Here is a 72,089-nt window from a genome sequence, read left to right as displayed (position 1 = left end):
AGTGGAACATGTCTTTCAATCCTGACAAATCTCACACTCTTACTATGTCTCTCCGAAAAGATCGACTGGACAACCCTCCCATCTACTTTCTCAACAATCCTCTCCAAGAAGTTCTGTCGCTCAAGATTTTGGGTCTCACTATCTGCCATGATCTTTCTTGGGAAAACCACATTTCCAAGCTGGCCTCCAAAGCCAGTCGCCGACTGGGCATCCTCCGTCGTGCGAAGTCCTTCCTCGGCACACCTGAGCTCCTCACCACATACAAGGCTTTCATCCGCAGCTCAATGGAATACTGTTCTCCCCTATGGGCCGGTGCTCCTGCCTCACACCTAGCTCGGCTTCACGCTGTTGAAACCAAAGCTTTCAGAATTATTGGAATCTCCCGCGATGAAGCTATCTCTGAGGGCCTTTCACTCACTCACCGCAGGCAGGTAGGTGGTCTTTCTGTCTTCTACCGACTCCTCTCCGGCCTTGCACCCCCAGCTCTCTCTGTGCTCTGTCCCCCAAATATTCCTACAGGTCGCACAAGATCTGCCAGCAACCCTCTGATGGTTAAACTGCCGAAATCTCGGCTCTCCGCTCACCTTCACTCTTTCATTCCTCTTTTCTCCCGCCTCTGGAACAAACTACCTCACTCCCTTCAATCCCACTCCTCCCTCCAGGTCTTTAAAACAGCTGTTCACCACCATCTCGTATCTTCCCCCATCCAAAACCTTGATCTTTTCTACCCCCGCTAATTCACCCCAGATCCACCTTGTTTGAAATTCCAACTTCTTTCCTGTAAGTCCTGGCAGGGTCCATATGTTTTATACCTCTCCCACTGCCCCCTTCCCACGCCCCCCCCCCCCCCCAAAGCCCTCGCCCTCTCTCAGATCTCTCGATGTCTCCATGTCTCTCGGTCCTGCTCTCAAATGTTGTGTTTGTGTCCTTCCCCCTCTCTCCCCATCTTGTCTACCGCTCCCTATGTTATATGTTTTATGTGTCGGTTTGTCTTTCTGTGTGATTAATGTTCGCTCTTTCACGAGCCTCGAACTTGTATACAAAAAAAAAAAAAAAAAAAAAAAAAAAAAAATACTAGCTGATGGTACCATCATAAGATGTGTTGATTGTACTTTTGATTGCTATTATTGTTTGTATCATTATTCTTGTGTGATTTTCAATACAATATTTGTTTGTTGATAACCATTGGTGTGGTTTCCCTATTGTTTTTGACACAGAATAACATATTTTTCTGCCATGGCTCCTCGGTACATCGTGACCAGGGGGGTCGGGGAGCAGTACGTAACAATATATATATATATATATATATATATATATTTACAATACATGTGTGTGTGTATATATATATATATATTGTTGCGGATATGAGGATGGCATTTTTTTTGATTGTGTGTATTGGTTTGTGGTAAACTGCTGTGTACCATTGGTTGGATATGGCCCCTCTTGCCTCCAGAGTTGTATAAAGGTAAAAAGGGCGTCTCGGTAATTAGTCCATACAGCATACACGTCAGCCAATCATAGAATACCCCTGTTCGATAGCTTATATCTTATTATGTGTCTTAGGGTAAGGCTGTGTCTCCCATTAACTTAAATACTCCATTGTACCAAGTGAAATAAGAATAGGTCCCCTTTCATTTCATTTCGATGGCCAACTGCATTTTGGGCGGTTTTCTTCAACCACCATTGGCCACGAGGCAGGGTTGGGGAAGAAAGGCGTGTCGCCACCTCGTCATAGAGGGGAGGAGTGAGCCAGCCCCGAACAACCAACTAAGCACGAGGGGTTTGGTTGGAGAGGGCGGAGGAAGAGCGTTTGGGGGAGGTTCGCAAAGGTTGAGGGCGGGGCCTATATAACCCGCCGGCGGGGCGTTCCCCAAGCAGTTGAGACAAGGAGGGAGGAGACAAGAGCTGGGTCGTCAGAGAGTTGCGCTTTTACTGAGTCCAAAGAAAGAGCTGGGTCGTCAGAGAGTTGCACTTTTACTGAGTCCAAAGAAAGAGCTGGGTCGTCAGAGAGTTGCGCTTTTACTGAGTCCAAAGAAAGAGCTGGGTCGTCAGAGAGTTGCGCTTTTACTGAGTCCAAAGAAAGAGCTGGGTCGCCAGAGCAGATGCGCTTTTACTGAGACAAGCAGCTCCGACCCGTGACTCCGCGCACACGACAGCTCGGTGGCATCAGCGGCCGTCGAGGTCCAGCCCGACATCCCGTGCGGGATCAAGCTCCAGCCAGCTCCGTGCCGTCTTCCCCCCCCCTCCAGCCACACACCTCCTTCCAGCAATCCACTCTGCAATCCCCCGCGTGAGTCAGTGTCTTTGTTTGTTCTGTCCTGGGTAGTAAGTAAGCCTGTTAGATAAGCTAGTATTTTCCCTGTGTCTCTAAAAGCCTCTGTATATTATTTTATTATCTTTCCTTCTCCTTGGTTATTTTGAGCCTGTAAATAGTAAATAAATTTAGTAGTATTTTCAACCCTTTTCTCGTCTTATTCCTTTTCCTCTTTGCATTCGTCGTCTTAGTCTTTTCCCGATTGAATAGCGGTGGCGCGATACGGCCAACGTTTGGGTTGAATCGGGTTTTAGTCGGGGAATAACTGTTCGGCCGCGGTTACACCACCGCTCGGTCAAAATAACATCTAATCCGCGGTCCGTAACAATATATATATATATATATATATATATATATATATATATATATATATATATATATATATATATATATATATATATATATATATATATATATAAATAAATATATATATATATTGTTGCGGATATGGCATTTGGCCTCCATATCCGCTTGTAAATATTCCCCTATTTCCCCAATACTCCCCAACTATCCCCAATCCCCCATTCCCTAGTCCCATTGTCTGTAAACAACACTCTGTAGAACCGACCTTCCCCTTTTTCCCCCATTAAATGTCGTGCCCAGGTCCACCGCATCTCACGTAGACAACTTTCGGACATCTTGCTAGTTATTCTTAGTCTATGTCAGTTAAGGACTCGTTTCCATTAATTCTGACTCTTCGTTGCACCAGAATGTGATTGTATGGCACCAGTAGTGAGTTTAGGACCTCCCCATACCTCCTCCCATCTTCCCCATGCAACAACAACAACAACAACAACAACTACAACAACTACCACAACAACTACAACAACAGAGGGGGGCGGCGCGGCGCGGGGAGTGTGCGTCCTCACTCCGGCTCGGTTAGCCGCCATTACCCATGTGCGCCGACGGGGTTACCACGAAGGGGCTGCCTGTCGGCCCCTCGTCAAGGGCGGAGCCGGTAACCCCCGCACCCAATGAGAAGCAACGGGCCGATTCCATCTGGGGCGGAGCTAACGAGCCGAGGGCGTGTCACTCCCCGCCGGATATACGCAGCCACTTACCGGACGTGACGTCAGATGCGCCTCAGCCACGAAAGAGAGAACCAGACGCCACCTCGAGCGCTGTGAGACCTCCCGCATCTCTGGACCGGACCGGGTCGATTCTGTCCCTGAGCCAAGGTGCACCTTGAGCCATCGAATACCCGCTTTCCTTGCCATCAATCCCCGTGTGAGTCAGTTTTGTCCTGTTTATCTGTCGTCTGTCGGGGCTAGTATAAGACCGTGTCTAAGTGCCTATCTTCCTATGCTGTCCCTCTCATCCCTGTAATCTAACCTTCCGCCATATTATAACCTCCTCCGGAGGTCTTGAGAACCGTATCCCTGGTGTCGTGTCATTTTAATCCCAGCCGTTGTGTCCTTTTCCTTCATTGATCTAGCGTAGCGCGACTCGGCCAAGGTTCGAGTAGAATCGGGTAACTTGTGCGGACACGGCGGCCATTCCGCTCGGCCCACCATAACATCAAAGTCGTGTCTGTAACAATATATACACAGACTTGGCATTTAATATGGAATATTTTTTTTCTTCTTGACTTGGGTTTACTTTCGGAACTCAGTATATCAATCTGGTGAGTTTATTTTATGCTTCGGTGATTTCTTTGTTAGAAGAACCATGTCACTGATTGTCTGTCCCAGCAAGAAGTCAATAACAGGATTATATCACAGGTGGCGTGACAAAAAGTACGGACAGGTACATTTGACGATTGGCTTCACAATCGGGTATATCAGGGTTGTTGTGTTCTGTATTGGTGGAAAACAACTGCTGCACGTCTGCAAAAGTTATTGCCGCTTCCTCTGGAGATGGTCCGTCAACTCGACAATGCTGTTTGTCATTGAGTGGTGGGTTTACGAAATTCCTGCATGAAACAGCGTGCTATTGCTCGGCAGTATGGCATCACTCAAGGTCAGGTGTCAAAGATCCTGAAACGAAATGCTCAGAGGGGTGTCCCTACTCCAATACTGAGGCCAGGACGTCCCCGCAGAACCACGAGGAGGGACGATCGCCAGCTGCACCGGTTAGTCCACAATGGCCATACCAAATCAGCTAATCGGCATAGGGCTGAGTGGCAGCAACTGACAAATGTGCCTGTATCCAGAAGGCTAGTCAACCAACGACTGATTCAAGCAGGCTACCGTGCCAGGCGTCCCCTGAGAAAGCCATGCCTGACCAGACAACACCACCAGCGCCGATTGCAGTGGGCCAGAGAGCACCGTCAATGGCAGCCAGGACACTGGAATCACGTGATCTTCAGTGGCTAGTGTAGATTTCTGGTCGATCGTCAAGATGGCCGCGTCTGAGTGTGCAGACAATTGCATGAAGCCTACAACGAAGATTGTATAGTGCCAAGAGTCCAAGCTGGAGGTGGTGGGGTGACTGTTTGGGCTACTTTTCATGCAGGGGGCAAAACTGACCTGGTCGTTCTGAATGAAAACCTGAACCAGTTCAAGTACAAGGCCATTCTGGAAGAAACTTGCTCATGCTTCCATTTGCTCATGCAGCCTTTCAAGGAAACTTTGTCTTCCAAGATGACAATGCATGGCCTCATTATGCTCACATGATCCAACACTTTCTTGCTGACCGTGGTGCAGAGCATATGGAGTGGCCTGCCATGTCCCCAGATATGAATCGGATAGAGAACTTGTGGGCAGAATCAACGCGTCAAATCGACAACTTGGACCAGCAGCCGACCTCTGTGCGTGAATTGCAGCAGACTATTGTCACTGCATGGCAAGCGATTCCTGTCCAAACCTTGGCCAATCTCGTGAACAGCATGCCTCAATGTGTACGTGCTCTCCTGAATGCTCGTGGGGGTTACACGAAGTACTGAACTGTAATTTTACTGTCAGTAATCCCAGTCTTAATTTAACTTTTGTTTTTGTTTAAAAAAAATTTGGCTAATGTACAAAATAAAGAGATACTTCTGGAAAACGCACAGAAGTTTAACACAGTACTGTCCGTGAATTGAGTTCGATATCAGTTTACATCACTTTCAAGGATCAATTTATTTGCTTTGGAAATGTCAAATGTGGTTTTTGTTTCTTTTAAAGTTCACATTAACAAAATCTAGAATCGTTTCAACATAATTCCAATGAACTTTTGGTTCTAAGTCATCTTGAAAAGTAAGTTCACCCCCACAAAAAAATATTCCATATTAAATGCCAAGTCTGTATATATTGTTACGGATCGCGGATTAGATGTTATTTACAGAGCGGTGGTATTGCCGCGACCTAACAATTCCCCCGATTCTTCCCCAACTCACCCGATTCCACCCGACGTTGACCAAGTCGCGCTATGCTAAATCTATGATTTGGAAAGGACACAACGACTGGGATAAATGAAACGACACAAGGGGTACAGTTCTCAAGACCTCCGGAGGAGGATATAATTGGTGGTGGAGAAAAGGGGTAGATTACAAGGTATGAGGTAAAGCACAGAAGAGATAGGCACTTAGACACAATCTTATCTATCCCAGACAGACCACAGACAAACGGGACAAGACTGACTTACACAGGGATTGATGGCAGGGAAGGACAGGCAGTCGATAGCACAAGGTGCACCTTGGCTCAGGGACAGGATACAGCTCAGTCCTTGGGAGGTCTCTCGGCGCTCGGAGGGTGCGTCCTTTCTCCTTCAGCTCTGCGCGCATCTGACGTCACCTCCCTCTTCCTGCGCATGCTCAGCGGGGAGTGACACGCCCTCGGCTCGTTGGCTCCGCCCCAGATGGGATCGGTCCGCCGCTTCTATTGGGTGCGGGGGGTTACCGGGCTCCGCCCTTGACGAGGAGCTGACAGCGAGCCCCTACGTGGTAACCCCGTCGAGCACATGCTCGATGGCGGCTCGTTGGAAAGGCTTGGTGCCCTTTCAACACCCCCTACCAACCAAGCCGGAGTGAGGACGCACACTCCCCGCACCGCCGCCGCTGTTGTTGTTGTTGTTGTTGTTGTACCATGAGGAAGAGCTGCGGGGAGGTATTGGGAGGTCCTAAACTTCCTAACGGTGCCATACAATCACATTCTGGTGCAACGAAGAGTCAGAGTTAATGGAAACGAGTCCTTAACTGACATAAACTAAGAATAACTAGCAAGATGTCCTATAGTTGTCTACGTGAGATGCGGTGGACCTGGATGCGACATTTAATGGGGGAAATAGGGGGAGGTCGGGTCTACAGAGTGTTGTTTACAGGAAATGGGACTAGGGAATGGGGGATTGGGGATAGTTGGGAAGTATGGAGGAAATAGGGGAATATTTACAAGCGGATATGGATGGATGCCAATCTCATATCCGCAACATTGCACCCTTCTCTACCTCGGGGCGTCCCGACCCGATAAATTTTTACTTACTTTAGTGTGGCACTCAGATGTAGTTCCCTCTACTATTAACTCAACCCTGAGTGCGACAGTTTTACAGATGTTCACAAATGAGTAAATATGTCCCCCTGCGACGTTGCACCCTTCTCCTCACAGAAACACACCCACAGGATAACCGATCGCGGAAAGAATCCTCAAACTAAACATACAGCTGGTAGGGAGCATCATTTATACAAGACTACACTGATATTTACACTACGATCCAGGACCTGTTCTTTGAGGAACACATGCAGATGTTATGCATAGAGAGAGCACGCATGCCAGCATCGATACACCAACCCACGAGTGCCCTGTGGCCCTACGGCCTTTAATACTGTGCAGAGCACCCCATCCAAGCACCAAAAGCACCACCCCATACACACAGTCAGCACCATCCGGTGCACCAATAAGTGTTCAATAAAAATGCACAATTAAGTGTCCATGGTCACCGGTGGTGTCGCAGCCGGCCGATGTTCTGCCGCTGGTCTTGCCTTCATGGAGTGCACTTGGCCTTCTGGCTTCTTTAGAAATAAAGAAAGGCGCCAACCGCGTCCATTTCTAAATTGTGGCCGTCAGGGGGCCAACTAAAAGTGGTTCACCTGTATGGCATAGGTGCCACGTTGACCCAGGTCCATCCACGGGTGGTGCTTGACCGCAAAAGAACTGCGGTCCATTGTGGGCGGCCACAAAAATTGCGGTCCACATGGTGTATCGATCCAGGCAGCAAGCAGCGGAAGTACAGGCCCACAACTGCGGAGCCAGCACCTCTCTCTCCTTTCTCTCTGCCCCAAAGCCAGATCCTCGGAGGTGGGAGACAAAATAAGACAAGTGAGTAAGGTGGTAAGGGCGCAAAAGTGCACGCAATGCAAGGTAATGCACACTGGGGGCACATGGGAACCAGGTGAGACAGGTACGTTCCTACCGTACGCCACCCCCCCCCACCAGGTAACCTACATTGCCCCTCCCTTACCCCTTACTGTATCCACAAAACACAACACTACCCATAAACATCTACTTTACACATCAACAAACGTCCCTACTGTCTTCCCCGTTCCTCCCATAAACCAAATTCGTCTTCTCTCCCTCCTAACCAATCAAATTTGCCATTTCCAACTCTCATCAAAATTTGCCATCTCCAACTCAACATCAAAATTTGCCATCACCAATTCATCATCAGTCCCTCCTAGGGAGGGAGAGATGGAATCACCCCAATGTCTCATCCACGTCGTGATGCGTCTCACAAATCCACACAGCAATTCTCATTTCCTGCAACACAAAACAAAGAAAACACAGGTGTGGAGTCATCATCATCACCTCAGGTAAGTGGCTGCGTATGGTGCGACAGGTTCATCAATCCTAACTATTTCCTAAATGACTTTAACAACTTTACATTACCCGGGGTCTTTCCCTGCCAATCCATTGGCCAACTTACACTATGGGTTCTAAAAACCAATTCCCATTGCCCAAACTGTGGTGCTTCTCAATTTGGGGTCTCACTCCCCCGATTCATCTCCCGGTGCCCTCGCACAATTTCTGGGCTGTGACGTGTATCTCTCCCAGCAGGTCTACCCACCTGCACACCTCCACCACTGTAGTTGCCACCCGAGCTTACCTGCTCCTCACCCTAACCTAACTAACTGGGGAAGGCCCTCTCGCACTCTCACCCCCTCAGTGCCCTCTCTGGCACGGGCTGCCCGATCCACACCTGGGATCCTCAGGCACCCACTGACACTAACAGCTCCCAGAGCCCACCTGCGGCCTCACCTGGCTGACATCCTCACAGTGGTGGAGTGCCCAAACCAACTACACACACTAACAGGCTACACGCCCAGCCATTTCCACAACACTAATGCACCCATCCACAATACCATTCTGCAACCGCACCACAAATGCCAATATCCAACCACAATTTACCTATACCCTCTACCTAACACTTACTCTACCCGCCCCGGGTATCCGTGATGGGGGTCCACTCTTCCCCCATTCACACCTTCGCACCATCCACTCCACTCCACAATTTCCACCATACTCACTCCACGACCATCCATTCCAATACTCCATACCATTTATTCCATACACCTGTCCTCCATTCACCTGTCGTTGCACACCTGTGCAATCATACCTGGTGCCACCTGCACCCTCCTCCTCTTCCTGGACCAGTTGGTCAACACAACACACATCACCATCACTCACTCATACACTGCTCCACACACCTGTTCAGTTGCACACCTGTGCAATCACACCTGTTCAATCTTCAAACACACGGCATCATCTCAGCTAACTACTCCCCTCTGAAACTTGCGCTTCCCAGTCGTCCCTTTAAACTATTGCGCTCCCACGTCATTATCATCCACGCTAATCTACCTGCGTCCCCACTACAGGTATCAGTCACTAACTAATCTTAACGTTACCTAATGTCATCTTCGCTAGATCCCTACACACAATATCCTAACCCACCCGGGCTAGTTTTCACTGCCATCAACCCCATAAGCTAGTGCTCCTTTGCCCCCCTGTTTGTGAGGGATGACAGAGTTGCCATCCCACCACATCGGGCATCTCCCACTAGCAATTTTGCACATCAAATTGCAACAAATCAAAAATTTGCCAATCACTACCCATCATCTGCCAATCATTACTGCCAATCCTTTGCCAATCATCAAATTTTGTTTTTTATAATTTCGGGGCCAAAACACTATCCTAGTCATTACAGTCTACTTACTAATGCCTCTCGGTGCGCCAATTAACTTCTAAAGGTCAGCTTCGTACAGCCAAGCCATGAATGCGGGTTGTTTGGTGCCAGCGGCTGGATACGTCCCGCATTCGGGGCAGGGAAGGAGGTTTACCCGGGCCGAGGTCCCACGCACCATCTCGGCACGGAGCCATCCCATGGCCCGATCTCGACCTGCCGGAATGCCTCAACAAAAAGTGGTCGCCATGACGACCCTTCCTATCGGGCTGCCCGCTCCGCCTAGTGGAGCACGGACGCGGCCGTTCACAGCGAGGCCCAGCGTGGATCGCGTACGGCGGTCCTTTCGAACCCGCCGTGGCTCGGATCCCCGCTGGTTCTCGCGGCACGCGAAGCCCGGCACGCACCGAGGGCCCGATTCGGCTATAAGTCGCTCTAACCGCTAACCCGGTTACCGTCGATGCTTCACCTGCATGCTTACACGCATACGCTACCCCTTTCTTGCTCATACCTCCAGCTGTTCCCATGCTCCTCGTACCTTTCCTTACACACCTCGGTACACTCATTCCACTCACAGCCTTGGTCACACACCTGACCACCGAACACTTTGGCACACATTCGTTGGTCGCACACCTCACCAACACACCTCTTCGCGCCCCTTCCTCGGTCACCTCCTCTGTGACAATCACAGGTGTGCTTTCACTCGCACACCCAACCACGTGCCTCACGACCAACTCAAGTGTGCATTCCCACACATGCTCTACCATTCCAGGTGTGCATCCTTCCATTCCAGGTGTACATCCTCGCTCACCTGTCACAACTAACTCACGCTCCATGTCACTCTCACTACTCTCACCTCCACTCTTGACAGCACACTCACCCTTACTCTCGACAGCGCACTCTTTCCTCATGCACCCGTCCGTTACACACCTTTCTCGCGCACACTCTCCCGTTACACCCTCTGTAACACTCACCACAGGTGTACACTCTTCCTTACTTTTGACAGCGCACTCTTTCCCCATGCCCCTGTCCGTCACACATCTTTCTCGCACACCCTCTCCCATTACATCCTCTGTAACACTCCCCACAGGCGTGCATTCTCCCTTTACACCCTCCGTAACACTCCTCACTACGCGCTTCCATGTGCTCCCTCGCACACGCGCTACGACCGACTCACTCTCGACAGCACCCTCACTCCTTGGCACGCACTTTTTCCTCACACACCCCAGAGTCGGACTTTCTCGCACACCTCCTTTTTCGCACACCAGACCTGTCGCACACTTCACCAACGGCCTCTCACGAACACCCGGGTCCATCTCGACCCCCAAGCTCATTAAATCACCTGGCGCATCATACGCACGACCATATTGGTCACCACTTACACCGGGTCCTCTTTCTCTTCGCTTCTCCTCCATCACCTGCGAATCCCTCATCCGGTTAATGAGCACATCATCACGATCCGAACACAGACTTTGGACCAATTCTTTTACTTCCTCCTTTATCTCTTTCTTATCCTCTCTCCGTCGCTTCTTAATTTCGCTCACCCCTTCTTCCACTTCTTCTAATTTCTGCTTCACCTCCTTCATCTCCTCGTGCGCCCCCTTAAGTTCTTCCTCTAACTCCACCTTATTTTTTTCTATGTGCTCCCGCACCTCCCGCTCTTTAACCTCCATCACCTCTACCACCTTGTTCATTTTCCTCGTCAGGTCCTCATGTACCGTCTGACACTCTTTTTTAATTACCCCTACGTCCTTTTTCATCTCCTTCTGTGTCGATTTTAAACCCTCTATTACCGCTGTGTTCTTCTTTACCTGGTCCGTTCGTTCTTTTTGTCCCTCCGTCAGCTGTTCCACTTCCAGCGTCAACTCCTCTATACCACCTTGCAATTTTACAGTCCCCTTTCTCACCTCCTTCTCCATGCGCTCCTTACAGTGCCTCACCTCCTCGCGCACTCCTCCGACCTCCTCACTCACACCTCTTCTGATCTCTTCTCCCATCACCTGCATCTCCTGCCCAGATGCCACCCTCATCTGCTCCATTTCCTCCCTGTGAGCATCCAATTTAGTTTCTACCCCCATTCTGACCCCCTCTATCTGCTGCCCCATTTTTTAAACTTCCCTTTCCGCTTGGTCCCTCATGTCCCTCAATTTGCCTTCCATACTGTTTTCTAACCCCTCTAACCCATTTTTCACTCCCTCTATCTGATTCTCCTGGGCAGCCATTCTATTTTCTACCCCCATTAACCCCTCCTGTATTTCCCCTAATCTATTGTCTAATCCCTCTATTCTACTCCCTAACCCTCCGATCTGGGCCCCCATCCTTTGTTCTAACCGTTGGCTATTGGCCCCCATGTCCTCCCTCAATTTCTCGCTATTGGACCCCATTTCGCCCCCCATTACCCCCATTTTGCCCCCCAATTCGTCCCTCATTGCCCCCATACTGTTTTTCAAACCTCCAATTTGGTCTCCCATTTGTCCCATAAGGGCCCCCATCATTCTGTTTTCCATTTCTTCATTATTCTTGTCCATAAAGGCCTTCATTTGTATATAAAAAAGGTTCAAATCCACCGGTGGCGCTACTATGGTCGCGGGCGCGGCAAAATTTGGTGCCGCTACACCCACGTGCGCGAGGACGCCACTTTGCGCGAGGACGCCACTTTGCGCGCCTGAAGCCTCGTGCGCGAGGACGCCATTTTGCGAACCTGCCGCCCTCACTGCTTCGCTCTCCTCTTGTCCCTCAATTTGGTCCTGGATCGACCCTGCCTCACTCTCCTCTACCGGAACCCAGCCGTCTTGATCTGCCATAGCGCGACTTTCAAAATTCGGGTTTTTATTTTAACACAAAACAAATTTCACACTGCTTGTAATTTTGAGCGCGTTAAGCGCGCTTCGGGTCCAATCTCACTCCTCGACACCAGTTGTTACGGATCGCGGATTAGATGTTATTTACCGAGCGGTGGTATTGCCGCGACCTAACAATTCCCCCGATTCTTCCCCAACTCACCCGATTCCACCCGACGTTGACCAAGTCGCGCTATGCTAAATCAATGATTTGGAAAGGACACAACGACTGGGATAAATGAAACGACACAAGGGGTACAGTTCTCAAGACCTCTGGAGGAGGATATAATTGGTGGTGGAGAAAAGGGGTAGATTACAAGGTATGAGGTAAAGCACAGAAGAGATAGGCACTTAGACACAATCTTATCTATCCCAGACAGACCACAGACAAACGGGACAAGACTGACTTACACAGGGATTGATGGCAGGGAAGGACAGGCAGTCGATAGCACAAGGTGCACCTTGGCTCAGGGACAGGATACAGCTCAGTCCTTGGGAGGTCTCTCGGCGCTCGGAGGGTGCGTCCTTTCTCCTTCAGCTCTGACCGCATCTGACGTCACCTCCCTCTTCCTGCGCATGCTCAGCGGGGAGTGACACGCCCTCGGCTCGTTGGCTCCGCCCCAGATGGGATCGGTCCGCCGCTTCTATTGGGTGCGGGGGGTTACCGGGCTCCGCCCTTGACGAGGAGCTGACAGCGAGCCCCTACGTGGTAACCCCGTCGAGCACATGCTCGATGGCGGCTCGTTGGAAAGGCTTGGTGCCCTTTCAACACCCCCTACCAACCAAGCCGGAGTGAGGACGCACACTCCCCGCGCCGCCGCCGCTGTTGTTGTTGTTGTTGTACCATGAGGAAGAGCTGCGGGGAGGTATTGGGAGGTCCTAAACTTCCTAACGGTGCCATACAATCACATTCTGGTGCAACGAAGAGTCAGAGTTAATGGAAACGAGTCCTTAACTGACATAAACTAAGAATAACTAGCAAGATGTCCTATAGTTGTCTACGTGAGATGCGGTGGACCTGGATGCGACATTTAATGGGGGAAATAGGGGGAGGTCGGGTCTACAGAGTGTTGTTTACAGGAAATGGGACTAGGGAATGGGGGATTGGGGATAGTTGGGAAGTATGGAGGAAATAGGGGAATATTTACAAGCGGATATGGATGGATGCCAATCTCATATCCGCAACAATATATATATACTCATTACATAGATATAGACTCATTATACAGGTCATTATATCTTATTACTATTCACCAAATGTCTGTCTGTCTGTCTGTTCCCAGGTACCGGAAAAACGGCTGAACAGATCGCAACGAAATTTTGGGTGCGTAATCCTGGGACCTCCTGGAGTAAAATTGGCTTTATTGTTTTTCCAATTTCCAATTTTTCCAATTTTCCAATTTTTCCAAACACGATGGAATAATATTTACCGATATGAACAGTGATGTGGCTTTTGTTGAAATACGACAAATACTGTTTATATTTTGATGATTTGCATGTGATATGATTTAACAAATGTTTATATAAATCGTTTAAAATAAAAAAGCCTTCAATTTCTGATATTTTGCCTTTTCATTTGTCGCCTCTCAATTGAAGCCCCGCCCATAGGGCGGGTACCGTTGCTAGTGCAGGTAATAGATATAGACTCATTATATAGACTTATTATACAGGTCATTATATATAGGTAATAGATAGACTCATTATATAGGTCTTTATATTTAGAAAATAGATTTAGACTCATTATACAGGTCATTAGATATATAGGTATTAGATAGATTCATAATCTACTCATTATATAGGTCATTATATAGGTCATAGATATACTCATTATATACTCATTATATATAGTTAATATATTATATAGACTCTATATATAGGTCATTATATAGGTTATTATATATAGGTATTAGATATAGTCTCATTCTATAGACTCATGATAGTCATTAGACTCACTGGAGTCATGAGACTCCTTACATAGTTATTAGACTCACGATATAGTTATTAGACTCACTATATAGTCATTAGACTCCTTACACAGTCATTAGTCTCACTATTGTTATGGATTCGTCACTTCCATTGTTGTGGTTCTCATCCACTGTAAACATTTTTGGTTCCATGTACTATTATTGTTATCGTTTACGTGAATTGGAGATAACTGTTTTCAAAAGGTTAAAAAAAAAAAATGTTTCAAAAAGAAACCGGAAACCGGATCGGGAACAGGACGAGGAAGAGGAAGAAGAGGCGGAGCAAGTGAGGTCGGAGAAGGAGCCGAGCTGCTTGGAGGTCTGGAGCAAACGCTGGCGAACGGGGGTCACTAGCGAACTTTGGGGTTTCCTGGGAAAGGGATTCCTGCGACAGAGTTGTTATCGCTGTGACAGATAAACCTGCGTGACAGGTTTTGCGGTTGATCCCGAAGAGAATCATTGGAGTGCCGTTACGTCTCGAGAACGGACCGTTGGCCATTTTGCCTCGCGCCTGATTTCGCATCGCTCCAGGTTTTTCACCACGCTCCAACCATTTCAATGCATCCAGCCGTTAGCTTGGTTTGCATGTGTCACGTGGATTTCGAGTGGGAATTTGTGGTTCGCCGTGTGGGGAGCCGTTGTACATCCATACCTGAAGGTGTGATTTCCCAGTCGCCTCTTGAGGACACCTTTGCCTATCTTTGGCAGTGTGACTGTCAACCGAACGGGATTCTGGTCTCGATACGTCATCGTTCTGACGATCACTAGAGAGTGGATCGACTTTGGCTTGATGCCGGGATAGAAACATTGGGAATGCTGTTTTTGCTCACTTGGAGCACAGTGAGTTATATTGTACGAAACTGATGGTACCATCATAGGAATGATATATTGGTTGTACAATTGATTACTATTGTTTTTATGCTGTTATTCTTGTGTGACCTTAATACAATACTTGTTTGTTGGTAACAATTGGTGTGGTTTCACCATTGATCTTTGACACACAGAATAACACATCTTTCTGCCGTGACTCCTCTCGGGGCTCGGAGGTACACCGTGACCGGGGTTTGGGGAGGAGCAGGTAACACTATGTAGTCATTAGACTCACTATATAGTCATGAGACTGCTTACATCATCATTATACCGACTCCATACAGTCATTATACAGACTCCCTACAGTCATAGACTCCCTTTATCGTCATCATACAGACTCCCTATATAGTCATCATACAGACTCCCTATATAGTCATGATACAGACTCCCTATATATAGTCATTATACAGACTCCCTATATAGTCATTATACAGATTCCCTGTATAGTCATTATAAAGACTCCCTACAGTCATTATACAGACTCCCTACAGTCATTATACAGACTCCCTAGTCATTATACAGACTCCCTAGTCATTATACAGACTCCCTACAGTCATTATACAGACTCCCTACAGTCATTATACAGACTCCCTACAGTCATTATACACACTCCCTACAGTCATTATACAGACTCCCTACAGTCATTATACAGACTCCCTATATAGTCATTAAACAGACTCCCTATATAGTCATTAAACAGACTCGCTACAGTCATTATACAGACTCCCTACAGTCATTATACAGACTCCCTACAGTCATTATACAGACTCCCTACAGTCGTTATACAGACTCCCTATATAGTCATTATACAGACTCCCTATATAGTCATTAAACAGACTCCCTATATAGTCATTATACAGACTCCCTATAGTTATTATACAGACTCTCTACAGTCATTATACAGACTCCCTATAGTTATTATACAGACTCCCTATAGTCATTATAGACTCCATATAGTTATTATACAGACTCCCTATAGTCATTATACAGACTCCCTATAGTCATTATACAGACTCCCTATAGTCATTATACAAAATCATTAAAGTCTTATCATGTTCGAACCTTTTGCTGGAAATAAAGCGTCTTGTAGTGGTAGCGAGGCTGTGCAACTGCTGAAGGAACTGGACCCCTGTAACCCCAAAGTGAACTCCGAGTTGTTTGGGCAGCACATGCCAATTGCCAAGGATCCCACATAGAGCGTGATGAGCAGACCGAGGCCACGCAACAACGTGCAGGCGCGCGCCATCAAAACGACGCGCACGTCCCGCGACAGTTTGGGACTCGTGCACGTGAGCATACGTGCCACACGTCACGTCTCACGTGTCACTTACCTAATCACAATCGATGATGTCAGGTAAGCCTAACTCCTCCCATAACCTGAAACGTAATCTGAAATGAAAGTGGCTCTGCCATTAACACACAATTTGAGAACTAAATCATCATAATCATAATCATCATTATCATTATACGGAAGTAAAAGATAGTTCTGTTCACACTTCGGATCATTCCATCGATGGGGTTAGTATTACTATTGCTATTATAATGGAGCAAACGCATAAGGTTATGTAGGCGTATGTATGTATGTATGTATGTATGTATGTATGTATGTATGTATGCATATATGCATATATGTATGTATGTATGCATACTTGTAACCAAAAGGTCTTCTTCTTCAAAAATTTTATAAAACCCAAAAACACGATCCATGAAGCTGAGGCATTGAAGCCATTTGACTATACTGTATATCTATTAATTACGTGCTGTTTGAACGTCGGTTGCACCGTCTATTTTATTTATGGACGTCTATTAATTACGTACTGTTGGAATATATATTTCGACGCTTTACATTTAGACTGCGGAGACCACTTGGACCTTTGAAGACCCTTTAAGCTCCCCAATACCCTTTAGACCACCAAGACCCCTAAATACCCCGAATACCTTAAAATACCCAAAGGACAGACCCGGGAGACCCAAAAGACCCTTAAAGAGCCAAAATACCCCAAATATCCTAAATACCCTGAAGACCAAAAAGACCCCGTTAATGCACCCCAGATCCACTTTTCTGAAATACCGACTTCTTTCCTGGAAGTCCGTGTCCATGTGTTGTTTTTTTCCTCTCCCCCCCCCCCCCCCCCGACCCCCCTTCCCACGCCTCCTCGCCCCAAGCCCTCGACCTCCCGATGTCCCTGCTCTCAAATGTTGTACTGTGTGCTTCCCCCTCTCTCCCCATCATATCTGCTTCATTGCATGTTGTATGTGTCTGTGCATGCTTTCATGTTCAATGCGTTAGCTCTTACACGAGCCTCGATCTTGTATACAAAAAAACCAAAAAAAAAACCCCAAAGACCCAAAATACCCTGAAGACCCAAAAGACCCCGAAAACCGAAAAGATCCAGAAGAACCCAAACACCTATATGACCCAAAATACCATGAAGACCCAAAAGACCCAAAAAACCCAAAACACCCATACGTACTGTTGGAGATCCTGAAGACCCAAAATACCCTGAAGACCCTGAAGACCCCAAACACCTAAATGACCCAAAATACCCTGAAGACCCAAAAGACCCAAAATACCCTGAAGACCCAAAAGACTCAAAATACCCCGAAGACCCAAAAGATCCAAAAGATCCAAAAGATCCAGAAGACCCCAAACACCAAGATGACCCAAAAGACCCTGAAGACCCAGAGTACCCAAAATACACTGAAAGACCACGAAGATCATTAAAAACCACAAAGACCCTAAAGACCCTTGAGATGCATTAGACCAGCTTGGACCCTTTACCATTTGGAGTTTTTTTTTTTTTTTTGTATACTGAATCATTATACAGACTCACACACACATTGTCACAGGCTCGTGAAAGAGCTAACATTTATTCACAAACAAATCAACCAGACAAACAAAACATACAAAAAGAGGGAGCGGAAGACAAGATGGGGAGAAGAGGGGAAGCACACAAACACAACACCTGAGAGCAGGGAGAAGCACGGGAGGGAGAGGACCTGGGGGGAGGAGGCGTGGGAAGGGGGGGGGGGGGAGAGGTGTAAAACACAAGGAGACCAAGGACTTCCAGGACAGAAGTTGGTATTTCAAAAAAGAGTAGGATTTGGGGTGAAATTAGTGGGGGTAGAAAAGATCAAGGTTTTGGATGGGGGAAGATAAGAGATGGTGGTGAACAGCTGTTTTAAAGACCTGGAGGGTGGAGTGGGATTGAAGAGAGTGAGGGAGTTTGTTCCAGAGGCGGGAGAAAAGAGGAATGAAGGAGTGAAGGTGAGCAGAGAGCCTAAATTTTGGCAGTTTAACCATAAGAGGGTTGCAGGCAGATCTTGTGTGACCTGTAGGAATATTTGGGGGACAGAGCCAAGAGAGAGCTGGGGGGGGGGGGGGGCAAGGCCAGAGAGGAGTCGGTAGAAGACGGAAAGACCACCAACCTGCCTGCGGTGAGTGAGTGAAAGGCCCTTGGAGTTAGCTTCATCGCGGGAGATTCCAATGATTCTGAACACTTTGGTTTCAACAGCGTGAAGACGAGCTAGGTGTGAGGCAGGATCACCAGCCCAGAGGGGAGAGCAGTATTCCATTGAGCTGCGGATGAAAGCCTTGTATGTGGTGAGGAGCTCAGGTGTGCCAAGGAAGGACTTCGCACGATGGAGGATGCCCAGTCGGCGACTGGCTTTGGAGGCCAGATTTGAAATGTGGTTTTCCCAGGAAAGATCAAGGCAGATAGTGAGACCCAAAAGCTTGAGTGACAGAACTTCTTGGAGAGGATTATTCAGAAAGTGGATGGGAGGGTTGTCCAGTCGGTCTTTTCGGAGAGACATCGTAAGTGTGTGAGATTTGTCAGGATTGAAAGACATGTTCCACTTGTTTGCCCAATCTGTGATTTTGACCATGTCTGCAGAGAGTGAGGAGGCTGCAGACTGCCGATCTGAGGGATGAGGAATGGAGCGACAGAGAGTAGAGTCATCAGCAAAGAGATAGAGAGGATTTTCAAGAGAGTCAGAGAGATCATTGATGAAGACCAGAAAAAGCACAGGGCCCAGGACACTGCCTTGGGGAACTCCAGCCTGAATGGGAAGAGGAGATGAGAGAAGCCCATTCAGGGCCACACGTTGACTATGACTAGAGAGGAAGTCCGCCAGCCATGTGTGGAGATTTCCATGGATACCAAAGGAGGAGAGTTTGGTGAGCAGAGCGGGGTGCCAGACCGTAGCGAAGGCATGTGATATGTCAAGGGAGACAGCTCTAATTTCCTGTTTGGCATTGAGGACCTCCATCCATTGTTGAGAAAGCAGAAGCAGCATGTCCAGAGTAGAGTGACCAGGTCTGAAACCAAATTGATGGTCAGAGATCAAGCCATTGGAGAAGAGGAAAGATTTCATATCTGAAGCAATGATGGATTCCATGACTTTGCTGATAATTGGGAGAAGGCTGATTGGTCTGTAGTTGCTAGGATCTGTTTTTGTACCTTTTTTGTGCAAAGCGGTGATGTTGGCTGATTTCCAAGCAGATGGCAGATGACCTTGAGCAAAAGAGAGGGTGAAGAGAACAGAGAGAGGGAGTGAAAGAGCGGAAGAACATGATTTTAGGACCCGTGGGCTGATGCCGTCAGGACCAGTTGCAGAATCAGAGTCGAGGGTTGACAGAAACTTTTCCACCTTGTCAGGAGGAAAGGACACAGAGTCCAGGAGCAGCTGGGTACGACTCCAGGAGCAGCTGGGTACCGTGGGTACAGAGAGGGATGGGTTTGGGACACAAGATTTAGAGGCAAACACAGAGTTGAGGCATTCAGCTTTTTCACGTGCGGAGTCAGCCATGTAGCCGTTTGAGGTGAGGGAGGGGATGGAGGGGGAACAAACACCAGAAACAGATTTGACCAGATGCCACCAGGATTTGGAAGAGGGAGACAGATAAGACAGTTCAGTCCTGAGAACGGAGAGATATTGTTTCCTGGCTCTCCTGAGGGTGGACACACACTTGTTTCGGGCTTTGTGAAAGGAAATGAGATTTCCTTCCGTTGGATTTGCTTTCCAGGAGACGAAAGCAAGTTGTTTCTCGGCAAAAGCCTCACCACAAGATTCCGTGTACCATGGACGGGAGGAAGGGTATGACAACTGAAGACGAGATGGGATAAATCTGTGCATGAGAGAGAGTAATTTACTTTGGAAGAATTCCCAGGATGAGTTGATGTCAGAGGCGGTAGAGATGGGAGACCAGTCCAGATGATTGATGGCTGCTTGAAGACCGTGTCAGTTGGCCTGAGTGAAATGCCAGACTCGTCGATGCTGAGGAGGCTCTCTGAGAATGGTCAGAGAGATGTCCACTTTGACAAGCACATGATCAGATGAGCCGATTGGAGCAGAAGAAGAGCAGCAGACATTTTCAGGGAAGTTAGTCAAAACCAAGTCCAGAAGAGAAGATGCTCCGTTGACTGAGATCCGGGTCGGGAAATTCACAGATTGTGTCAGTCCCAGTGAGTCGCAGAAGTCCTTTGTTGAAGAGCCATGGCTGGTGAGAGAGGTACCCACACCCAGCCAACTGGCATGGTGAGTGGAGGTTAGACCACTTGAATCTTTTTAAATTACAAATACATCTACGATATAAGAGAGCCATCGGACTGTTTGTGTGTGTGTGTGTGTGTGTGTGTGTGTGTGTGTGTGTGTGTGTGTGTATGTGTTGCCATTTTTCTCAGAGATGGCTGAACGGATCTTCGTCAAACTTTTAGAGGTTCATAAGTGAGTGCTTGGCGGTTAGGCGAAAGGTTTTAGGTGAAAAAAAGTTCGTTTTTTTGGACTTTTAAAAATCGCTCTATAGTGCCATAGCCTTTTTGATTAATGACAGTTATATACAAGTACACATTCGCATAAATAAATACAAAACAATTACCAGACATTTGAACACAAATAATCAAACAATTCAGGAAGCAGTCGAAGTTGGTGGAAAGGCTTCTTCTTCTTCTTCTTCTTCTGCTTCTTCCTGACGTCATTATACTTAACCAGAAACGTGATCAACGGCACATTCAGCAGCATATATTCAACGAAAAGGTCAAATGATGATTTGACATTTGTGATGGATTCTGATTTAGATGTAATATTGCTTTTCCATTATATTTGCCCTCATTTCAAATATGTTAATGTTTCTTTTTCTTTTTCGCTTGAGCAACGCCGGGTATTCCAGCTATAAACGCTTATATACTTTACTCGGGGTACAAATACAAATACAACTTTGTCTGAAGGGTAGCATAGGCTATGTGGCCGCGGCCTCATGCGGGGGTGTGGGGGGACCGGGAGAGGGGCGTAAATTCTCTATGTAAATGTGCACCGTGTAGCGCCACCTGGTGATGGTGGCAGAGGTATTACAATTGCCTTTTTTACCTGGCCAACAATGAGGTTAAAGCAGTCTTTGCACAGGTACGTTTTTCCTCCTTCCCTTCCCCCCTACCTCAAAACAGAGGGGCATGTCAAAGCTACCCGTCCCCCTACCCCAGCAACGCTAAATACTCCTGCTAGTGTTAAATAAGGTGGTGTATAAGACGCCATCAACAGTCACATGACGCAACCTTCATCGGTAAGTCAATATCACTCTCCAGCTGTTTAATCTTTTCCCTCAGCACCTCAAGCTCTTCCTCTTTCTCAGCAAGCTTTCTTTTTCAGACTTTCCAGACTCTTCCCCCTCCTTTTTGTGATGATGGGGATGATACTGCTGTCTACCCTGTCAGGCTGAGGTTAACGGCTCCTTGGTTATGATAACATTTTTGAAGCCACCAACATTGTCAATGTGATCTTTGATGACTCTCTTTGCAACCTGGTGTTGGTTTAACGGTAAAGGTGGCTGTCTTCAGATCTTAGGGTTTCAAGTTCAAGCCCCTGTAGTCGTAGGAAAATGTTGGTTCTAAGACAATCACCAAAATAGCTCACTATTTTGGCGCTTATCTCAAAACCAACATTTTCCTACCACTACTGCCCCCTGCCCTTCCCGCTGACCCTCACCTCTTACTCACAACTTCTATTTTTCCTTTATCCCATTGTTTTATTTCCTCTCTTATCCCACTGTTTCAATTTTTAATTGAAAAACTATTTGACCAACACCCCATAACCCTCAAAAATTTCGTCTATTTCTCCCTTCCCCATCTAAGCCATTAACAAAGGTTAAATCCTCAATAGACCCCCAAACCCTTTACTGATTCTAAAGCACCCATATTTTCTTTGAACTCATAAAGAGAGCCAATGAATATTTGTTTATGTTCTATTTTAGGGAATAACTTAATTTTTTTATTGCACTCATCACCACCGAGTATATTGATAAATAGTATGTTTGAAATTGGTTCTTGGTTTAAATATTATCGTGTGACTACCCTCTGGTGAATACCGCATGGTGACACAGATGACCAAATGAGCTTTAACTCCGAGGCGTTCAATTCAATGGCGGACCGTAATTATACGTGCGGAGAGGAAGGCTGAAAAGCTTACCTTCAAGGATCCCACCGGCAGTCTTCAAACCTGCAATAATTAATTCAAACAACACAGGATTTACAATGTACAAGAAAATTCCGGCTTTATCAACCATAATGCCGGTAACAAAGAAAATGCACGATAAAACTAAATTCCTAATTGGAGTGCTTCCACACAGACCCAAATACACACAATGGGAAAAATAACTGAAAATAAATGTGTAGTTTGTGGCACGTATCTCAAATCGGCTCTTGAATCTCGTCAGGAATCATCAAAACCCCCTCGCGTCCTTGGCGGGAAACTGCGCTTGTTGGCATGAACTAGGCCTCGCTGCGCATCCACTCACTCTTGGCTTAATCGAGAGCGCAGGGAACAGGCCGAGCCCGTCCACTCATCATCTTGCTTGGGAAACCGCAGTTCTCGGTCCGCAGTTCTTCCTCCTCACGATCACTATAAAGATGTCGGCACGCGACCGTTCGTGATGAATCTTCCGTGCGCAAGAGCTATAGCGACCGTTCGCTATGGGATCCTTGATCTTTTCTACCCCCGTCAATTCACCCCAGATGCACTTTTTTGAAATACAAACTTCTTTCCTGGAAGTCCTAGCAGTGTCCATGTGTTTTATACCTCCCCCCCCCCCTTCCCAAGCCTCCTCCCCCCCCCCTTCCCAAGCCTCCTCCCCCCCCCTTCCCAAGCCTCCTCCCCCCAAGCCCTCTCCCTCCCAGAGATCTCCCGATGTCCCTGTTCTCCGCTGTTGTACTTGGGTGCTTCCGTCTCTCTCCCCATCTTGTCTCCCGCTCCCTTTATTCTGTTTTGTGTGTCCGTTTTTTTTTTTGTGATTAATGTTAGCTCTTACACGAGCCTCGATCTTGTATCCAAACCCCCCACCCCCCCAAAAAAAAAACACCACCCCTTGACGTCAGGGGTTAAAATGCCATTATTTTGCATACGTAATAAACAATTCAAGGAGGAGGGATGATAGTGACTGGATTGCGAAGGCTTGGTGGGCCTAATGACCAACTCCTACGTTGAAATTCCTTGTGACTTTTTCAAGTATATTCTGTCCGATACTTACATTTTAGAAAATACTGATTGTGTGACATTCTAAATACGGATTTATTTCAACCAAGACCTGTATAAAGTCTAATTTAAAACAAACAAACAAAAAACCAACAAAATATTCAACTCATCCAGGAAGTGATGCGGTCGCTGCGCTGGTGACGTCACATATTGGCGCGCAGGGAGAATGAGAGGCGCCAATGAAGATGTGCGATCGATTAGTCATTTTAAAGATAGGGAAATAGGTGGAAATAGACAGCAGCGGCGACATGTCCCGTAAGCAGATTTTAGAGAAACGAACCTCTCGCTCTTTGAGCGAAATGGAGTCCGAAGAGCCCAGCTTGGAGACCACGGTTCCGACGGACGAGCCGGTGTCATCCTGTGACGAGGTCCACGCGAATCTAAGCGGGGACCTGGTGTCCGGGCGTCGTCTGCTCGAACGAAAGCAACTCCAGCACGACCTGCAATTGTGTCGCTACGAACTATCTCGGCGGGATCTCGTCATTGACAACCTTAAGGCCGAAAACATGACTAAGGCAAGACCTCTCCATGGGTATTTTCGGGTCTGCGGTACGATCTTTCGGGTACCATTTTTGATTGTTCCGTTTTTCTATTGCATTTGCGTTCAAAAAACAAACTTTATGCTGGGTTTGTAATTTCATCTCTTGTAGCGAAATGACAATCACAATGGCTCGTTGGGTCGTGGTCACCCAGTTCCTCCAAAGCACCGTTACAAAACATCGATTTGCTACACCACCCGAAACACCCATTCGTTACACCGCCCGAAACACCCATTCGTTACACCGCCCGAAACACCCATTCGTTACACCGCCCGAAACACCCGTTCGTTACACCGCCCGAAACACACATTCGTTACACCGCCCGAAACACCCACTCGTTTCACCACCAGAAACACCCCTTCTTTATACCGCCAGAAACACCCCTTCCTTACACCACCCGAAACACCCATTCGTTACACCGCCCGAAACACCCATTCGTTACACCGCCCCGAAACACGCCTTCTTTCCACCGCCCCAAAATTCCCCTTCTTTTAACCTCCTATCCCCCCCCCGAAACGCCCCTTCTTTACACCAACCCAAAACACCCCGTTCTTACCCCCGCCCCAAAACACTCCTGCCTTACCCCCGCCGCAAAACACCCCTGCCTTACTCCCACCCTACACACCCCTTCTATACACCGCCCCGAAACACGCCATCTTAACACCACGCCGAAACACCCCCTCCTTACCCCCGTGCCAAACTACCCCTTCCTTACCCCTGCCACAAGACACCCCTTCCTTACCCCTGCCCGAAACACCCCTTTTTTACACTGCCCTGAAACGCCCCATCTTCACACCGCCCAAAAAACACCCCTTATTTACACCGCCCGAAACACCCATTCATTATACTGCCCGAAACACGCCTTCTTTTACACTGCCCCGAACCACGCCTTCTTCACACCGCCCCCAAATTCCCCTGCTTTACACCCCTCCCCCCCCAAAAAACGCCCCTTCCCCCCAAAACGCCCCCCCCCCCAAAAACGCCCCCCCCCCAAAAAAAACGCCCCTTATTTACATCGTCCCAAAACACCCTTCCTTACCCCGCCCCAAAACACCCCTTTCTTACCCCTGCCGAAACACCCCTTCTTTACACCTCTCCCCGCCGAAACGCCCCTTCTTTACACCGCCCCAAAATGCCCCTTCTTTACACCGCCCTAAAACACCCCTTCCTTACCCCTGCCCAAAAGCACCCCCTCTTTACACCGAAACACCTCATCTTCCCCCCCCCCCCCCCCACCTAACAACCCCACTCCGACCTCCTCCCCCAAGCACCGCCCTCCAATCCCCACTCTGAAACACCCATTTCCGATCCTCACCCCAAAACACCCCCACTCCCGATCAATGCCTCAAAGCACCCCCTCTAACATCCCTCACCCCCAACCACCTCCACAGACCTTTAAACACCTCTTCTGTAGATATCTTCCATAATTGTTTCTTGGTTTCCTCACTCACCCTCACCTCCTCTCGATACCTTTGTACCTTTCTCGAGCAATCTTGTTTTTTAGGTGGAGGAGTTGGAGGAACATTTAAACGATGCGCTCCACCAGAAACGGATTATTCAGACGCAGTTGGATACCCGCTTGGCTGTACAGCAGGAAGAGGCAACGTGAGGAACGATAACATGTCCATTTATTTGACAGCCATTTGTAAAATAATTCTTTTCATGTACAGTACTAGTAATACCCACTCGCACCTGGAGTGAAATATGGTGTCAATAGTCAATCCCTCTTCCCTGCTCGAGGCCCTGCTTCTTCCGTGAAGGATGGACGGACGAGTCTCCTTTTAGTAACAGGAACACCCGGTCACTCCGGGAGTGAAAATATAGTGTTAATGTCCGCTCCCTCCGGCAGAGGCCAGTGGTTAAACCACTTGCACTATTCTCCATGTAATCATTTAACAAAACACAATTGATGGCCAAAAGAGTTGTTGTTGTTTTCGTATGTAGTTTATGGCTGCTGGTTGCATCACGTTCTTGAAGTGCAGCTGTGCCGCTGATGCAGTGCCCCTATTACCAGTCAGCTGGTACTCATTTTGCTGACCTCGGAAGGATGACAGGCTGAGTCAACCCACATGTTATCTATCTATAATTCCAGTAATCTCTGTACGTTTGTACGTTTGTACGTTTGTACGTTTGTACGTTTGTACGTTTGTACGTTTGTACGTCTGTACGTCTGTACGTCTGTACGTCTGTACGTCTGTACGTTTGTCTGTGACCGCTGTTTCTCGACAACTACCGGTCCGATATACTTGAAACTTGCCAGGTATATTGCTGGGCACCCGAGGATGTGCCTTTCAAGGTTTGAAATTAATCGGACAAGTACTTACCGAGCTATGGCGATTTAGCCGTTCGCCGTTTCGCTTGCCGTTGCGAATGGACCAAACCATTCATGTAAATAGAGGGGGGGGGGGGGGGGGGTTCTGTGGTCGTTCGCTTTGGCTTTGCGAATGGACCAAACCATTCATGTAAATAGAGGGGGGGGTTCTGTGGTCGTTCGCTTTGGCTTTGCGAATGGACAAAACCATTCATGTAAATAGAGGGGGGGGGGGGGGGGGGGGTTCTGTGGTCGTTGCGAATGGACCAAAGCATTGTTTTTTTTTTGCAGTTTTTTTTTTTTGCAGTTTTTTTTTTTTTGCAAGGAACGGGCACCCACGTACGGCACGTCCTAGCTTATATATAGTACGGGCATGCCCTATATAGTACGGGCATTATATATAGTACGGGCATGCCTAGGGCATTGCCCGTACGTGGGTGCCCGTTCCTTGCCAATGCCCGTACTATATATATATCTAAAATTATATCCCCCCCCCCCCCTCTATTTACATGAAATGGTTTGGTCCAATTCGCAACGACCACAGAACCCCCCCCTCTATTTACATGCAATGGTTTGGTCCAAAGCGAACGGTTTGGTCCATTCGATTGTCCATTCGATGTGATTCGATGATTCGATGTGAATGGTTTGGTCCATTCGCAACGACCACAGAACCCCCCCCCCTCTACTTACATGAATGGTTTTGGTCCATTCGCAAAGCCAAAGCGAACGACCACAGAACCCCCCCCCTCTATTTACATGAATGGTTTGGTCCATTCGCAAAGCCAAAGCGAACGACCACAGAACCCCCCCCCCCTCTATTTACATGAATGGTTTGGTCCATTCGCAACGGCAAAGCGAACGGCGAACGGCTAAATCGCCATAGGCTCGGTAAGTACTTGTCCGATTAATTTCAAACCTTGAAAAGGCACATCCTCGGGGTCCCCAGCAATATACCTGGCAAGTTTCAAGTATATCGGACCGGTAGTTGTCGAGAAACAGCGGTCACAGACAAATCTATCTATCTATCTATAATTCCAGTAATCTCTGTACGTTTGTACGTTTGTACGTCTGTACGTCTGTACGTCTGTACGTCTGTTTGTCTGTGACCGCTGTTTCTCGACAACCACGGGTCCGATATACTTTTAACTTGCCAGGTATATTGCTGGGGACCCGAGGATGTGCCTTTTCAAGGTTTCATATTAATCGGACAATTACTTACCGAGCTATGTCCAAAAAACGATTCAACCAATCAGAGAGCAGCGAACGATCGCGTGTGCCGAACGTGGAGGACACACTCTGCCTCGGATGGCACATTTGTTTATTTCACGTTTGCAAACTATGTTGGCGTTAAACTATGTTTTAAAACTAATAAAACCGAATTTGCGATTCATTCGCTTTCCTGCGCGTTTGTGCACGCGATGGCGATTTCTTTACCAAACTCCGGAAGCCGTTCGCTTTGGACCAAACCATTGCATGTAAATAGAGGGGGGGGGGGGGATTGTCACCGTACTCGCAAGCCGTTCGCTTTGGACCAAACCATTTCATGTAAATAGAGGGGGGGGATATAATTTTAGATATAGATATAGTACGGGCAATGCCCTAGTCTATCTATAATTCCAGTAATCTCTGTGTGTTTGTTTGTACGTTTGTACGTTTGTACGTTTGTACGTTTGTTTGTCTGTGACCGCTGTTTCTCGACAACCACGGGTCCGATATACTTGAAACTTGCCAGGTATATTGCTGGGGACCCGAGGATGTGCCTTTTCAAGGTTTCATATTAATCGGACAATTACTTACCGAGCTATGTCCAAAAAACGATTCAACCAATCAGAGAGCAGCGAGCTATCGCGTGTGCCGAACGTGGCGGACACACTCTGCCTCGGATGGCACATTTGAGAGCGTATTCATTTATTTCACGTTTGCAAACTATGTTGGCGCTATGTTGGCGTTAAACTATGTTTTAAAACTAATTAAAACCCCGGGGGGATTGTCACTGTACTCGCAAGCCGTTCGCCGTTCGCTTTGGCGTTGCGAATGAACCAAAACATTTCATGCACCAAACCATTTCATGTAAAGCGTTCGCCGTTCGCTTTGGCGTTGCGAATGGACCAAACCATTTCATGTAAATAGAGGGGGGGATATAATTTTAGATATAGATATAGTACGGGCATGCCCTAGTTATTTAAACGGCACGACGGGGGCTTGAAACTTGAAACCCTAAGATCTGAAGACAGCCACCTTTACCGTTAAACCAACACCACGTTGCAAAGAGAGTCATCAAAGATCACATTGACAATGTTGGTGGCTTCAAAAATGTTATCATAACCAAGGAGCCGTTAACCTCAGCCCGACAGGGTAGACAGCAGTATCATCCGCATCCTCACAAAAATGAGGGGGAGGAGTCTTGAAAGTCTGAAAAAGAAAGCTTGCTGAGAAAGAGGAAGAGGAAGAGGTTGAGGTGTTGAGGGAAAAGAGAAAACAGCTGGAAAGTGATATTGACTTACCGATGAAGGATGCGTCATGTGACTGTTGATGGCGTCTTATACACCACCTTATTTAACATGTCCAAGTACGTACTGCTAAACTGAAGACTGATACAGTGTTCAAGTATATATTAACTGGGTGGTGCCTTAACGGTTAAGGTGGCTGTCTTAAGATCTTAGGGTCCTGAGTTTGAGCTCCTCTCGTGCCGTTAAATTAACACCAGATGGTGTTACGTGTTTGCAGCCTGTAATCCTTTTGAGGTCGGCAAATGAGTACCAGGTGACTGGTAATGGGGGCGTTGCATCAGCGACACAGCCACACCCCCAGGTAATAATGCAACCAGCAGCCACAGGATGCATACGAACCACCAAGTATACAGTATATTCAATTAAAATTAAATAAAGACTTTTAATGTTGTAGAAAAAAAATATCTCAAGTTTACTGCTGTTGATGCATGTTTTATGTACCGCTCAATCTACCACGTCACATTAGTTCTTTATGCCTGTTGTTTGTGTCCTTTATAACGTTCCTAAAAACAGTAAGACTCCTGTTTGGGATGATTTTCCATTTTGTTTGACTGCCAGACAGGCAGACAGAGTAGAATAATTATCTCTCTCCTCTCCGTGCATGTGCAATCGGGAATTCAGAGCCAAAGTACGATAAAACTGCAGGTTCGGTTTCTCATTCATAATCCGATTTGTGTTCCAAATATGACATTCAATTGAAATCGAGTTGGTCTGCAATCATAAACTGACATTTATTTGTGGACGGACAGACAGACAGAAGGGAACCATTTGCTTAATTCCTCTTTACTCTTTGCGTCCTCAGGGTAATAATTTATTGATGATTTTCTGTAGAAAAATGTAACCTTGAAAAAAAGCTGGAAAACAAAAAAACAGGAATTCTTTCATTATCCATTGTGTGGGAACCTTTTCATACACACAGAGAATCATCCATAATGGGAAAAAAAAATCAGTGTCTTATACGTGAGACCGATGGACGTCTGTTTGAACGTGAGACCGATGGACGTCTGTTTGAACGTGAGACCGATGGACGTCTGTTTGAACGTGAGACCGATGGACGTCTGTTTGAACGTGAGACCGATGGACGTCTGTTTGAACGTGAGACCGATGGACGTCTGTTTGGACGTGAGACCGATGGACGTCTGTTTGGACGTGAGACCGATGGACGTCTGTTTGAACGTGAGACCGATGGACGTCTGTTTGGACGTGAGACCGATGGACGTCTGTTTGGACGTGAGACCGATGGACGTCTGTTTGAACGTGAGACCGATGGACGTCTGTTTGAACGTGAGACCGATGGACGTCTGTTTGAACGTGAGACCGATGGACGTCTGTTTGGACGTGAGACCGATGGACGTCTGTTTGGACGTGAGACCGATGGACGTCTGTTTGGACGTGAGACCGATGGACGTCTGTTTGGACGTGAGACCGATGGACGTCTGTTTGGACGTGAGACCGATGGACGTCTGTTTGGACGTGAGACCGATGGACGTCTGTTTGGACGTGAGACCGATGGACGTCTGTTTGGACGTGAGACCGATGGACGTCTGTTTGGACGTGAGACCGATGGACGTCTGTTTGAACGTGAGACCGATGGACGTCTGTTTGAACGTGAGACCGATGGACGTCTGTTTGAACGTGAGACCGATGGACGTCTGTTTGAACGTGAGACCGATGGACGTCTGTTTGGACGTGAGACCGATGGACGTCTGTTTGGACGTGAGACCGATGGACGTCTGTTTGAACGTGAGACCGATGGACGTCTGTTTGAACGTGAGACCGATGGACGTCTGTTTGGACGTGAGACCGATGGACGTCTGTTTGGACGTGAGACCGATGGACGTCTGTTTGGACGTGAGACCGATGGACGTCTGTTTGGACGTGAGACCGATGGACGTCTGTTTGGACGTGAGACCGATGGACGTCTGTTTGGACGTGAGACCGATGGACGTCTGTTTGGACGTGAGACCGATGGACGTCTGTTTGGACGTGAGACCGATGGACGTCTGTTTGGACGTGAGACCGATGGACGTCTGTTTGGACGTGAGACCGATGGACGTCTGTCTTGCACGTGACACCGATGGACGTCTGTCTTGCACGTGACACCGATGGACGTCTGTCTTGCACGTGACACCGATGGACTTCTGTCTTGCACGTGACACCGATGGACGTCTGTCTTGCACGTGACACCGATGGACGTCTGTCTTGCACGTGACACCGATGGACGTCTGTCTTGCACGTGACACCGATGGACGTCTGTCTTGCACGTGACACCGATGGACATCTGTCTTGCACGTGACACCGATGGACATCTGTCTTGCACATGACACCGATGGACGTCTGTCTTGCACGTATTGTATCCAAGTACAGGAAACCCCTCAACCAACCGACTTTTCTCTGCACCTCCATTTTGCCCCATGTTGCACTTTAGTTCTCGACAGGAACGCATGCACCAACAACTGGAAACTATTATGGCCAAGCAGCGGAAAGTGGAGGACACAAACAGGGAGCTGCGCGTGCATGCTGGAGAGGTGCGCCGAAGCCTGCGTGACTTGGAGATTACTTCGGAGCAGTACTCTGACCTCCGCATCCTGCCTGAAGAAGAGCTTTCCATTCGAGACTGTGTGGCGGTATGTCTCCCAGGGCCAGTTTTCATATCGATTACGTTCAACTCTGTGTGCTCTTATTCCAAAGAGGGAGGAAAGTGAGGGAAAATGTTAAGTTTTGACTCGTTTGGTTCGATACGCATATGACTATTGAAGCAATTGTTTACGGTGTTTGCTATGACACAAAATGTGTTGACGAATGTACGTGATTTAAACACGTCCCCACCCCCCAAAAAAATCGCATTGGTACCGAGGGTGGGAGTGGTGGGGACCATACCTTTTTCTTTTTTTTTATGTAGAAGGCTACAGGCACAGACTATGTCGTCCTCATCGAGGCCAGGCCAAATAAAAGAGCTGCATTGATAGAAAAGTAAAGAAGGAGAGAATAGTCGAAGAGTTTTTGAGAAAGCAGAGAATCTGCTTTTTGAAAAGGGGAAGATCATAAGTGTTAGGAAAGACATGTGAAGGTAAAGAGTTCCAGAGTTTGGCAGTGGAGGGGAAGAAACAAACGTCATAACGGCCCACCCTTGAGTTGCCAATGGCCACACAATAATCATGAGATCTAGTGGCTTGTCGAGTAATCCGTGGTCTCGCTAATGGCGGAGGTATACAGGCAGCAAGTTCTTGGGAGCAAAAACAGAAGTAATATCTGTAGAAAAGAGAAAGAGCCAACTTTGCGACGTACACTACTCACAATAAGTTAGGGATATTGTGGGAGTGAGTTTATTTTTTTTATAGGGGTTAAGGTTATAGTATTGAAATCAAGAATGCTGTGTTTTTTCACACTCATTAATAACCATAGAATTAGGACCGGCATCAGTGGCGTCAGGAAGGGCATCTGGCCATAAAAACATTGCCTCAAACAGGGAACCATGATTGTCATGGGGCCCGCAAGGCTAACCCCCGCTTTAGCGGGGAAAAATGGCCTTTAAAAAAAAACGATCATTCATTCATTCATATTAGGACCAACAACTTTTTTCTACATAATTAATACACAAAATCAACCACACCAAAGAACCTGCCAATATCCCTAACTTATTGTGAGTAGTGTAATTTGAGCGGGTCAAGTTTTGAGGTCAGATTGGGAGAGTCGATAAGTCGAATTACTTTTAATTCAATTCTGTTCAGTAAGTATGTGGAATTAGAACCTCCCCAGATGTGAGAGCAGTACTCTATACAAGGACGAATCAATCCCTTATATAGTTGAAGCAACTGTTGAGAGGAGAAGAATCTTCGACATCTGAACAGGACTCCCAGTTTCTTCGAGGCAGATTTAGCTATTTGTGTAATGTATGGATTCCAGGATAGATTTGAAGTTAGGGTAATACCTAGTAGGTTTATTGTATCACATGGTGTAATTGTGGAACTTTCAAAGGAGATTGGAGAGATGAGAGGAGTTTTGGAGAGAGATATGGGAAGAAATTGAGTTTTAGAAGCATTAAACTTAACCTGGTTACATTTGCCCCACTGGGAAATCTTGTCCAAATCCGAATTTAAAGAGGTGGTTGTAATAAAACGAGATGCAGATCGATCCAGGTAAGATGGGGCAGATGGGAAAAACATGGAGGAATGCAACGTTGAGTCATCAGCATATGAGTGATTGATAATACAATCTCAATAACTATAATAGGCCATTTGTAGTCTTTCGCAAGATGGCTAATTGGCGCTCACGGATGGTGAATGAAAACTTCGGCAAGATGGAACCACGACCAACGTCCAACGCAGCCAGCCTAAAGGAAGCTTACAGGCCCCTTTTACCTTTCACCAAAAGGCCTGCGTATGGGTGGCCTGCAAACACACTCGGTCTCAAGTCCAAAGTGGAGGCATCTTGTGTGCAGAAAGCTACCGATGCAGGTGGTAGTCAACCGTTGCTTTTGTAGCCATGAAATTTGTATATTGTGTACTCAACAAACAGACGAAGTGTTTGTTAGAGTAATGGAATCTTTAATGTTCAACACTGTTTAAGCCTGGTGTTCGCTTCGCGGTTAGGGTGCCGGCTTGGGATCCTAGGATACTGGGTTCGAATCCCGGTCGATCGCTGAATTAATGCCAGGGGGGTTGACTCAGTCTGTCATCCTTCCGAGGTCGGCAAATTGAGTACCAGCTTGCTGGGATGAATGATCCCGGTGTATACCCCGGTTTAGAATAGGTACACCGTATCCCTGCGCATCGTAAGAGTGTGACCAAGGGTTGGTGTCAGGAAGGGCATCCGGCCATAAAAAACATTGCCTCAAACAGGGAACCATGATTGTCATGGGTCCCGCAAGGCTAACCCCCGCTATAGCGGGGAAAATGGCCTTAAAACGATCATTCATTCATATTATTCATTGTCTGAGACTCATGGAGGATCTTTCACTTGTACGGTACAACTGTAAGGACAGATAGGTGGAGGTTATTGATCATTATAATGTGAGCTCTAATTTGGTCAAGAGCATCACTGAATATAAACTTGGTGAGACAGTATTCTATCAAATTAAAGCTGCAGAATATGTTGATTGGCACATTATCATGCTCATTGTTTTTGCTCACATCCTTGGATAATCTTCCATGTGATGCAGCATTGCCTCGGAGTGTGCCAATGATGAGGAATCAAAAGGAAAAGCCTTTATGTGAATAGGATACGAAACACTAGATTGAGTAATATGATGATAAGCTGGTTTTGCTGAGTCTACTCTTTACGGCGTAACCCATAGGGCAAAGCCGTCGAGAACAGTGTTTGTCCGTCCGTCCGTATGTATGTATGTATGTATGAATATATGTATACCAATCGGAGCTGAGGATCTGGTCACATGAGAGGGTGATGTGATTACGTCTGATGTCATTACGGCGTGCTGACTGATGTCATTACGGCTGACATTACGGCAACGGCTGACTCCTCACACCGCCATTTTGAGTTATATGCCGTTCATGCCGAACATATTGTCAAACCTGTCATATGTCATAATCGCCATGCTCTACCCCTACGTTTTTCATTCAGTATGAAACACAGACAAACCGATTGTTAAAATGATCATCAAATATCAAAAGCATCGGCGTTACGTCAATTCCAACGACACAGTACATATAGGCCTTGGCCTTCATGCCTCACCTTCAGGCCGTTTCAGATAAATTAAGCCCAGGTTTCTTAATACAGTAGTATGGATGGGCTAACCCCCGCTCTAGCAGGGAAAATGGCCTTAAAATGCCTGTTTTGTTGTTGTTGTTGTTGTGTGTTGTAGTAGTATGGTTTCAGTAGTATCATTTTTGTAATAATAATAATAATAATAATATAGTAAATATAACCATAACACTTTAATCCCAATGTCGTTAATGCAAAGTTAATGAATTGAAGCGGTGTATGGTTCATGAATCAATGATAAACGATGTACGGTACTAATAACCGCTGCAGTAAGGAATTAGCCTCGGTTTTTTGATAGTAATATCATTTTCGTAATGATGATAACGTAACGTTATTATAGTAAATGTAATCATAACACTAATCCCTTCGTAGTGACTGCAAAGTTACTGGAGGTTAAAATATATCATGTACTATATATTTAAGTAGCGGAAGTTTTGTGTCCGTCCGTCACGCTACATCATTACGTCTCTGATGTCATTATGACATACGATGGCTGACTCCACCGACCAACATTTTAATTTACTAGTACACCCGCTCACTACGGGAGTGGCAGGAAGGGTCATTCCTCTTTGGGGTATATAGATTACAGTAGATCTATGGTCGGGTCTCAAGAACATTGGGTGTATGTTCATTTACCAAGTTTCTTGTGGAGAGATTGCCGTTTGGTTTAAGCATTCGAGCAAGCACTCCATTCAAAACCATGAAGGAACGGCTGGCTTGGCAAGTGCTAGCTAGCTGCTTGGTAAATGAACACACCCCAGTCTTCCTCCCTTTCAGTTTCATGTTAAACAGCAGGAAAAGTGGGTTTCATTGGTGGTTTTCAAAACAAAACCTTAATTAGTGGGTTTCAAAAGGCCACTACGAAAAACGCCACGTTAGTGGCAGGAATGGTCATGTTATTTACCCAACCCTCGTGAGGTATATAGATTATAGTAGATCTTTGCTCAGTTCTGTAAGTAAAAAACTTACCTCACGGATGTTGGGATTCCTCCAAATTTCTTTGTTTAATGTTATAAACAGCATTAACGACTGTTAAAAAAGCGAATCGTACGTGTTTGTGGTTTATAATATTTTTGACAGCTTAGAGACTTCTAGAGCTTAGAGACTTCAAAATAATTTAATACTTACATTATTTGCTAACTGGTATCTCCACCCAGGTCATACTATCTTCTTCAACTAAAGTATCAAACAAGCCCAGCTACGCGGCTGTTAGACTTTCGGTCTTGTTTTATTTTGTTTTAAAATCTATTGTTTTTTTTTTTCATTTGTAACGCGTACAGTTGCAGTTCTACGAGGTGCTTCAACCTCTGCAGAAGGAATGTGAGGAATTGCGTGAACGAAAGAGTAACCTCGCTGCTGACCTGTCTGCAGTCCGTAGTCAACTACAGGTGGCGACTGAGGTAAAAAAAAAAACAACGAAAAGATGCACACTATCTGGCTGATTTGCCAAAGTCTACCTACCTGGACATTTCTTCTTACCTGTTTGGTCAGCCAGTTGACAAGCTTGATGACTTGGCTTGCCAAGTGGAGGACAACCTAGGTAGTCGTTTTAAGATGGTTAGCTTGCAAGCCAATTGATTTGTCCTGGAAAAGGTATCTAAAACCAGGTGGCACTACATCATACCATCAATGTGATGAGCCAAATGTAACATTTCAATGTGGTTAGCCATTCAATGTAATTAGCCAAATGCAACTGTGGTAGACTGACTATCTGCTCAACTCACTATATTAGTGAGTATCTGCTCAACTTACCCAACTTACTTACTTACTATCAATGACTATCTGCTATCTTGCTTCTGCCTTGGGCATGGTGCAGCGCAATGAGGAAGAGCAGCGAGCAAATGCAGGCCTGGAGGCTCGATGCCAACGCCTCCACTGCGAACTAAAGGAGTCGAAGCGTGTCCACGGTCAGGGTGCTCTGGGGGAAAACTACGATTTGATCTCACGGTATCGCACAAATATTTACCTCCTCATGTATCTCTCACCCCATGTACATCGTGCTCTCACAGCTTGACTTTGCAACTCTGTGATTTGGACTCGGGGGCGCGAACCGAAACCGAGGTGACATTGTGGCGTTGTTCCTTTCCTCTGTGTACAGGGATCGAGATGATCTTCGACGGCAGCTGGCCGAGCTGAAAAGCCAACAGCAAGATATGGCAACTTTGCTGGAAGAACAAAGCAAAGAGCGTGCATGTCTTGCACTTGAAGTTAGTTATCTTGTTTTCCCATTATGTGCTTATGTACTTCGTGCATTTCAAAAACGCAAGGTCACAGAACTTGAAGATAGCCGGGTCATCAATGAGTGTAAAGTGCATGCGTCAGAAATGACTGATTAATTATTGTGATAAATGGTTGTTAAATTTGTAGGGAAGCAACCTGAGCGTTGAACTGGCCGTATGTACATCAAGGGAATTTCTCTGAGCAAATCCCAGGTGATTCCTCGTGAAGGACGAACACACTTGTGGTCTGTTCACCTGTGACGCAAACATGTGATGGTGTAAATCCCAGCCATTTTGCAGCGAAATACATTTACGTAATCTCTACTCTTTTTATTTTTTGCAGACCATTGTTTAACGAAACAGACATCAAATTCCTCTTAATTATTTATTTATTGCTGACAAGTGGACGACTCGACCTGTAATGTTTGTCTCACTCTGATTCGATGCAGCGCCGATTGTTCAGAAATCTCTCATGGATGTTGTGATATCTCCCGGTGTGTACCCTGGATAAGAATAGGTACACCGTATCCCTGCGTGTCGTAAAAGACGACTAAGAGGGTTGGCGTCAGGAAGGGCATCCGGCCATAAAAACATTGCCTCAAAAAGGGAACCATGACAATTACAACTACATATGGGCAGGGTACAGCCCGAAGTGGAGATCGGTTTCTGAGGTTTGGGACATGGAATGTAGGGACAATGACAGGGAGATCAGGAGAAGTGGTGGAAGTATTGGTCAGAAGAAGAGTAGACATATGTTGTGTGCAAGAGACGAGATGGAAGGGAAGTGGTGTGACAATGGTGAAGGGTAGGCAGGGACAGAAATACAAGTTTGTGTGGCAAGGGTGCCCGGAGGGCGTGAATGGTGTTGGTGTCCTGTTTTCTGAGGAGTTTGTAGACAGTGTGGTGAGTGTGACTAGAGTGAGTGATAGGTTGATGATGGTGAAAATGATGATTGGAAAGCTCTTGGTGAACGTCATCTCGGGATATGCTCCGCAGGTTGGTCGAAGCGATGAGGAAAAGGACAAGTTCTGGTGTGCGTTAGAGAAGCTGATGGAAAACGTGAAAGATGAGGAAGTTGTTGTGGTAGGAGGAGACCTAAATGGACATGTGGGAAGGAGTATTGATGGTTTTGAGGGAGTTCATGGGGGTTACGGATATGGTGTGAGAAATGGAGAAGGTGAAAGGATTTTGGAGTTTGCTGATGGAGCTGATTTGTTGATTTGTAATACTCAGTTCCAGAAAGAGGATAATAAGCTTGTTACATACACGTCAGGTGGGTCGACGACAACCGTTGACTACCTGATGGTGCGTAGGCGAGATAGGGGGCACCTCCGGGACACAAAGGTGATCCCGGGGGAGGAGGCTGTTTCACAGCACCACTTGGTTGTCTGCGACGTAAGGGTGAAAGGTGCGAGGAGAGCTCGGCGGGTGAAGTACAAACCGAGAATGAAGGTGTGGAGGTTGAAAGAGGTGACAGTAAGGGAGGCATTAAAAGAGAGGCTGAGTAGGGTCGAGGATGATGTGGTTGAGCTTGAAAGTGGTTGGATGTCAATGAAAGCTAGTCTGTTGGGAGCCGTTGGTGAGGTATGTGGATGGACAAAAGGACCACCGAGGCACTCGGAAACATGGTGGTGGGATGATGAAGTTGGAAAGAGGATTGACGTGAAGAGGAAGAAGTTCAAGGAGTGGCAGAAGGCGAGGGGTACGGGAGCAGAAACAGCAGAGCATGAAAGTTATAAGGCAGCCAGGAAGGCTGCAAAGAAAGAGGTAGCAAAGGCGCAGGAGGCATGTAGGAAAATGTTCGGAGAACGCTTGGATTCGGAAGAGGGTCAGAGAGCGGTATTCAGGATTGCAAAGCAGATAGCGAAAGAGAGGTGTGATGTGATGGGGGTGAGTTGCTTGAAGGATGAAGTGGGACAAATCGTTGTCGACCCAGATGGAATTAAAGGAAGATGGAAAAGATATATGGAAATGCTGTTGAATACAGAGAATGAATGGGATGGCAACATAGAGAGTAACCCAGTTTTAGGACCGGCAGAGAAGATAACTGAGAAGGAAGTTGAGGAAGCGATAAAAGCAATGAAGGGTAGAAAAGCGGGAGGGTCGACGGGAGTTGTGGGAGATATGTTGAAGGCAGCAGGAAGTTGGGGTGTGAAGAGAATGACAGAGATCTGTAATCTGGTGGTGAAAGAAGGCCGCATTCCAGTGGATTGGGAACTGAGTACCCTCGTCCCTCTATACAAGGGGAAAGGTGACCCTCTGGAGTGTGGCTCGTACCGAGCGATAAAGTTATTGGAGCATGGAATGAAGGTATTGGAAAGGGTGTTGGAGAGGAGGATAAGGAAGAAAGTGAAGATCGACGAAATGCAGTTTGGATTCATGCCAGGAAGAGGAACGACAGACGCGCTTTTCATTGTGAGGCAGTTGCAGGAGAAGTACATGGAGAAGAGGAATAAGTTGTTTCTTGGGTTTGTTGATCTGGAGAAAGCATTCGATAGGGTACCACGCAAAGTATTGACATGGGCATTGAGGAAGTTAGGAGTGGAGGAATGGTTGATCAGAGTAGTGATGGCAATTTACAAAAGAGCGCGCACAGCTGTAAGGACGAAGGACGGGAACAGTGGTGAGTTTGAGGTGAAGGTGGGAGTGCATCAGGGGTCGGTACTAAGTCCACTACTATTTGTAGCTGTGATGGAGGTGCTGGCTCAGAACGTAAAGGAGGGTTTACCGTGGGAGTTGTTGTATGCAGATGATCTGGTGTTGATTGCGGAAAGTATGGATGGACTGAAGGAAAAGATGAACATGTGGAAGGAATGTATGGAGACAAAAGGTCTGAAGGTGAATATCGGAAAGACGAAGGTGATGGCAAGTGGTAAAGCATGTGGTGAGGTGGAAAGAACTGGAAAGTGGCCCTGTGCTGTGTGTAGGAAGGGTGTCGGAGTGAACTCCATTCAATGTACAATGTGCGCTGAGTGGGTTCATCAAAAATGTAGTGGTCTGAGAGGGTCATTAACCAGTGTGGCAGCTACATTCAAGTGTAAGGTGTGCACAGAGGGAGCTGCAGATGGAGGAGATGTTGAGTTGGATCTTGGAGACGGCGTGAAGCTGGAAGGTGTGAAAACATTTTGCTACCTCGGAGACATGCTGAATGGAGAAGATGGATCAGACTCGGCAACGGTTGCTCGAGTGAGATGTGCATGGAAGAAGTTTCGGGAACTGAGTGGCATGCTGATGATGAGGGGAGTGTCGTTGAAGCTGAAGGGAAAGGTGTATGCTGCATGTGTGAGAAGTGTTATGATTTATGGGAGCGAGACATGGGTAATGAACGTAGAGCAGCAACGAAGGTTGGAAAGGGTGGAAATGCGAATGGTTCGACGGATGTGCGGAGTATCGTTGAGAGAGAGGAAGACAAATGATGAATTGCGAAAGATGATGGGAATAGAGCCTGTGATTGATGCTGTGAAGAGGAACAGATTGAGATGGTTTGGTCATGTGTTGAGGAAGGATGAAAGTGACTGGTTGAGAAGAGTGATGGAAATGAATGTAGAAGGAAGCAGAGGACGGGGAAGACTGAGAAAGACTTGGTTAAAGATGGTGGAAGAAGAAATGCGGGCAAGGGGGTTAACAAGGAGAAATGCAGAAAATAGGGCAAAATGGAGAAGATTGTCATGGGGACCGCAAGGCTAACCCCCGCTCTAGCAGGGAAAATGGCCTTTAAAATGCATGTTGTTGTATGTTGTGATATCTACTGTCATGGATGTTGTGAAGCACGTATGTGATATCGACTGTTTCGGACAAATCGCAAGCGAATCGCTTAGGGAGTCAAAGGCTTATCTTAAGTGTCCTTTACAGAGCGTTAACTTACTATAATTCACCAAATGTCCGTCTGTCCGTTCGAAGGTACCGCAAAAACGGCTGAACCGATCGCAACGATATTTTGGATGGGTATTCCTGGGGGGATGTGTGAGAAGGTGTTGGGCTAGCGGCTAGGGTGCCGGCTTAGGATCCAAGGATCCTGGGTTCGAATCCCGGTCGATTGCTGAATTAACGCCAGGGGGGTTGGCTCAGCCTGTCATCCTTCCGAGGTCGGCTAATTGAGTACCAGTTCACTGGTAATTCCCTGTTTGTCGTTAAAGGCGGCAAAAAGGGTTGGCGTCAGGAAGGGCATCCGGCCGTAAAACATTGCTTCAAAAAGGGGACCGAAAAACAACAACAACCACGGTTCCCGAAAAAGGCCAACCCCCGCTTTGCGGGGAAAAATGGCCTCTAAAGGTGGTTATTTATATTATTTATATATTCCTGGGACCCCTTGGAGTAAAATAGGCTGTATTGTTTTTCAATTTTTTCCCAATTTTCCAGTTTTTCCAAACACGATGGAATAATATTTACCGATATGAACAGTGATGTGGCTTTTATTGAAATTCTACAAATACTGTTTAGGTTTTGATGAGAATTACGAACCTGCCACAAATGCGGAAGTGGACAGATGACGGCAATGCGCCGGTTTGATAATATCCCAATACAACCGTCATTCAATCGTAATGTTAAATCGTTAAGCGTTAATCGTGTTAATCGTTTTGTTAAAGTATCAATGGATGATTGGAATTGAGTGAATACAAGTACGATTTTGAATTCGTAATTGTATTCACCCACCCGTACGGAACTTCACATCAGGATTTAAATATTTGTTTACGTCATGAATGTGTTAAAAGTTTATTATATTAATGTGTATTTGTGATTGGAGTTATGCTGTTTGGAATGAAAAAAGAGATATCGAGTTCAAGTGAATGACGACATGCAGTGACGGTTTTACATTCTAAACGTGAAATTCGCGGATCACCAAATGCAGATTCACCATTGACTGGAAATGGAACACACGTACCTGTTTGTTTGCGAACGGGTACGTTTTTCATGGAAGTACTTCAATAACTTGCTGTCCATGTCTGACGTGTGACTGAATGTGTTACAGGAATGTGGAATTTATTGGTTTCATGCTTTAGCATTCGCCGTTTCTGCATTGTCTGTTTGCTTATGGCTTCCCACTAGTTCCAGTAATAAGAGATATTCTCGGGACAATACAATGCGACCTACCCTTGAATGTCAGGTTAACCCGAAGAAACTATTGGGAGAGATGCCTTGGCAATATTACTCTGATTTTCAACGGATTAGTGTGGACAAATGACCTTTGTGTTTAAGTCAATTTATTGGTTTACCAGTTACATCTCTGAAGCTGGACCTCCCAAGCGTTGCGGAGCTTAATTTGCTTGAATGTAAATCATTAAGACTGAATTCGTCATCTTTTGGTGCTACATTTGATGCACTATGTTCCTGTTTTGTCCAGGCACCTCTACTACGACAGTCAGTGGACCTTTTGCAACGGGACAAGTCGTACTTTGAGCGTCAGACAATTGAGCTGGAGAGCAAGAACACTTTGTACAACCAGCGGATTACTCAGCTGGAGAACCAGCTCCAAGAGGCTGCACGTGCACGTGAAGATGCCTATGACAAGTACACTGCGACCCGGTGAGCACAGACGGTACACAGACATGGTACCTTCCCAATATACTGGGATAGCCGGCACTGGAAAAGATCACAGACAAAACTAGTAAGCTTTTGAAAATGCCAAGCCCGTCCGTGTCAACTTTGTATTCCGACTTCTTTTTCCGCATGCTAAACATAATGAACTTGGCTAAAAAAAATCTCATTTTTTTTTTTTTGACAATTCAGGCAATATTGACGATTTTAGGTGACCGTGACCTTTTCATCTCAAAATCAATGGGCTTCATCGACCCAATTTGCAAACCGTGCTCAACTTTCAAGTCAATCGGATGAAAATTGACAATTTTTATGTCTTTTCCCTGGAAACAAGCACTGGAACAGAATTGCCTGGTTTTAACTTTGACCTTTTGATCTAAAAAAAACAATTTGATTCTAGCTTTTGCTTGCTGAACCAATTCAGTGACACAATATGCAATCTCTTTAAATTTCAGGTAAATTGGATGAAAATTTATGATTTTATGTGATCAGACCTTGACCTTTTGTCCAAATTTGTCTTCTCCATATTCTCATAATAATGCTTTTTTTGAAAATTTGATGACAAAGATCAAATGGTAAATTGAAATTTCAGGTCAATTGAATGAAAATTGATGATTTTATGTGACGCTAACCGTTGACCTTTTCACAAAATTATTAATTTGTCTTCTCCATATTCTCATAATAAAGATTTGTTGAAAATTTTATGACAAAAGCTCAAATGGTAAGTTACGGCCTGGACAGACATAGACAGACATACAAACAGGCACACACACACAGAAGTGATTACAAAACCCCATCTCCCACGCTAGTAATTGAGGAGATGTAAAGAGAAAGATGAGGTTAAATCCAAACGTGTTTTTGTTCAAAGGTGATTTGGACTTTGTAACAAGGCAATATTAGTTAATCAAAGCAGTTGATTCTATGAACAAAATTATTTATTTTCAAACGTATATATACAAGGAGCAATGGATGACATCGACAGGACGTTGAGCTATGGCAGCAGCTTCCACTTCCATTTGTGATGGATCTTTGGCCGAGAGGAGTTGTGCTACAATGACGACGGTTACCAGCGTGCCACCAGCAACATCCATCTGTGAGCTTGTTGCATCCTAGAAAATCGAAATGTAGAAATTCATTCATGACCGGAAAATGGGCAGGCATGGAAAATTGGCAGGAAAATGGAAAAAATGTTCGAGTAAAAAGAGCGTGCAGCATCGATCAACTGAACTCATTGCTGCAAATTTTGTGACAAAGATTTGCAAAAATTATTTTGTTTTGGAAGGACGAGTTGGTCAGGGTGTTTCAATGGGTCTCGGGGTGAATGTGGTACATACAACAGGTGCAAGAGTTAGATCGACACGATGCTCCAGAAGTCGTTATGTTGCAGCCACAGACATTAGAGTTAGCCAAGAAAGACGGGCTTGTTCTCCTGCTTCAGCCTGATGGTCGGTCTGGAAGCCGGGAATCAAGTCTGTCAAGTTTATTGATTTGTGGACTCGGATGATGATGGAAGATGCAACAGAAGGGAGATTTGAGCAGATGCCGAGGATTGTCGGACTACCTTTGTCATCCTTGTCCACACTGCAGGATACAACCTAACATTTTTGCTGATGGGGAATGTAAAGATTGATTGGAGATCCAAATTCCAGTCTAACACACCAACCTTCTTAATGACAATTTCCTTATCAGAAGAAACTGTGGAATCATACGATTCCTCAAATTCCATCCTAGTATGGTGGTCATCTGTAAAGCGGCCCAGGAAGATGGATGCCCAACCATGTAGGCACACACAGACCGATACGGACGCTGATGAATCTGATGAGTCACCGAGTGATTTTTACAAAAGGTCATCAGAGTGCTCTTTGTTTTTGGTTGATATAAATCGGGGTTCAGGTGGAATTTGACCCCCCTTGCTTATTGACTTTGAGTTGTTCGAATCCATTACTATGGTTGAACTACCGAATGGAAGGGAGGTGAGTTTTACTTTCAATCTGATTTTATAACACTGCCTTGCACCATTTACAGCAGACATTTGGCTAACAGGATTGCTTAAAGGTACGCACACTCCCTACTAAGCGGTCTAACCTGGGTTTGAATCCCGACATTTTAGGCCCAGGTGTTAGGGCTCAAACATATCTCACAAGTAATTTGCAAAATTAGATTCTCCCAGAACTAAAGGCAGATTCTGATTAAGGGATTTTTCATATTGGGAATAGGATTTTGTATTTTGGGCGGTAGGATGAAGTTTGTGTAGTTTTATCTCTATTCAGAATTCCTCCTTGTCTTAAATGGGCTATGCAACAGCGAGTGGACCCCACACCACATTGAATCAACTTGAATATGTTAAACTTTGATTTTCATTTGAGTCTCAAAAGTACATATTGCTTGATTGGCGTTTTATTTCGGCATAACAATGCTTATGGTAAAACCTCCATTCTTGCAGAGATCGCCAGAAGATCGAACATGAAGCTCGACTGAATGAGGAACTGGAGCGGATCCGGAAGCAAACAGTGCTGGAGCTGGACCGATTGAGAGTTCCGGTGACGGAAGTGCACGAGAGGGAAAACAGGTGCTGCTGTTTGGACAACTAAAGGTGTATTGATGTGAAGTGTAATTGATATCAAAGCATCCTTCCCTGTTTATGCTTTTCATATATATACAGGGTGAATCAGAAGTAGCGCCTGATTTCTGTGTATATATATATTTCTGTCAATTTCTGTCAGTTGATTGTTTGTTTGCCATTTGTATTACAGTGTACAAGAAGGTAGAAATAAAGGAATGACATGTTTATCTAACCATTTATTCGGGGGAAAATTATTACGGAAGTGTACCAAGCTGTTTTACTTGCAATTTTCAAAGTGCCCTCCCTCGTGATCGATGCACAATTGCAGCCGAGCAGGCACAGAGTGGCACACACGCTTGCAGAGTTCGATATCAATTTCCTCAAACTTTGCAGTGATTTGAGCCTTCAATTCCTGAATGGTATGAGGCTTTTCACGATAAACAAGGTCTTTCATGAGCCCCCCAAGAAAGAAATCTGGAGGTGTAAGGTCTGGGGAGCGTGCCGGCCACTCGATCGGACCGCGGCGGCCGATCCACTTTCCGGGATCCACTTACACTTCCGTAATAATTTCCCCCCGAATAAATGGTTAGATAAACATGTCATTCATTTATTTCTACCTTCTTGTACACTGTAATACAAATGGCAAACAAACAATCAACTGACAGAAATATATATATTGTTGCGGATCTCAGCGCCGGCCTTTTCCCCTTACCAAGGGGGGATTAGTCCCCTTATCTTTGACTAGCCGACGGGACCCGGGACCGATGACGTCCTTCCCGGACAGCGTTAGATAGGGTTTTAGGACTAAGAATTTGCTATTACCTAAGTACTAACGCCGCCCAGAAACGAGGAAATAAGCCCCGCCCGAGTCACGGGTGTTGGTGGAAACGCCGAGCGGTAGCGAACCCGTGACCCGAGCCGTTATGAATTACTAAACCCGATCCAAGCAGTTCGTAATCGTGCCACGCTTACCCAATGGAGGAAATGACTGAAACGGTCGAATTTGGAAGAAAGGAATAACAGAATTTATTTACACTTTGGACAATAAGAAGAAGAAGAATACACAGTGCAGTCTTAAACAGTCTTAACTTATCCCAAGACAAACGGGCCCGTCACACTCAGACACACTCACACGGGGTTGCAGACGAACAGGTCGATGGTCCACGTCCAGGGATGCGTCCAGGCAGCTCGCTCTCCGGTCCCTAACTCGCACCGCGAAGTAGATGAACACAGCAGCCAGGAGCTCTCCACGTGTCGTTGGCGCGCACGGGATTATTACGGGGCGGACGGTAGGCTGGGCTTTGGCGGTTAAACTCGCGGGGCTGTCTACGTAATAAATGGACAGTTCAATATGCGCTTCTCAATCTAGGCCTCAAAACTGTCGTGTGCACGCCGGTCCTCCAAAAGGTTCTCTTGCAATGCGCGATTCCTTTCAGCCAACGAGTCCTCTCCATTCTCAACTCCGTATGCATGCGAGTCCTCGTACCAGTCCTTTTCATAAGTCCTCTAACAAGTCCTCTCGCACGAGTCCTGTTCCAGCCAGTCCTTACAAGCACTTCTCCTTTCTCAACTCTGTATGCATGCGAGTCCTCCTTGCAAGTCCTGTCGCACGAGTCCTCTCAACAGTCCTCTTCCAGCCAGTCCTTTTCATAAGTCCTCCAACAAGTCCTGTTCAAGGGCTTTGTGTGAAGGCTTATATAGCCCTGCCCAGCGAACCTTCCAGCACTTGCTAGATGCGTCTTGCCACGCCCTATCAAGCCATGCCCCCTCAGCCCTGGTTGGCGGGTGCCCTTTCCGTCATCGCCTTCTGACGTGTTCCTTGTCTCTGCCACACCCCCGACCCCGCGCTCCTCCCCTCTTTTAGGCCTACCTCGTGTCACTTGACTAGCGAGCGAACAAAGGCAGCCACAGCATAACAAACGGGGTGGATTAGCCGAATGGGGCGCGGGATCGAGTTTGCCCATTGGTGGAATTCAAGGGTGGCTGCAAAATGAAAGGGACCTAAGCTCGTTTCTTTACACAACGCAGATGTCACTAGGGAAATGGCCTACTCTTACACATACTATGACATAACTAATTCTAATGGGCCTACGTGTTGCTTGTGGACTAACTATGGGGGGCAACCCTTTAACCTTTAATGATGTTATATGTACAATCTCAAAACCTCAACAATATATATATATATAAACAGAAATCGGGCGCTACTTCTGACTCACCCTGTATATATATATATATATATTTGGGACAATGTCATGTTTTAAGCCTATTTTTATTGCTTACAAAATCCTAAGGCCTAAAATGTCATCCATAATTGGTATTTTACCTTTTAAAGAGGTGTCTTTGCTAATCTATGTTGAGACATTTTATATTTCTAGTTATTTTGTTTTGTCTATTGCTTTCTCAGGAACTTACGAGAAGCGAGAGATAGAGCGCTGGCCGAGCAAGAGCGAGCGCGCGATTCTGAGATGGAAACAATGAAGAAGCATGAAAATCTGAGGGAAGAGTAAGTAAGCTACAATATGCATGCAGAATGTACAGTGCCTTCAGGAAGTATTCACACCCATTTAATTTTTTCACATTTTGTTGTGTTACAGCCAGAATTTAAAATGGATTAAATTGAGATTTTTGTCACTGATCTCCACATAATACCCCATAATGTCAAAGGTGAATTAAAAAAAAAAATCAGAAATTAATTGAAAATGAAAAGCTTAAATGTCTTGAGTCAACAGGTATTCAACCCCTTTGTCATTGAGCATCCAATTTCCTTTGATCATCCTTGAGATGTCTCTACAACTTCATGGGAGTCCACCTGTGGCCAATTCATTTTATTGGACATGATTTAAAGAGAAACACAACTTTATATATAAGGTCCCACACTTGACAGTGCATGTCAGAGCAGAAACTTGACCATGAAGTCCAAGGAACTGTTCATGGAACCCTGAGATAGAATTGTGAGGAGGCATAGATCTGGGGAAGGGTATAAACAATTTCTGGAGTGTTGAAAGTTCTCAAGAGCACAGTAAGCTCCATCATTAGGGAATGGAAAGAATATGGAACTACCCCGACTCTATCTAGAGCTGCCCGTCTGACCAAACTGAGAAATCTGGCAGGAAGGGCCTTGGTCAGGCAGGTGACCAAGAACCCAATGACCACTCTGACAGAACTACAGAGTTACTTGGTTGAGATGGGAGAACCTGCCTGAAGGACAACAGTCTCTGTAGCACTTTATAAGTCTAGGCTTTATGGGGAAATGGCCAGACAGAAGCTACTTGTGAGAAAAAGACGCATGACAGCATGCCTGGAGATTGCAAAAAGGCACATGAAAGCCTATGAGAGCATGAGGCAAAATATTATATGGTCTGACGAGACCAAAATTGAACTATTTGGCCTGAATGCAAAGCGCTATGTCTGGTGGAAACCGAGCACAACTCATCACTCATCTAACACCATCCCTACCGTGAAGCTTGTGGTGGCAGCATCATGCTCTGGGGATGTTTTTCAGCGGCTGGGACGGGAGACTTGTAAGGATAGAGGGAACAATGAATGAAGCCAAATACAGGCAAATCCTTGAGGAGAACCTGCTTCAAAGTGCAAACGACCTTAGACTGCAGCAAAGATTTACTTTCCAACAGGACAATGACCCCAAGCACACAGCCAAAGCAACATTGGGATGGATTCAGAACAACAACACAACAACAACAAGCATTTTAAGGCCATTTCCCCTGCTAGAGCGGGGGTTAGCCTGGTTAGGATGGATTCAGAACAAGAATGTGAAAGTCCTTGAGTGGCCCAGCCAAAGCCCAGATTGAAACCAATTGAGAATCTATGGAAAGACGAAGATTTCTGTTGACCGACGCTCACCATTCAACTTGACAGAGCTTGAGCAAATCTGCAAGGAAGAATGGGGGAAACTCCCCAAATCCAGATGTGCAAAGGTGATACAGACATACTCAAGAAGACTCGAAGCTGTAATCACTGGCAAAGGTGCTTGTATGAAGTATTGACTCAGGGGGTTGAATACTTATGTAAATTAGATATTTCTGTATTTCATTTTAATTATGTTGCAACAATTTCTAAAATTAAAAGTAAAAACTTTGATATTATGTGTAGATTTGTGACAAAAAAAAATCTCATTTTAATCCATTTTAAATTCAGACAGTAACACAACAAATATGAAAAAGTCAAGGGGTGTGAATACTTTCTGAAGGAACTGTAATTTCTGAAACTTTGCAGAAGTTTTTGAAATCCAACATTGTTTTGACGTCGTCCTCCCATTTGGCTTGCCTGCCTCGTACACTGCTGCCTCCTGCTTTTTCCTATTTGTCTCTCTGTCATCACCTTGCTTGTTCCATTTTGTCTGTCTATTCTACCTCTTTGTCTTTCCTCTACTTCAGTCTTGTCTTCATCCATGTGCAACATCAGTTTCTAACATTTCTGTTTTCTGCCACCTCCTCATCCTTCATCTTTTTTTTATTCATTCCCTCATCATCCTTCTGTCCCACATCATCATCTTGCTGCCCCTCTGTCTGCTGCTTTCTCGTCCTTATTATCCCTTACGTTCCCCTCCAACCCCTTTGATTCCATGAGGATGGTAAAGCTTTGAGCAATAAAAAGAGCACTTTAGTTTTTTACCTGTCACCTGGTTTTATATTTTGCAGATATCGCAAACTGCAGCTGAGTGCAGAAACTCGTGTTGGTGAGCTCCAATCACAACTGCAACTGCGCTCCTTTGAAGCAGAGCGTTCACGACTGCTGCACGAAGAGGTGCAACAAGCACTGGAACAGAGTTGCCTGGAGTGCGAAAGAAGTCAACAAAAACTTGAGGTAATGATGTTTGACCAGGTGGCAGGTCTGTCACCAGAACGTTTCCCTTACTAAAGTAGTATATTGTTTGTACCAGGTACTCATCCTGGTTTTTGTCCCCCATCGCACCGCGGAGCGAAAGGGGGACTATGGTTTTCCCCTACGTCCGTGTGTGCGTCCGTGCGTGCGTGCGTAAGTGCACTGCAATATCTTTATAAAAGTAAGCGAAGGACCGAATTCTAATTTGGTGTGTGGGTGCAACTAGGCATATGGAAGAACCCTATTGAAAATGAGGTCGCCACGTCAAAATCCAAGATGGCTGTCACCATATCTAAACCTTGTGAGCGCGATATCTTGAAAAGTAAATGTCTGAACCTTGTGAGCGGAATATCTTGAAAAATAAACGAACTACTAACTTCTAATCTGGTGTGTGGGTGTATCTCCAACCCACTCGCAAATATTATCGACTCTTCCATGTTTTCTGCGTCTTCCACTTTGTCAACTCGCATCACTTCACCGACGGGGGACCTAGGCATAACGCTTGTTTGCTGGGTTATTGGTCTTCATCATTCGATCTCTATATTGATTGGTCAATCCAATCTGATGAAGTGTTGAGTCATTGTGCAGAGGACCCAAGGTGCCCGTGAGCATCCCACGTCCGTTGTCCACGTTGTACATCAAACTGGCATTGGTGGACATGAGGGCTCGGCACAAACGATCTTCATCGACGTGGACTGCGTTCCATTTGATAGAAAGCAATTGGAGGAGGATGTGCCTGTTGCAGATTCCTGGATGACGTGTTTTACAACTAGGTGATTGTAATTTACGAAACATTAGCATTGAACCCGTTACTTCGCTGATGGTAATTAAACAACACAACTTGTATTTCTTAAACTATCGTATACAGTTTATTGACAGTCATTATTTGCAATTTTTCTTTAATTCCAGAGACATTTTCTTTGCTGCTAACAACACAGTATTAACTTTTGTAATACGCCCACTTATTCACCAAATATCAACATTATGAGTTAGTTTTACATTCCCAGTGATCAGACGTTAAGGCATTTTTTCCCCAAGTTGCGAAATGCAACTCTCATCGTCATGAATAATACACCGCCATATAGGGCGAGCCTAGTGCTAGACGTAATGCTATAGTGACCTTTCTGACGTAACAGCATCTTACCGCACCGCCATGTACGACGCCGAGCATCTGATATTCAGCCCGTCGCCTATGGACGTCAAATAATCAGGTCGTGTGAGATATATGGGTTATCGTGTTCAACTGCCATGAGTGAAGCGACATAGCAGGTTGTGTGCTGGCCACCGGGATGATGGGCACGTCCGTAGAGGCCTAGCCGAGTGCTAGGCTTAACTCCGTAATTCTGTCCCAGTGAAAAGTCTTACAGAAAAATGAAAGCATGGAGATTTAGTCCTCCCACCCTCCTCTGTATAATCTCCATTTAATTAATCATCCCCCAGTATAATCCACCCCTCGTGTTGGTTAAGTAGCCCCTCCAAATCGGTACCACGCATGATCTCTGGTCACCCCGGTGTTCTTGTGGATCGATTTTGTATCTTTCAATCCATTTCCTTCACCCCTCTCTCTCGACCTTGAACTCATCCCCCTTTATTTGAAACTCGAACATCATAGTTCTAAAGTCTTGCTTATGTCTTTACAGGTGCTCACCAAAGAACTCTACGGAGTTGAGGCAGCACGTGAACGTGAAGGTCTTGAGCTAAAAGCACGCCTTGCAGAGCTTCAACACCGACTGGACCCTTACGAACAGCTAGAGAAAGAACTGGATGAGGCAGTGATGCAGGCGGCAGAGGGTAATGCTCACCATTTCTGCAAAGTTGTTTACTGTCCAACCACAAGGCCCTTGGCCATAAATATATATTTCCAACATACATTGTTGTGTGTTGTGTATACATTAGTTTAAGGGGTGCGGACTTTTATCGATGTCAATACATTTACATACACCATTGATTATATTTTTCGGTCCCCTTTTTGAAGCAATGTTTTACGGCCGGATGCCCTTCCTGACGCCAACCCTTTTTGCCGCCTTTAACGACAAACAGGGAATTACCAGTGAACTGGTCCTCAATTAGCCGACCTCGGAAGGATGACAGGCTGAGTCAACCCCCGCTGGCGTTAATTCAGCGATCGACCGGGATTCGAACCCAGGATCCTAGGATCCTAGGCCGGCGCCCTAGCCGCTAGCTCAACCATATTTATGGTTGTGCATGACCTAAACTCTCCACCCTCACAAGCAAAGAGGCTTTTTAATTGGCAATAGATTTAAAGGGACTCTTGTGTCGCCAGTGGAAGATGATGGGACTGAGGCCGAGAGGATCATCTTCTCCTCCAGTGATGTACCTTGCACCACCAGGCGAAGAGTCAAGCAAAGGTAATAAATACATTACCTTTTTTTGCATTGGTTTTAACACACTTCTGCTTTATTATGCTTTCCTAGTCTTATTCTCCCACTTCTCAACCTATGGATTCCTTGCCATCTTCACTTCGATATTGCTCATGCAAGGTATGAACCTCTGAGTTGAGTTTTCCTCCACGTTTTCCCATCCACACTAGCGTAAAGCTGGCACGCCGTGTGCTCCAACTCCAGCGGCTGAACTCTGACCTGCGCTCCCAGCTGGAGAAAAAATGCTCCGAACAGGATACTATTATCAAAGAGGTGCTGATTATTTATGTATGGCATTTATTTACATTTGAGGAAGGGGCCATGAGTGGATCCCAATATTGATTGCTGCTGGCAGAAAGACTTTGCATGTAGCACAATAGTGTTGCACTCTTACAGGCCAGAGCCCACATTTCCCACCTGAATGCTGTCGAGCCAATGGCTCTGAAAATCATTGCAGGACCCATAAGGGAGCCAAAGCATTTGGCCAACTGTTTTATCGCCATGGATGTGTGAGGTCTCTCGGCTAGTGGTTGCTCATCTGGTCCTCACCATCTTTTTCTTTTTTTTGTATGCAGGATCGAGGCTCGTGAAAGAGCTAACATTTATCACACAAAAAAATCAAACACACACAAAGTATATAATAAGGGGAGCGGTAGACAAGATGGGGAGAGAAGGGGAAGCACAAAAACACAACATTTGAGAGCAGGGACATCGGGAGATCTGTGGGAGGGAGAGGGCTTGGGGGGAGGAGGCATGAGAAGGTGGGTGGGGGTGGAGGGGGGAGTGGTGGGGGAGAAGTATAAAACACAAGGACACTGCAAGGACTTCCAGGAAAGAAGTTGGTATTTGTAAAAAGTGGATCGGGGGTGAAATTAGCAGGGGTAGAAAAGATCAAGGTTTTGGATGGGGGAAGATAAGAGATGGTGGTGAACAGCTGTTTTAAAGACCTGGAGGGAGGAGTGGGATTGAAGAGAGTGAGGGAGTTTGTTCCAGAGGCTGGAAAAAAGAGGAATGAAGGAGTGAAGGTGAGCAGAGAGTCTTGATTTTGGCAGTTTAACCATAAGAAGGTTGCTGGCAGATCTTGTGCGACCTGTAGGAACATTTGGAATATTTATTTTATATTTATTAAATATTTTGTAGAAATATGTTTATGTAGAAATATGAAATATTATGTTTTGTAGAAATATGTTTATGTAGAAATATGAAATATTATGTTTTGTAGAAATATGAATATTTGTAGAAATATTCCTGGAGGAATTTTTTTTTTCTTCTCATTATTCATTTGGTGTGTTTGGCATTGCGATTTGAGATGCTTTTGCAGGAATGTTGAGGACGTCAGAAATCAAACACTTCATTTTCTGAGTGGGATTGGGAGGCAGAGTTGCTGTTGTTTTTTTATACTTGGCTTTTGAAATGTGATTATTGCCTTCATCTTTTTGGTTTTGTCACTCGTTGCTGACAGACGCGGCTTATTGCACCAACCTGTTGTCCCAGTAGTTGAACACTGTGAACGGATTGCTGGCGAGCACACATCAGCCCCATGCGTTCCTCATTGAACGAGCGCGTGAGCGAGAGAACGAGAACCTCACGCTCAGGAAGCGACTCGCCGACACGGAGGAGCATTATGGGTATGGACTAACTTGTGCACTCACAAGACGACCACTTCTGGTGGTTAAAAAAAAAAAATCGTTAAAATATTTATGTTCAGGTTTCTTATGATTGTTCAGAAACAAGACAGCATGTCGGGATGTAAATTAAATTAGAATAAATATCCAACTAAGAATGTTAACAAATTGAGAATGGCACCAACAAATCTTACTATAATTCACCAAATGTCCATCTGTTTGTCTGTCTGTCTGTCCGTCCATTGTTCGAAGGTACCGCAAAAATGGCTGAACCGATCGCAACGATATTTTGGATGGGTAATCCTGGGATCTCCTGGAGGAAAATAGGCTATATTGTTTTTCCAATTTCAGCTTTGGCCTCCAGCATTTTCAGGTTTGGACTCCCGCATAACGTTATTTTCCCGTGTGCCGCACAAACGGCTGCACGGATCGCTGCACGGCTGCACCGATCGGACCCTGTGACCTCGGACAAAGACCTTTTATAAAGACATGGGTTGAATCCCTGCTTGAGAGAATGCCAACCCCCTCCCCGCCATCACGGTCGTCTCTCCAACTCACAATCCCATGAGATATGCGGAAGGGACGACCCAAAACAAATTATCTTCTTTTTGATTCGTATATAAACATCATTAAAAGTAAATAATGACCTCAGCCAAAGTTCAAACGATGCGAGTTTAATCTCTACATGAGAGAATTCCACATAGCTATTTGGGCGATGTATAAGCTAACAGATCGCTGTCTCCATCGATCTTGCCAAGGCCGTAACACCTATCGGCTCAAAATCCTTTTAACTGTTGACTTGGTAGATTTTACAATGAAGGAAACATTAACAATGTTGTTAAAAGTTTATTTTGTGATTAATTTGTGATTGGAGTTTTGTTGTTTGGAATGAAAAAAGAGATATCGAGTTCAAGTGAATGACGACATGCCATGATGGTTTTGACTTTCTAAACGTGAAATCCGCGGATCGCCATATGCAGATTCGCCACGGACCAACAGATCGATGTTTCTATACGTGAACGTACCCGTTTATTTGCGAACAGTGACTTCTCACTAGTAAGTTATAATGGCAGAGTTATCAGAAATTTGACTTTGAATAATCATCATCAATTTACCATACTCTTTACAGAGCATCCGCACATGCAAAACAGTCCCTGGACACAGTACCACCAGGGGGTTTGCCATTGCCTTCCCAGCAGTTAGAGTAGAATTAGTAATTTATTCAGGGTGCTAGATAACACGCCTATTTTTGAAGGACGTGGTGGGGTCATTAACATCCACCAACGAATTCCGGCAGATGGTATGTACAGTTATAACGTCCTTCCGAGGAATGACACAGATTTATCTCCCTGTCTGTGAAACACCAGGATGACAGTTTAGAGCTGGGTTGGGATTCAAACCCAGGCTAGATAGCTCACGGATGATCAATACTATAAAAGGAGGTGTGTGTGTGTGTGTTTTACAGATATCATTTTATCATTTACAGAAACCCTTTAAATTATTTCAATTTAAGTTTAGGAACAACCAATACTGTACAATTAATTAAATGCATTTTTAAATAAGAATTGAAAATCCTAAGAGATAGAATTGTGAGAAACAAACAAACAAACAAAAAAACAAGATATTGTTACAGATTTGGGAACCCCCCCCCCTTCACTTGTAAATATCCCCCTTTGTAATATAATCCCCTTTTATTAATTATTAAATATCGCACCCTAGGCCATCGCAACACGCAGCCAATCTTAGAATCATCTTGCTAATTATTTCCTATTCTATGTTTAATTAAGGCTCGGTGTCCACTAGATTGACACCACGTTGCATTAACAAATAAGGATAGCTCCCCTTCAATGATTCCATACCCCAGCAAACTCTCTCTCTCTGCAAAGCAGCTCGACAAGCATGGGCTGCGCGCCCTCTCAACTGGCCTTGGTTTGAAAGCTGCATTCTCCGCCATTTTGAACATGTGCTCCGTGCTCTGTATTGGACAAGAAGGCGGGGTCGCCGAGAAGAGGCGTGACCGTGGCTCGCCACAAGGGCGGAGCTGTTCAGCTCCGTTACCAAATAAGGCTACAAACAGAGCACGTGGGCGGGCCCCAAACGGCCGAGGGCGTGTCACGACCCCACTTAATATATGCGTTCGAGGATCGCGCATGAAGAGTTGGGAGGAGACGAGCCGTTGAGACCAGCAGAGGTGACGAGCGCGCAGCAGAAAGATCGTGCCTTACCTGCGAGGGGAAACCCAGTATTATCCCCAGAGAGAGAGAGAGAGAGAGAGAGAGAGAGAGAGTCGTGGCGTCGACGCAACCACGTTGGTTCCAGCGGTTGTCGGGTTCGCTCCAAACCAACGGCGCAAAGTCGGAACGGAACCTCGACGGCTGAACGAGCCGAACCGGCCGCCTTTGCCAGCTGAACGGACCTTCTCCGGCCATTCCTGTCATCATCCCCGTGTGAGTCTGGCTTTGTTCTGTCCTGGGTATAAGTAAGACTGTATAGATAAGGCTGTCCTGTGTTCTTTTTATATCCTTCTACCTTTGTACAGCTTTGATCTTTCTTTTCCTCTGGTAGTTGTTATAATAAATGTGTGCTTTTTCTCCAAGCTTTGGTTTCGTCTCCATCCAGTTGCTTTAGTCTTTTCTTTCCATTGGTTTACGTGGCACGATTAAAACCGCTATAATCGGGTTAGTAATTGTTAACGGCCTGGGTCGTGACTCGCTTCGCTCGGCGTGTCCATTACCGTCGCGACTCGGGCGGGGCTGTCTCCTCGCTGGTTGGGAGGTCACGGTAAGCAGGTATTCGGGGGGTCTGTTTTTGGGTCTCTGGCCCGATTACCCTGGTCGTGGCTGACCACCAGTGACGTCACAGACCCCCAGGATCGGCGACGGCCAGTATAACGGACAAGGGGTTAACCCCCTTGCTAACGGGAGAGCCGTCGTCCCAGATCTGTAACAATATGTATGTGTGTGTTTGTATGTGTGTGTGGATGTATATATGTGCATATATATGTATGTGTGTTTGTGAAGAGAGCCAGAATTGTGAATGTGAGGAACAGAAATGAAAAAACGAGGTGTGTGTGTGTGCGCATGCGTGTGCGTGCTCCAAACATTGGTTGGAGAGTTCGCCTGACCACCCACAATTTCTATATTATGACCGCCATGTTGGTGCTTACTGCGGTGTGAAGTCAATGACATCTTCGGACCTGTCATATCCACAATCACAATGCCCAGTGTCCCCATGCTACCCGGAAAACTCCGGGAAATTCCAAATGTGTTTTCCATGTTGGGAGAACAGAGGAAAATGGCTAAAATACCGATAAAGTCGCGAAATTTCCGGGGTTTTTGACAATCTATGCAACACCTGGAAGCATTCGCGAGGCTTTCGGAGAGGTCCGGGAACGGACCGTTTTGTTACGGTGGACGATTCTTCCAGTCGAACGGTGCCATTTACCAATTTGTTGCGGTCTCGCAATTCTACCTCGTACCTGCCATCGTATAATTATTTATTTGCATTGATCACATTACAATTGCACGATGAGTATGTGTTTTAAATATCACAAGGATATAAAGTCCCGTCGCTTTGCTCACCGGAATATCAATCTTTGTGTAATTGGAAAAGATAAATTTTAAAAAAGATTTTGTTAATGGGAAAAAATAAAATTAGGCGGTGTATGAGGAGGGGGAGATTGTTCACAGGATATTCATCACAGCCTTTTCAGATACTGAATTGTGAATGATACACAACAGCACACTAAGAGGAAGATCAAAATAAAAATAATTTCTCACCCTCCCCCTCTCTTCTTTGTTTTGATCAAACCGTTTCTTGACATGGCCGGTGCCTTATATGCACGCCAAACAAACTCTGAGGTCTCCTCGTCTCTACCTTTGCCTAAATGCTAAAAAAACAACAATAACAGGGCTTTCCCTTTCTTCGGCATAGCTGTGATGGCTAATCTATGCAGCAAGAACAAAAAAGGATTCCTGTGAAATCCTGCCCTCCATGCAGGGATAACCAGTCACAAGTTGGCGCTTGCGGTTTCAACACGTGTGCCCACGTACCCGTTTAAAAACAAAATTGCATCACAAACCTTCCCGGGACTTCACTGAATCCACTGTAGTTGAATTTATTGAAATCCGTTCTCAAGTTATAACATGACAAACGAACAGACATTGCTCCTTTTACAATATAGATTTTCATTAAATTTCATGCAATCTCTTCAATTCACGTTTAAATGTCTGTTTGTTTGTACCGTCAGCATTATGTGCAGAGTGCAGGTCCTACTGACAAAACAAACGTCTGTCATGTTTCTCCAACATTCCATATTCCTTATTTATTATTGTAAATAAATTATTATTAATCCCAACTTTAAGTGCATGTCCATCCTCTCTGCGTCCCACGCGTCGCCAGGTCGGCAGTTTGGAAATCGCCTGCTCTAAACATTTGGCTCATCACTGCTGACGGGACGACATATTTTAAGCACCACATAATCACGTTATCGTGGTTGTTATCAGTGATGTAGGACTCGAGTCCACTTTTTGGGGGACTCGCACTCGACTCTCGAGGACTCGGACCCTGAATGCCATTTGGCCTGATTCCCACTCGTGTCCGGCAAAATTTAGTGTGCAGTAAAACTGTTCAAAAACTTTTAAAGTAAAACTTTTAGATACGGTAACACATAACCATGGAAAAATCATTCATCACAGTTTAATTTGAAGGGAGTTTTTTTATTTTTTTATCTCACTTTCATCCAAATGGCGGTTTTACCGTCGAGCTCGGATTCCGATACTGATTCCACCATCATCAGCAACTCTAAAGGTTCTCAGCATGTTGAAACTACTCAGTGGGATTGTGAAGAAACTATTGGAGACAAAATTAGTAATGGAAACACTTTTGAGGGAATTTTTGGAGCCGTATCATTTTAAATTCAGACGACGATGGTGTTAGTGAAGATGGTGGTGTTATGTTCGTTGTGAAGATGAAAACTCGCAATGTTCACTACAGATTGGTGGGTTTTGTTTTTCCGTTCAGTTCACGGTTTATCAGGGACGCTGTATTAATTGATAAATCAATTATATTACTCCAGAAGAAATACGGACACGACACAGCACGGACATGGCAAGACACAGCACAGACACTGCCCAGGCACACTAGGACACCGCCAATCTAATGGGCAATGAATGCTTTGTCCCACCATCGCAGGCTGACCCGGTGTCCTTTATGTTACAGGATCATTCAGTTTCATACTTTCCCGGGATGCCATTGTACCGTGCCAGTCATGCCATGCCATGCCATGCCATGCCATGCCATGTCTGTGCTGTGTCTTGCTGTATTGATGTTCTGTCCCAGTGAAGTAGGATTGTGGGAGAATGGTGGAGGGGAGGTGTGGGGTGGTCGTGGGTATTGTTAGCTAGTGACGGTTGATTGCAAAGAGGATGGGGGTGGGGAGAGGTGTGGGTTGATGGCGAGTATTGTGGGGGTAATGGCTGATGGGGGATGGTGCAGGAGAGGTGTGGGATGGTTGTGGGTATTGTTAGCCAGGGTGAGCGTTGATGGGGGATTGTGGAGGGGGAGTGGTGTTGGATGCTTACAGTTTTGAGCGATGGCTGCTTCTTCTGCTTACTCGTGGCTGTTTCTCTCAATCATGGCAAATAACCACAATATCTAGCCATCACATGCTTCATAACAGTGTTCTGTAAAATGATCCAAGCACAAAAGCGAACATTTTGAAGGCTTGATCCACACTCGGGCATTTCGGACAAACCTCCTGCAATTTCTGGCAACCCTCGGATCTTTCGGCCATTGTGTAGCATGAAACCGTCTGTTTTACTACAACCTCCAAGGGTGCATCAACTAGGCATATTTGTAGAAACAGGAAAATTTATCGCTGTTTGAGTTCAATCATACGACGTAACCAGTAAGCAATACAGAAGTGGCGGTCGACTTCATGGTGCGACATCACGGCTAATCGTGAAGATTATTTCAACTTTTAATAATAAAATTACCGACTTTATAAATCGGAAAGAGACATCATATCTATTTTGTCGGCTATCAAGGGATAGATTAGCGTTGAGGTGATCTGAGGGTTTGGGTTCCCCTTTAATGCAAAATTCAAATGTTAATGAAGTGTTTGGGTTTTTCTCGAGAACATGTCATTTCATGTTTCTGACAGACGGTGCCAGAAAGAAAAGGCTGCCCTACAGCACGCCAAAGACGACATGGCAGCTGATTTGGAGAGGCTACTTAACCAACACGAGGTTAGTACCTGAGGTCGCTTGTCACCGTTAGTTTGGCGTCCGCAAATGCCTTTGATTGGCCACAAAAAGATTACTCTGTGAGGTGGTTTAGATGTGATCCACTGCAGTGGTAAATGCTTAGCTGGTGTGTGACCTGACAGGAAGTTGCGGTGATGAAGAGGATGGTGCTTGCTATGCGTGATGGGATCGATGGACTGCACAGCCGGATGACAACGGACGAAGGAAATTTGAAGTCCATGGCGGAAACTCACGACGAGAGGCGACCACGTCCCACACGTTTTGTACGTTAGTTTCCTTCTCTTCTCGCCTCAGGTTCTTGTCTATACTTCATTACAGCTGTGTGTGAGAAGTAGGGCGAGGTGGGTAATTGTGGAGTGGAGGAGGAATAGAGAGGAAATGATGATGTGAAGAGGGAGAGTTTCCTTCTCCATCTCACCACACCCATTCAACCACCTTTTCCTTTCTAATTCAAAGTATTTTGGACACCGCTCCTTTCCTATGCCATCTCCAGGCGCTGCATAACGTCATTGCTGGGCACCGAATGGGGCTCGGCAGTGACGCACGCTGAAAGGGAGTACTCAGTTTTCACTCTGGTTTTCTTGTTTTCTTTCTTGTTTGTCCGGGCGATATCTCAGCCATCCTTTGAGCTAGGAATCTCAAATTTCGGCACAATAGTGAGCAAGTACTTTGTCAAAAACGTTATTTTTTGATTAATAAATTAATTGACGAGTTATTTAATTATTAGCGATTAATTAAGTACTTATTTATTTCCTTTCTCTTCGGCCATGATCTCAGGCACCTTTTGAGTTAGGAAGATGATATTTGATCCACCACGCGGTAACCCAGGTTGCCCCGTGATTTTTAATCATTTTACATAATTAATTAATCTATTTTAGGGGGAGTGTAACCCGTGTTCATGTGATAGGAAAATCCTTTGTGTCTTTGTGTGACACAAAGGATTTTCCGATCACACAAACCCAGGGGTTACAACAACAACAACAACATGCATTTTAAGGCCATTTTCCCTGCTAGAGCGGGGGTTAGCCTTGCGGTCCCCATGACAATCTTCTCCATTTTGCCCTATTTTCTGCATCTCTCCTTGTTAACCCCCTTGCCCGCATTTCTTCTTCCACCATCTTTAGCCAAGTCTTTCTCGGTCTTCCCCGTCCTCTACTTCCTTCTCCGTTAATTTCCATCACTCTTCTCAACCAGTCAATTTCATCCTTCCTCAACACATGACCAAACCATCTCAACCTGTTCCTCTTCACAGCATCAATCACAGGCAATATTCCCATCATCTTTCGCAATTCATCATTTGTCTTCCTCTCTCTCAACGATACTCCGCCCATCCATCGAACCATTCGCATTTCCACCCTTTCCAGCCTTCGTTGCTGCTCTACGTTCATTACCCATGTCTCGCTCCCATAAATTATAACACTTCTCACACATGCAGCATACACCTTTCCCTTCAGCTTCAGCGACACTCTCCTCCTCATCAGCACGCCACTCAATTCCCGAAACTTCTTCCATGCACATCTCACTCGAGCAACCGTTGCCGAGTCTGAGCCACCTTCTCCATTCAGCATGTCTCCAAGGTAGCAAAATGTTTTCACACCTTCCAGCTTCACGCCGTCTCCAAGATCCAACTCAACATTTCCTCCATCTGCAGCTCCCTCTGTGCACACCTTACATTTGAATGTAGCTGCCACACTGGTAAATGACCCTCTCAGACCACTACATTTTTGATGAACCCACTCAGCGCACATTGTACATTGAATGGAGTTCACTCCGACACCCTTCCTGCATACAGCACACGGCCTCTTCCCAGTTCTTTCCACCTCACCACATGCTTTACCACTTGCCATCACCTTCGTCTTTCCGATATTCACCTTCAGACCTTTTGTCTCCATACATTCCTTCCACTTGTTCATCTTTTCCTTCAGTCCATCCATACTTTCCGCAATCAACACTAGATCATCTGCATACAACTCCCACGGTAAACCCTCCTTTACGTTCTGAGCCAGCTCCTCCATCACAGCTACAAATAGTAGTGGACTTAGTACCGACCCCTGATGCACTCCCACCTTCACCTCAAACTCACCACTGTTCCCGTCCTTACAGCTGTGCGCGCTCTTTTGTACATTGCCATCACTACTCTGATCAACCATTCCTCCATTCCTCCACTCCTAACTTCCTCAATGCCCATGTCAATACTTTGCGTGGAACCCTATCGAATGCTTTCTCCAGATCAACAAACCCAAAAAACAACTTCTTCCTCTTCTCCATGTACTTCTCCTGCAACTGCCTCACAATGAAAAGCGCATCTGTCGTTCCTCTTCCTGGCATAAATCCAAACTGCATTTCGTCGATCTTCACTTTCTTCCTTATCCTCCTCTCCAACACCCTTTCCAATACCTTCATTCCATGCTCAAATAACTTTATCGCTCGGTACGAGCCACACTCCAGAGGGTCACCTTTCCCCTTGTATAGAGGGACGAGGGTACTCAGTTCCCAATCCACTGGAATGCGGCCTTCTTTCACCACCAGATTACACATCTCTGTCATTCTCTTCACACCCCAACTTCCTGCTGCCTTCAACATATCTCCCACAACTCCCGTCGGCCCTCCCGCTTTTCCACTCTTCATTGCTTTTATCGCTTCCTCAACTTCCTTCTCAGTTATCTTCTCTGCCGGTCCTAAAACTGGGTTACTCTCCATGTTGCCATCCCATTCATTCTCTGTATTCAACAGCATTTCCATATATCTTTTCCATCTTCCTTTAATTCCATCTGGGTCGACAACGATTTGTCCCACTTCATCCTTCAAGCAACTCACCCCCATCACATCACACCTCTCTTTCGCTATGTGCTTTGCAATCCTGAATACTGCTTTCTGACCCTCTTCCGAATTCAAGCGTTCTCCGAACATTTTCCTACATGCCTCCTGCGCCTTTGCTACCTCTTTCTTTGCAGCCTTCCTGGCTGCCTTATAACTTTCATGCTCTGCTGTTTCTGCTCCCGTACCCTTCACCTTCTGCCACTCCTTGAACTTCTTCCTCTTCTCGTCAATCCTCTTTCAAACTTCATCATCCCACCACCATGTTTCCGAGTGCCTCGGTGGTCCTTTTGTCCATCCACATACCTCACCAACGGCTCCCAACAGACTAGCTTTCATCGACATCCAACCACTTTCAAGCTCAACCACATTTTCCTCGACCCTACTCAGCCTCTCTTTTAATGCCTCCCTTACTGTCACCTCTTTCAACCTCCACACCTTCATTCTTGGTTGGTACTTCACCCGCCGCGCTCTCCTCGCACCTTTCACCCTTATGTCGCAGACAACCAAGTGGTGCTGTGAAACAGCCTCCTCCCCCGGGATCACCTTTGTGTCCCGGAGGTGCCCCCTATCTCGCCTACGCAACATCAGGTAGTCAACGGTTGTCGTCGACCCACCTGACGTGTATGTAACAAGCTTATTATCCTCTTTCTGGAACTGAGTATTACAAATTAACAAATCAGCTCCATCAGCAAACTCCAAAATCCTTTCACCTTCTCCATTTCTCACACCATATCCATAACCCCCATGAACTCCCTCAAAACCATCCATACTCCTTCCCACATGTCCATTCAGGTCTCCTCCCACCACAACAACTTCCTCATCTTTCACGTTTTCCATCAGCTTCTCTATCGCACACCAGAACTTGTCCTTCTCTTCATCGCTCCGACCAACCTGCGGAGCATATCCCGAGATGACGTTCACCAAGAGCTTTCCAATCATCATTTTCACCATCATCAACCTATCACTCACTCTAGTCACACTCACCACACTGTCTACAAAGTCCTCAGAAAACAGGACACCAACACCATTCACGCCCTCCCGGCACCCTTGCCACACAAACTTGTATTTCTGTCCCTGCCTACCCTTCACCATTCTCACACCACTTCCCTTCCATCTCGTCTCTTGCACACAACATATGTCCACTCTTCTTCTGACCAATACTTCCACCACTTCTCCTGATCTCCCTGTCATTGTCCCTACATTCCATGTCCCAAACCTCAGAAACCGATCTCCACTTTGGGCTGCACCCTGCCCATATGTAGTTGTAATTGTCATGGTTCTCTTTTTGAGGCAATGTTTTTTATGGCCGGATGCCCTTCCTGACGCCAACCCTCTTAGTCGTCTCTTACGACACGCAGGGATACGGTGTACCTATTCTGACCAGGGTACACACTGGGAAACGTTTAAAACATGGAAATTCGGGGGGGGGGGGGCGGCGTCAGCATCACGGCTGCGGTTTAAACATATTCCAACAATATCCAAACAGAACCATGAAAACCATGAAAAACAATCTGGGAAAAGTCTCCAAGCGAGAACGTGGATTTGAGAAAGAAGGAGCAGGGGCGGAAGAAAAACGAGATACAGGGGGCGGTGCACAAGTCGAGACGAGGAGGAGAGCGAACAAGCAACGTGTCCGGGAGGAGAGAAAGAATCAATATAGAATTCTTTGTCTAGGGAGGTGAGGTGAGGGGGAGAAAATAAAATAAAAGAAACAAGCAATACAGCGAAGGAAAGAACCCAAATCGACAAAACACCGACGGGGGGAAGGAAGCCCCAAGTTACCAGGCCGCGCACGAGGTACGACCCAGAAAACGATTAACTACACACAAGTGTGTACGAATTACAAACCAATACCAACCAGAAACACACAACACGTACACAGCAAAATAACCAGTGGAAATTTGACAAAGACAAGAATGGGAAAACACTTAAACTTCGATGCCGTGGAGAGCTCAAAGTGCGCTTCACTCGCCCGAGGAACCGGAAGCCGGAAGTCCTCCCCCTAAAATAGATTACACTAGGTTACACTCCCCCTAAAATAGGTTACACTTAGTGGTGTTAGCTAGATTCAAAATCCCGTCTCGGAACCGTCTCGATAAATTTTCAATTTTCATAACGGGATCTCGGCTCGGCTCGGTTTCCGGCAAAGTAAAAAAGAAAAAAATTTTTTTTTAAAAATAAAAAAATAAAAAAATAAATAATAAGGCTTCAAAAATAATGGAATTTCATTACAATATATAAACAACCATGAAAAAAATTCATTTCTGATGTTGAGTACTTAAATTCCGACTTAGCTTCCATTTACCGGGATGAAATAAAATACACCGCCTACATGCAGATGATCGGCCACCGATGGGACCGGGTTATCTCATTACAGTTTGTATTGTCGTGTAATTTCTTGCTCGGAATGTCAGAGAGAGGGAGAAAATGTTTCTGCCCAGGCATATTCGAGTCCCGGTTGGAGTTTCATTATCATTTTGTGAGTTGTGATCGCCAAGGGGCTCGCTCCCTCCCCCCCCGCGTTCCCCTCCCCTCCCCCGCCCGGCAATGCCGGGTACTTCTGCTAGTAAATTATAAAGCAGGCGGTGTAGTGATCACCCCCCCCCCCCCTCCTTATTTTGACTCTGTGACTAAAGTAAACGTAATCAACTTATCAGGCCTAAAGTGGAGATAAGATAACCAAAATACTTTCACATTCAAACCGTCACACCAAACCCCGAGGGATTCTTACAATTTATAGATTTAGAGTTGCAATTAAAACATAAACGTTCATCAAAAACTCATTTCATAAAACTACATAATGTATTGTACTTGTATTAATACATTGTGTGTAGAATAATCCGTTATAAACGTGTTTTTAATCTAAATAAACATCGTCCCTCCATTCACGGAGCCTCGAGCGAGTCCCTCGATATTAATGTGCAAAAGACCATAGCAACCACATTCCGTAACTCGTCTCCAAGGACGGACACGTGACCGCAGCGTAAGGCGGGGCGAGGCGGAGTGATACAGCGGAAGGATTCAACGGTTTAAATAAAGTCGTGATGAGGCGGATTTTCATTGTGACCTTCATCCTGATTTCGTTACCTCCGCCACCAAAGGTCGATGGAGATTATGTTTTCACTCCTGTCTGTTTGTCCGTTTGTTTGTGAACACAATATCTCAAAAAGTTGTGGACGGATTCGGACGAAATTTTGTGGAGATGCAGCGTGTGTGACTAGGACGACATGATTAGATGTTGGTGAAGATCCGGATTCGGAATCCGGATTCGTTTGCAGTGCATTGTTTGTTGACAAGGGGAAAATCCTGGAACAGTGAGTTTACTTTATCTATCATCGTTTGTGTCAGTTCAGCTGCACTTGCGAAAAATGATGCTTGTGCAGAAGCAGAGTAATGAAAGCAAGGCTCAATAAATGCCTCTATTATGGAAAATATCTGCGAGAAGTTGGAATTTTAACCGGGATTTTTTTACCGAGAAATTGCGTCAGTCAATTTATCTCGGGACCGTCCCGAGACCGTCTCGAAAGCCTAAACCGCCGGGATTTCGTCCCGGTCTCGGCTCGGTTGACAGCCCTAGTTACACTCCCCCTAAAATAGATTAATTCTGTAAAATGATTAAAAATCACGGGGCAACCCGGGTTACCGCATGGTGGATCATTTGGACATGCCAATGACAGTGATTTGGCTGTAAAATATATATTTGATTTATTGATTAATAAATTAATCAATTAATCGATGAATGATTTAATTATTCGATTAATGAGAATTTTTTTTTTTTAAAGTTACAGATTCTGATGAAATGGTGGTGGTTTACGTGTTCTATTAGCGAATTGCTTAATTATTTCACTTTTTTATGATTATTATTTCTTTATTAGTCCCCTACCGGTCGGTGTACACCGGAGGGGACGATAGGTTTGCACGCCGTCCCTCCGTCCGTCAGACTGACAGAATGTCAGTCTGTCAGTCCGTCACGCAAAGAACAGTTTTCCGGACTTTTTTTTCTAAACTCTTAATGCTAATGATTTCAAACTTTGTACATGGTTTCCTCATGATAAGTTAGATCAAGTTCGAACTTCACGACGTTTCGATCATTTTACACAAAGTTATGGCACTTTGAACTTTGGGAATTCTGATAATTCTGATGATCCTCAACTCAGTGCCATTTTAAGTTTTAATTTCCATTAAAAAAGATTTTCTCTGCAATAATAGGACCGATTGAGATCAAATTTTCACCTTAGGAGGGACTCGGTCTGAAGAATATTTTAATGGTAATTATGACGTCGCAGGTCACGTGGTTCGGCCGCCATATTGTTTTTCGTGAAAACACGACACCCGCTTTTTCTCTGCAATGGCTGAACAGATCGAGGCCAAACTGCAGGCGGAATCGCATACCCATGACGAACAAAAAATGCGAGCATGACGTCATGCGTCACATGGTTTCAGAGTTATGACGTTTTTAAGCATGAACCTTTAAAACCGAGCTCCTCCCTCATTTTTGATCCAATCGAGGGGAAACTTCACAGATCTGTTCAGCATGTCAGTCTACTAAAATGTCCTTTTGGAATTTGCGATAGGGCACGTGGTTTGGCAGATATCGTTAATTAAACGAATTTTTTTTTTTTTTAAATGGATATCTCTTGTTTATTCTGGAGTTCTCCAAGCCGCACCGCGCGCCTTCAGCCTCGTCTCGCGAACATCAAAAGCGCGACAGCGCGTGCTTTCGGGAGGGGCGGAGCCAAGCCGAGCAACATATATATACACATCGATCATTGATCGTGAACCGGAAAATATAATAAATTACTGATATTTAGCGACTCGAAAGGTTCTTTATCAACAACTTATTTTGTCGTGCTTCTGCTGACCTGTCTGCAAGGTGTATAAATCGAAGTCCCGAGTGCGAATCACAGGTGAGCCCGTTCTGAGGTAATTAGCGATTGGGAACGATTCAGAACCAGTGGGTAAATAACCCTTGGGAATTTCCCCAACAGTTTTCCGGACGACAGACTGCCGGTAGGGGACATGTATTGCAGCGCAATACTCAGAATGCTTGTTTTCATTATTAATTATTTATTAATTTTATTTCTCCTCTGGGCAATATCTCAGGCACCTTTTGAGCTAGGAAGCTAATATTTGGACATGACAATGACCAAGTGATTTGGCTGTAAAGGGTATTCATGATTTATTGATTAATGAATTAATCCATTAATTATTTAATTATTCAATGAATGACTTAATTTTTTTTTTTTTAAAGTTACAGATTCGGATGAAATGGTGGTGGTTTATGTATTCTATGAGCCAATTGATTAACTATTTAATTTTTTTTACGATTATTATTTATTTATTTTCATTATTAATTATTTATTTATTTTCTCATCTGGGCAATATCTCAGGCACCTTTTGAGCTTGGAAGCTAATATTTATACATGACAGTGACCAAATGATGTGGCTACAAAGGGTATTTTTGATTTATTGATTAATCACGTAATCGATTCATTTTTTTTTATTAATGCCTTATTTAATTAAATTTCTGAAAGATACATCTTCGAATGAAGCACGAGTGGTTTAGTTATGCTATTAGCCAATTGATTAAGAAAATATTTTATGATGATCTTTTCTTGATTTCAATGATACAATTAATCAATCAATTATTGTACACCTCTCCCTCCCAATGCAGTCTCTATGAGCTGCACTGCGGTATATTTAATTGTTTGGCATGGGGGCGGTGCACTCTGAATGTATCTGTACTTGTTTTTTTTTTTATCAGACCAAGGCGATTCGTCCTGCAATACGCAGCAAGTTACAAAAACACGGCCGGTGATGCTCAACGCTTGCACTCAGGTATATTCCTTGAGCTACTCCTGTTCCTTCAGAACAACTACCACAAACTTCAAATGAAGTTCCATCTCCTGACCTGTTACTCCTGCATCGTTACTTGCATTGTTCTTTACCACTTGGAGACAAATAAATTATGGGTTCACCTTTGTAGAACTTTGGATAAACTCTACATTAATCACTGGACAAGATGTGAGCTAACTGCGGTGTCATCAGTTCTTACATCACACTGATGTGGTTAAGATTTGTTTTTTTTAGCAATGCAAGGTGCACAGTAAACCAAACCACCAACAGAAAGCACTGCACTCAGTGTGTCTATTTGCCATAACACTGATGTACACAAGCTTAACCTATTGTGGTTTTGCTTTCTTACAATGTGTTGAATACTCAAAAACAATATATCTGTAGAATTCTAACTTTACTGTACAACATTACAAAATAAACATTTTAATTATATTGCATTTACTTTGATATATATATATATATATATAATTTTTTTTTTTTTTTTTAAACAAACTTCAATTTGTTTAGACTTACCACAATTAATGTTACTCAAATTATTACCTCTGCCATCTAAGGTGGACGGACATTGTTTTCTCTCGTTTGTCCCTTTGTAATTTACGACATCGAAGATTCGCAAGTACTTTGGTTGGTATGTATGTACACTGTACAGTGCATATAGAAAGTCCACACCGCCTTTCAATTTTTTCACCTTTTGTTGCCTTATAGCCTGGAATTAAATTGCATTAAATCAGATTTTTTTTTCCCCCCCTCTATATTTACACCGTAAAATGCACATTTGTACAAGGTAAACCAACAAAAACAGACAACATAAAAATTAACCTTGAAACAACAATACAGCAGTTAAAATACAAAGCATCATACAAATACGTCGTAGTAGAAGAGGGCCACCAAATATGTCGAACAAATGCACAAAACAATCGCCAAAGAATATCTACGTAGAAGGAAGCTGATCATGAAAACATACCTCTCCCCAAGAAACAAAATCAAAGCCATAAACCAGCTCACAATACCAATGTTCTAATATAGCTGCAGAATAATAAACTGGCCCCAATCAGAAATCAACAAGTTGGACATCAAAACAAGAAAACTCCTTGTTCTAATACCAATGTTCATCCACAAAATGTTTTATAAAAATCAATGCATCCCAAGAATGTACCTGTTGAGACAAGAGGGAGGGAGCGGCCTGATGGAACTCAACCAGGTACACAGAGCGACGAGTGGAGAACTAGCTGAGTACGTGAAATGCTCAACAGACTATCGGATGAAATTTGTAAACAAACATGAACACAATAAACTCCAACTCACCTTGCAAAGACTTTCCAAAAACAGGTGTGAATGGAAGATGCCACACAGGAAAATGAAACAGCAACACATACAGCCCCAACAATTGCAAAAAAGATAAAATTCATGTCAATTGGACCAACGCTTGCTGAGAAAATGAATTTAAAAAATGCAGACATTTGTGTACATACGTAGGCACTGATCGCTTAACCCTGATTTTCGCTTCAGAAGCGCAGGGTAAAAATCTGTAATGTAGTCATATAGGTTTTGAGGGGTGAGGAGTGTGTCAGGCCCATCGTGGTCTGGTGCATTTAGAGTACGAAACAGAGAAGCTCAGCAGAGACTTGTTGGTCAACAAAGGGATGATGAGAGTACACCAAGGAGGATGCAAAATCGTTTCCAGCTTTAGAGGAGGTGGCTTTCATCTCTGCACAGACAGTGCTTCCGCTTCCAATGCACAGACGTTTTTCTTCCCACACATTCCTTCCTCCCACCTTCCTTTAAAGAGTTTTACTGTTCATTCATCGATTGTTACCGATTGCTTCGTTTTGTTTCCTTGCTCTATGCATGGCTGTATTAAACATACCTGGTCTGGGGGTGAATTCAGGCTATCGTGGTCTTCACTGGTGATTAAGAAGTCCCTTGAGGGATGACTTGGTGGCGGCAATTAAAGTTGCACACCAAGACAGTTCCACTCATCTCAAGCTCGCTTGGCCCAATTGTTTATGAGATAGTGGTGCTAATTGGTGTAATGCTTGCCCGATTCGGTGGCCTCAATCTGCACAGTAGCGTGGCATTTGGACGTGAGAGCCGGCAGGGGTGTCTGAAACTGAACGATTGACCATACTGGTCACACCGAGGGCAACTTACCAGATTCATACTGGACTACCATAACAATATATATATATATATATATATATATATATATATATATATATATATATATATATATATATATATATAAATAACATCAATAATGGGATAGAGATGACAGGAGCTTAATGAGCCAAACGGCCTTCTCTTGGTTTCTTTGAATTTGTACAATATACAGCAAGAGTAAATTCTTTCCCAAAGTTAACTGATAATCCTACAAGATGTAATTTTATTTCAGGAGACCCGGACAAATACCTTAAAACAAATGTGAAGGTACTAAAGTTCATCATCAGAACATCATCGCGTAAAAAGTTACATTCACCCAAGAATCATAAAACTTGCATTAACAAGTTAGGCCAAATTGGTGGCAGGTCTAACACTACCGTGCCAGATTACAAGACAGTATAAAAATACAAAAGCAATGCTTTGTATGGACTACTTCCTCTGAGATGAAGGGCAGTTATTTGTAAACAGGCAAACCTTCACACAGTTAAACTGATCAACTGTGATTTATGCCATCTTGCAGTATTTATTGCACAAACAGTTTGGATCGGCGAAATTCAGGCTCGACCAAAGTTTTTCAGCATGCATGTGAATACGTATGCATTTTCGGTCACCTCAGATGAAGTTCAAATTCATCATGTGTCTTGCTTTTAAAAATAATGCACAGTACGGCCAGCCAGGCAAACCACCATGTGCAAGCACTCAAGATGGAGGACACAATAAAGCAGGCTGCCGGTCCAAACACTGGCTTGGTGGTGATGCACCGGGCCCAGTTTGGTTATTGGATGTAGAGTCGATCTCACAAATTTTGACCTGGTTATTCAACGTGGCTGTGAAGCAAGCTTGTCGCACACTAATGGCCCAGGCACCGAGGACGGATGACAGAGAATGTCGGTCAGGTAGCTTCATGAGGCGCACTTCTAATTCTTTCTGAATACTCTTCAGGAATGGACTTGACTCTAGGAAAAGGTAGGGACGATCAGACACAAGTCAACAAGACATTCAACATGTACGATTGTACGTGTGTCGTTGGTTGTTATCTCCAAATGCTGGTTTCAGAAGGTGGAATAGAGCCCTCCCAGGTCTCAATCTTTCCACGTGTGTGTGTGTGTGTGTGTGTGTGTGTGTGTGTGTGTGTGTG

At 45.3% G+C, this 72,089-nt stretch overlaps 2 protein-coding genes across 15 annotated transcripts in view; one reads left to right on the top strand and one right to left on the bottom strand.

The window, feature by feature from the left end:
* The first annotated feature begins 23,714 nt into the window (after positions 1–23,714).
* On the top strand, positions 23,715–69,228 carry PIBF1 (progesterone immunomodulatory binding factor 1). Of its 3 annotated transcripts, none has more exons than XM_068135492.2 (17): positions 23,715–24,118; positions 25,647–25,747; positions 31,392–31,590; positions 35,965–36,084; positions 36,501–36,631; positions 36,783–36,891; positions 42,245–42,426; positions 44,882–45,007; positions 47,406–47,504; positions 49,660–49,825; positions 51,484–51,634; positions 52,128–52,212; positions 52,395–52,497; positions 53,722–53,852; positions 60,013–60,097; positions 60,238–60,378; positions 68,700–69,228. In XM_068135492.2, the coding sequence occupies exons 1-17, from the start codon at positions 23,852–23,854 to the stop codon at positions 68,751–68,753; spliced, it is 2,250 nt and encodes a 749-aa protein (XP_067991593.2). In that variant the 5' UTR covers positions 23,715–23,851; the 3' UTR covers positions 68,754–69,228. The 3 variants fall into 3 exon arrangements, 2 of the variants coding, with proteins under 2 accessions (XP_067991593.2, XP_067991592.2); XR_013621369.1 differs by having other exon boundaries at positions 23,739–24,166; positions 53,719–53,852; XM_068135491.2 differs by having other exon boundaries at positions 23,739–24,166.
* A 1,837-nt stretch (positions 69,229–71,065) lies between these two features.
* MED15 (mediator complex subunit 15) overlaps positions 71,066–72,089 on the bottom strand; it is a 112,219-nt gene continuing 111,195 nt past the window's right edge. For all 12 annotated transcript variants that reach the window (XM_078768209.1, XM_078768201.1, XM_078768206.1 and 9 more), the window contains one exon: positions 71,066–71,907. In XM_078768209.1, the coding sequence (XP_078624335.1) occupies positions 71,651–71,907 (257 nt within the window). In that variant the 3' untranslated portion in view covers positions 71,066–71,650. The remainder of the gene's footprint in view (positions 71,908–72,089) is intronic.

This window comes from Myxine glutinosa, chromosome 14, assembly GCF_964187855.1.
Source record: "Myxine glutinosa chromosome 14, kmMyxGlut1.1, whole genome shotgun sequence".
Lineage (NCBI taxonomy): Eukaryota > Metazoa > Chordata > Myxini > Myxiniformes > Myxinidae > Myxine > Myxine glutinosa.
The sequence above is the reverse complement of the archived record's forward strand: the minus strand, read 5'-3'. Positions and strand labels throughout refer to the sequence as shown.

What these genes read in the sequence shown, in the direction of transcription:
- PIBF1 (XM_068135491.2), top strand. Translation starts at nt 23,852, where the DNA reads ATGTCCCGTAAGCAGATTTTAGAGAAACGAACCTCTCGCTCTTTGAGC. An exon ending in AGTGATGCAGGCGGCAGAGG is followed by an intron (nt 51,635 to 52,127) that starts GTAATGCTCACC and finishes TTGTGTCGCCAG; the next exon opens with TGGAAGATGATGGGACTGAG. An exon ending in AGGCGAAGAGTCAAGCAAAG is followed by an intron (nt 52,213 to 52,394) that starts GTAATAAATACA and finishes CATCCACACTAG; the next exon opens with CGTAAAGCTGGCACGCCGTG.